The sequence below is a fragment of the Sander vitreus genome, chromosome 23 (assembly GCF_031162955.1).
Source record: "Sander vitreus isolate 19-12246 chromosome 23, sanVit1, whole genome shotgun sequence".
NCBI lineage: Eukaryota > Metazoa > Chordata > Actinopteri > Perciformes > Percidae > Sander > Sander vitreus.
In genome coordinates, this window is record NC_135877.1 from 12,209,375 (window position 1) to 12,281,463 (window position 72,089).

A 72,089-nucleotide genomic window follows, 5' to 3' on the forward strand; every position below is an offset into this window, starting at 1 on the left:
CTCGCGCCGAAAACACTGTGTGCCACTGACAAACCATCTTTAAGGATATTCTCTTTATTCATTATTTGCTTCTTTATCGCTCGCTGTTTGCCTATTTTTCTATCATTCCCATTATGGCCATTCCTTCTACCCACTCGCCCTTCCCTCTGTCGCCCCCAACCCCAACCCCCACCCCTGTCCCGTTCACTTGATTATGTTGAGCCAGAGTCGGGGAAAGTGTCACTATGGAAACAGGGGCAAAGGCAGTGGAGGGCTCTCTATTGGAGAGAGTGGAAAAGAGACGGAGAGTGAAAAAGACCGAGAACTGGCGAGTGCTGAGGAATCCAAGAATGGTCATCTGATTTAAAAAAACCTAGGTAACAAATTAATCTTATTCACCTGTTAGAGGTGGAAACACACAGCTGGGGGATATCATTTCACCAAAGCACCTTACTGAGCCATAAGTGCCTCTCTTTTTTCCTTTCTGCATTAAGTCCAGTCGTTTCTTTTCATTGAGACGGTGGGAAAGCTATGAGTACCGCACCAGATGTTCGATACGATCACTGAAAGTACTACAAAACATGACCAACAGCCTTTTTTTTAATTGAGTTTCAGCCCCTTTTGCACAATCCCCATCCTGCATGAATTATGTGAAATCTAAAAAATAATAATAAATAAATAAAAATAATTCTCTTAATCTCCATCTCTTCCTCTGAGATTTGTATCATTTTAATAAGGGAAATCAATAAATGATAAGTCTTTTGCCTTAATTTACCTCATGTACATGCAACATCTCAGCAACACTGGACCATCATTTGAGGCGAGCTGAAACGATTAATCGATCAATTAATAATGTCACACATTTGCTGGGTTGCGTTTTCAAATCTTGCTGCTTTTCTTCATCATATGACGGTAAACTGAATATGTTTGGGTTTCGGACTGTTGGTTGGATAAAACAAGCAATGTGGATATGTCAAGTTGGACTTGGAAATTATAATGGGCATCTTTCCCCTAATCTATTAATTGGAAAAATAATTAGATAATGTAAATAATCGTTAGTCACAGCTCTAGTCCACAGTGCAATATTAACATTAAAAACTAATGATAGAAGCCTCGATTCCCTTTGTCACCCTCGAGTTTGAGGAGTAGGGTGGTGTAGGAGAGACGAGAGACAGGAGGTTATAGAAAAGGGGAGGAGTAAAAAGAGGAGGGGGGAGCAGCATGGGAGGGAGGTATGATAGTGAGAAGGGCTGAGACAGTAGCAGAGCGAGCCAGAGGCAGGGAGGAGGCAGCGAAGGAGCAGCTCTCCTCCTGAGTCTCCATCCCAGAGAAGACCGAGAGGTAGAAGACCGGAGAAGACAGTCCCGCTTCAGCGGTGCATCCCAGCTGCTCCTGAAGTTCAAACCAAGACGTCCGCTGTGAGGTACGTTTTCTTTTTGCCTCTAAACCTTTTAATCTCTCTCCTCGTCTTTATCAGGACTGTGGATTAGCAGCAGTCAGGCGCTGGAGGTGTTTAGTGTGTGTGTGTGTGTGTGTGTGTGTGTGTGTGTGTGTGTGTGTGTGTGTGTGTGTGTGTGTGTGTGTGTGTGTGTGTGTGTGAGTGTGTGCAAAGATCCTGCTGAGGCTTTTCAGCAGCAGGTTGCTGTGTGTGTGTGTGTGTGTGTGTGTGTGTGTGTGTGTGTGTGTGTGTGTGTGTGTGTGTGTGTGTGTGGATATGTGTGTGAGGAAAAGGAGCAAAAAAGGGTCTGATTTATCAAAATGTCAGCAGCGATTCTGCTGAGATGCAGTTTCTTTGACATTTGAAGACTGATAATATTTTGTGCAATCAGACTCACTCTCAGCACACTGTGACCTGATGTTACAAAGGACACTGAAAAAAGCTGATCACCTCAAACACTTGGCACTGACATCGTTTCTATTCTTCTTGTCCTTTTACTCACAGTTGGTGTACAGATCAGCACACATCACTGAGACCTTAAAAATGACTTGCTTGCATGTGCAGTTCAAAGCTTGTCCTAACTCCCATTATTGTTACGTGTGAGATTTTACAGTGAATGATTAGTTTCGAAATGGTCCCAATGATTATTTTTGCACAAATGAACACCTGTTTTTGAACTTCTTTTTTTTTTTTTTTTTTTTTTTTTTTTTACGATTTTCTCCACATTTGCTTCATGAATCTATTCTTGTGATCTTAATCTATTGTAAGAAAAATGGACATTATCTTTTAAAATATCTTATACCAATCCTTAAGTGTTAAGGAATAGTGAATTAATACAGTTTCCAGTGGAATTACAGTCATTAAAATACATTTAAAAATGTGACAATAACCCCAAACCCCATTTTATGTACTAAACTGGCTCTGCGGCTAACAGACTGTTTCTCTGACCTAAGTCTCCCTGAGTATCTGTCAACTACTCTCTTCATTAGTGCCATTAAGCACGGTCTAATGTTATAAGGCACATTGGCCGTATTGATCTGCTAACCTGTTCCCAGTGGGGCAATAGCCCAGACAAGCTCCAAGTCTTCATCTTTAACTGTGCTCCTCAGATACAGCAGATTACAGAACAGAGTAGAGAATTATTGAGTGGACTAGCGCAAGGACTGTCTTTGTGCAGATGTCATGATGTCATACTAACTGGATCCTCTCCTTCCTGCTGCACAGTTGAAAAATGTCTTAACATTATAGAGGACGTGAACTGTCCTGTAATAACAAAGAACATTGGTGGCAATTTATGGTATAATATGGTATAATTTCAAGTAAAATTCAAGAACTGAGTAGAGTCTGTGTTTTTCAGTGGCGTTGTGGTAGAGCAGTAGTTGTGCTTTGGCTGCATAACATATGATGTCATGTCCTTTTTGACTGCTTGTACTGATTTCTCATACAATTACTGTTGATAATTCACAAAGGGAAGGTAGATTATTATATTATATAACATGCAATAAAAAACAGAATACACTTGATTATGTTTGTGGGATTCACCAAAATCCCCCTGATTTCAGCAAGTAATTCTGTAATTTAAACAACCTCCTGGAAGCAAATAAGAGCTTTTTACGGGGCTTTTCACCACTTTATTCCATCTTGCAGTATAATTCAGTAGTTTAGCATTCCTATCTTGTTAGAGAAAGTACCCTATTATTAATCTTCAGTATGAATCATATTCTTTGTGTTCTTAGCTCAAACTGTGTTTTTTTTTTTTATTTGATCCGTCTATGAAAATGTGTGTTTTGCATAATACCTGTTGATAAGATAATTACAGACATTATCCTGCCACTTATTAATCGTATGATTGAGGGTTAACAGATTCAGTTTTAATATATATTACTTGAGCGGCGACTAACAATTACTTTTATTATCAATTAACTTGCAGATTGTTTTCTTGATTAATCTTTTAGTCTATAAAATACCAGACAATAGTAAAAAATGTCCATTACAAGTTTCCAGAGCTCAAAGTGACATCTGACCAACCATCCCAAACCCACAGTATTCACTTTACTATTAAAGGAGACTAAAAGAAACAGACAAAACATTGACATTTAAGAAGCTTGAAGCATTGAATTTTAGGTTTTAATCAAAGGTTTTGCTTAGAAAATTATCATATATTCATTGAACATCAAAATAGTTGCTGTTTAATTCTCTGTCGACATCTTGTTTCAGCTCCCTATTTTACATTACATGCACTACATACTATAGTATAAGCATGATAGGCTTGCAGTGTTGAGGTCAGACTGTACTAAGTAGACCTACAGTAGATGCATGTATTCATGTGCCTGTGGGCAGCATCTGTGTATGTGTGGACGTGCGTGTGGATGGCAAAGAAAGTATATGGAGATCAATGCAAGCAGCTGTTCTCTCTGCACTTCAAACGATGCTCTGTTGTTGGCGCATCAACGCTCCGGCAGGCCTCGTGCAAAGGGATCAAAGGCTAATGAGACAGCCATTGCACAAACGCACTCGGCAGAGCCATGAATATTGATACGGCTCAGGAGAGAGATGGAGGCAGGGTGTCTTCACTCGCTCAACAGCAGCCCGATACATTAAAGAGGGGGAGGAGGGTGCAACATATATTCTGGAAGGATTTTGGGGTTTAAAATATATCGCCAGAATGTGTGGTCACTGCTAAAGGGCTGGCAGATCTCACTTAGATTTCTTAAAGGTGTTTCAAATATCTTGTCTGTCTATCTATATTTTACCTTCAAGATGCTAGCTGGCACTATTACTTACATCAACTTACTGTGCAGTGAGTGCAACACTAAAGCCCCTGAAAACTTTGAGTCAAAAGTATTTCTCTAAACCTTAAATATTCATGACATGCAACAATTAAAGTTTGTTTATCTTGATTTTTAAATATCAGTTATTAACACAAAAAAAATCATCTTATCTGCCCTATCTAGACTGTATTGGTTGTGATCAGATTTGACTTACAGTGACCAAACAACCCACCAACTGTCCTCAGATTCTTATTCAAATGTCCCTAAATCCTGATTGTTGCACAGAAATATGTGACATCACCTTTTTCCAGCTGAGCCCTGCCCAATAAAAATAAATACTAAAATATCTTAAACAACCACATATGTTCTAATGTTGGCAGAAAAATGTTTTCATGTCACAACCCATTGGTAAGAAGCTGATTAATCTAAAAAATAATTGGCGAATGAATTGATAAAAACATTTGTTACTTTCAGCCCTATAGTCAAATAAGACACATGCTGTGTCTGAAGGAATGCACAAGCCTGCAAATCTAAGATTTACATACAAACGCACACAGTCCACATTCAAATGTTCTATGTGTTTCCACTCATTTCAGTAAATGCTACTGCAGTCAGTAACCGAAGCGAATCAATTATGTACCATTAGAATCCAATATTTGTCTTCTTCTCTGCCTAATGTCTGCTACGACAGATACCACTGAGTTTACGAAGGTGATATGTCCCCCACAAAATAATGCACTGTGTTTCTTCCCTCAGGGTCATTGTATTGTCTAACACACAGTTAACCTCCTGATGTCATCAGTTTGTTTCTCCCTGTAGTCGACAGCCACATGACATGTTAAAATCATCACTTTCTCTTGCATTATCTATCTAAACATTGACAAGCGCCATTCCCCCTCTGGCTAAATTTGTAAAAAATAACTAAAACAAGCTAAAGGTGACATTAATATTTAACTATCCAACAGATCCAACTGAAGGTAAAGAACAAGAATGAATTGTTTTTCTGGGTGGTATGTAATTTCCGCCCATTACAGCTGTCAACAGGCAGGGTAATAGACACTGGGAGGAGGACAAGTACAGCAGCAGGCAGGCAGGCAGGGAGACTGATGTGGCAGGAAGGCCATCCACAGTACGTGGGCGACTGTGCCTCTATCTTGACTTCGGCTCGTAAATCAAGCCTCCCCTCCAGGGGCCTATCTTCCATTCTCAGACCTTCACAACAGCTTGTTCTCCAGTCTGTGACGAGAGGGGCTGTTGTCACAGCAGCTATCGATCGTGTGGGATGAGTTTGTCAGACCGGGGGATTTTACCCATCTGAGCGTGGTCACTGAAGTGTCCCGTCTTGTCTCCGTGTCTGTCTGTGGGCTGTATGTTCTGTCTTTTACGCCAATTCACTACCAGCCACTGTCAGCTGCATCTCACAGAGTTTCTTTCCAAAATAAGATCTCTGAGATTCCAAATAAGTGATTCACAAACTTAAAATAAGTTTTCGAGGGAGGCTGTTTGGATAAAAATATAACATTTTATAGACTGTATCTTTTAAATCTAATGACTTGAGTCTACAAGAACTACTGGCTACTAATCCAAGGTGTTTCCCTGCCTTTCATCCAGTGCATGCTGGGATTGGTTCAAGACCCAAGTGACACTAAACAGAAATAAGTTGGTATAGCAATGTAAATTAAAAAGAACAGTTGGACATTTTGGGAAATTGGGAGATGAATGATTGATACCACTCAATCATCTCATCTTTTTTTTGTTGGCAAGAAAGCAAATAAGCATATTTCCAAAGCACATTATAGTTTAGTAAAATTGAATATTTTTTTTATTAAAAATAAAATAAGAAAATAACACGATAGCAAAGATTACAAAAGAAAAAGACATGTTTGTGATAACAAGCTCATTTATCTTGTAACAATAGATTACTTGTAGTTTAATCTCTGGGTCTGTTGGTGAATATGTTTACAGAGTGTGCTACAACGTTAGTGTGAATCAAAGTAAACCCAATGCAGAGAGGTGAACTTTTGAATAATTGTCATTATTTGCAGATTCTTTGATCTGTTTGACCAATAAAGCATCTACACAAAGACGAATATGCTTTAAGAAAACCTTAAACACAATGATATGGCATGTATGTTAGAGTCTTTCTCCTGGTCTTGCTTCTGGGTTCACACATGACACATTGACAAGATGTTTTAATGACATCCTGGATGAAAAATTAAAATAGAAATCAAATGCAAATTACATTTCTGGATAGTGGGACTATAAAAAGCCACGTTTAACCCTGCACAATAATGGATTTCCAATAGTATTCTTACCAAAGTCAGACTACTTTAAAACCAAGTTAGTTCAATTATTTACCAGAACTCGCTCCACCCTTTAAAAGCCAATTAGGTGAACGTTTCATGGAAATTAGGGACGGTATTTGATCTCCTGATGTCATTTTGAATTCAAGAGGGAATAAATTACACAAATTTGACAGTTCCCAATATCCCAATCCATCTGACACTCCTGTCAGGTGAATACTTAACTAGAAAAATTCCACCCCTGGGTTATTTCCACATGCATGCCCACACATACATTCTTTCCTCTGCTTCATTTTCATGTAGTTACAGTCAGGAGTAACACATATTGTAAATGCTGTTATCTGATTTATGGCATGGAAAGGTGTAGTTTAGTAATTACAAACGACAAGGGTTAAATGTCAAACACAAAATCTATTTTACATAGCAACCTAAACTCCTTTAATCACAGATAGTTCATAAAAAAGAATCACATTTAAGACAGAAATGGATTTCATCTCACCAGCCTCAGATATGTAAATGAAAATGTATTGAAAATAATAATAGTGGTAGTATTGCACCACCATGTCACCAGTGCCTCCTCATTCTTTGTCCTCAGGCACTTTCAAAGCATTTCTTCATCTTGTTTCCTCACTCTGAAAACCTAGTTTGTGAAACTCCACCAGCGCTGCACACGAGAGCACTCCCACTCAACCTTCCAGCCTGCTGAGAGCTCTTGAAAGCAATTTTATTTTAATCAAATTCACTACAAATGCCCTTCTGATGCCAACCTCAGCAACAATACCATTTTGTTTTTTTCAGCTGCGTCTCTCTCTACATTATATTGATTTTATCATGAGCGGTATGAAATACAGTTTACTGACATAATGAGAATTCTCTTTGAGTTTATTGCTCTTTCAGGACACAAACAAATCTTGTGCGCTCGTAAGTAGAGGCCTAATTTTTCTACTATCTACTTCCGGGCCCCAACGTTTTTTAAAAAGAACCACACTTGCTGCACTGCAGGTCCATGACCCTAATCTGGACATGGTTTTCTACATTCCTTAAACTCAGTAGTGAAGAAGTATTCCGATTTTTACTTACGTAAAAGTACCAATACATGTAAAAAAACAAACAACATAAGTAACAGTCCTGCATTCAAAATCTTACTAAATGTACCGAAGTAGGCTATAATCAGCAAAATATAACTTTTTGTTTTAAAAAGTATATTAGGGCTGGAACTAATTGATTATTAATCATCAATTAATCTGGAGATTATTTTCTGGACTAACTGATTAAACATTTAAAGCAACACTAGAGAACTTTTCCCACTTCAGTCCCCCTACAGGTTGGAAGCGGAATTTTCCATTACATTACATTGTCCAGTTCATTCGAACTACAGATCCGTTACCCGATCTGACAAACTTGCATAATGTAATGTAATGGACAATTCAGCTTCCAACCTGTAGGGGGACCGAAGCGGGAAAACTTCTCTAATGTTGCTTTAAACAGTCTATGAAATGACAAAAAGTAGAGAAAAACACCCATGAAAACGTCCCATAGCCCAAAGTGACGTCTAGAAAAAACTTGATTTGTCCAAACCATCAGTCCAAAACTCCAAGATATTTCATTAACTATTAAATATTCTGGATGGGTTAAAGCCTGACATCGGATGTCCCTCCTGTCCCTTTCAGCTATCTCTGCTATTTATTTAGCAAGGGCACCGTCGCTGTATCTGGGGCTTAGTTCCACCAAGGACGGTTGTGATTGGTTTTAAGAAATACAAACAAGCCAGAGCGTTTTTTCCCCCTATCCCAGAATAGATAAGCGGTGTAGCCAGACCAGAGTCAAAAACCTAAAAGGTTGTAAACTGTTGGTTTAACAATGCATTGTATTTTATAAGATTATCAAGTGTTTTTAATGTTAATTCTCAATCTGTAAAGTAACTAGTTTATTTTAGCTTCAGATAAATGTCATCAAGTAAAAAGTACAAATTCCCGACTGAATGTAGTGTAGTATAAAGTAGCATAAAAAGAAAAAAAGCAAGTGAAGTACACATGGCTCTAAATTGTACTTGAGTAAATGCAGTTAGATACATTCCACCACTTGCTTAAACCTTGTTCTTTTGAAAACAGGTGGGATTTGTAGTTGTTTTTTTGTAGGCTCAGTATGGGCTCACCTCATGCACTGCCATTTATCCCTGATGTCCTCAGGCAAATATTTTCCTGCTGTATTATATTATTAAAAAACATTTTATAAGCACTTAATAGTCACTGACCTTGAGAGTAATTCTCTGATATGCATGTTGCACTGCTGCATTGTTCATTCAGTGTCTCAACAAGAGCCCCTTGTGCAAAACTTCTGCAGAAATGTACTGTAGCTAGCATAACAATGCTGCAGTGAGGCGTTAAAATACGTGTTTCCCTAATGTTCAATTCTTTTTTGAGTTGAATCAACAGAACACAGGCCAATAACCGACTGTTCATGTTTTTTGTTTAACTTGAAAACACTGAAAACTGGCAGATCAAAAGTGTGGCAGCTGTGCCCTGTTAAGTTGGAGATTCTAGCACCCCCATCAGGCAAATTAGTGTCATATTCGAAGTGACTGACTTTTTGGGCCACCTAGGGGCAGTAGAATCAAGCTCTGAACACAACATGGCCACATCACCCTTCAGGTTGATAAGGCAAACATGTTAGCAAACTGCAGCCTATTTGCACATCCAGCTGACAGGGAGCAACACAAGCATTCATTTGGAGTCGCGCTTCTTGCCACAAGTCAAATATTCACTCTCCTTTTAGCTCTGTTTTTAGTCTCCACCAACTTCTGAAGAAAAGAAATCTGACTGAGCTGCTAAATGCTATTCTGCTATGTTGACAAGTTAGTGGATGACTGTGTCTGTCTGCCGTTTCCTGCCGGCCAGGTAAAGTACATTGAAGCTGCTGTTTTGCCTGCTGCAACCAAATATTACAGCATGAGAGCAGTGTGAGTAAACCAAAACAGTGAACTAGCTCATAGTCTACCCAAACATTTCATTGCATTAGGAAAACATGTTTGTTCAAACTTTGAAACTGCAGCCTTGCAAATAGTTCTACCTCCAGGGTGAAAACATCATCATCATTTAGTTTGGCTGGAATGAGATGGATGTTACTACAACACTGAATTTCTTGTTTTCCTTTGTACAGCTTGTCTTCAGGTGAAGAGGACATGATGTGCTATGAAGACTGTTAGCTGTGACTGAACCTCAGAAGTCCGAACACAGAGGTGAGCCTCACTATACTCTCACTGTCTCCTGTCAAGGATTAATAACAAACATCCTTGAAATGACGGATGGTAACCGAAAGTTTAGATCAGCCATTATAAAGTGCGAGCAGTATTCGATTTGTTCAGAATGACAAGACAAGTGATCCCTCAGTGTATTTATGGGGTTTCATAAGTAGTGTTCTGGTCATAGCTTCAAGGTTTCCATTCACTTCTTACTTAAACATGACCTACTGCAGAAGAATGAATGAAATGTTAAATCCTAAAAGATTTCAGTCCCGCTTGATTTATATCGACAGCGGTGATAGTGTGTAACATTGTGTGATTTAACACTTTAAGCAGACACTTAGAAACACAACAGAAGAGCAGCTGGTGTATCTGCTTACAGACTCATGTTGTTTTAATAAAAGGGGTCAGTCAATAAAAGCGGCAGCCACAATCTAATTTCATGCTGCACACAGCGGATGTAGTTTTCAGCACAACAGCAGGACATAGTTAACCTGATTACCTTGATGTTGAGTTGGAGGTTCACTGTGGCTGCTCCTTCTTTCATTACTCCCTAAAATATGTCAAACTGACCTGCTGGCAAAAATTGCAAAACAATGTCTTGTTTTGTACATTTGTTATTAATGTTGGCGGTTAGCGCTGAGTGCGTTGACCAACACATTGCGTTACATTACATTTAATGGCTATTGCTAAAAAATATACAGAACACAAATAATGTCAATAACCGAGATTGATTTCATGAAATGCATAACTTTAATTCTAATAATACATTTACTATTCATTGTCTTTATCTGTATATTTGGAAATTCTACAGTGTGAATGAAAAAGGTCAGGATTTCAGAGAATACCGCTCAATACTTCTAAAACTAATCCTCACCGAGGACTTAGCTGGACTGCTCTTTCTATGAATTTTAAAGTGGTTACATATGTAACCATCAGACAAGCTGCACATTTCACTTTCACTCCCCTGCCGCTGCATTGATCCCCAAGAGGAAACCCTGTAGTGCCCATACAGAATGTAGTCAGATTTCTACACTGAGAGCTTCAGCAATGTAGAAGCAAAGTGACTTCTGCCTGCAGAGACTCAGACTGCAGCAATAATGACTATTTCCTACAGTATATAACCTTTTACAGACAAAGTAGACATCTACATTGAAAGCATAAAACAAAATGAGCATTGCAGTTAAGTCTGAATCAACTAAACAACAATGTGGCTTTGAAAACTAGAACATAAACTGCAATAGAAAGAAACCATTCACTTGATTAAATGTACATTAAAACACTCCATACCTCGCATAAATAGTACTGTTTTGAAAAACGTAAAACATGGAAAATGGTTAAAATTGCTAAGCAATATGATCTACTAATCAGAAGGTAATAGTTTAAGCAGAACTATTAGATCACATAGAACCACATAGATCAAGTATGGAAATTTCTCATGTGTTTTAATGAAACCCCCCAAAAGAACCACTTTAAACTGGTGGCATATAATGTACTTTCACCAATAAAAATGAGAAATGAAGAAAGCCCTAAACCATCTTTCTAATAAATATTTAAGTGCATTCTTTGTGCAGCAGAACTTTGTGAAAATGTTAATCTAAGTGAAAACAGAGTAAAAGCTTGGGCATTAACAGCCACATTTCCTTGACTTTTTCTATTTTCAGCTCCAATCTTCTGTTTCAATTTCCTATTTTCTGTGGCCCAGTTTATATTCAGGGGGAAAACTGCAGCGCTGCAAAAACCCAAGGTGATTATTTTCACTTTCTGCTCGTATCTACCTGTTGTAATGATGATGATATCCTGAGCTCAAGTTGTGCAACAATAATGCAGAGTTGTGCAGAATTCACCTTCCAATCTGTGTTAATGAGAATCCTATAAATGCAATCACAGTGTGCATTTGGGCAGCAAATATATCTGCAGCTACAGAGGCACAGTATAGAGGTGTAGTGAGTTTCCAGCAGTGTACTGGGCCATCCACCCTGAGGTACTTATACAGTAAAGGATGATGTGACTGCAATGGAATATCTGCATTACAGTGCATGAGCTTATATCCTGTGTTTTGTCCCAGTTTTAATGATGGTACCCTCAGCTCAGGTTGCATTGTATCAGCGCTGACCCTCGTGGGCTGAATTCTGGTGACACTTTCCAATCTGTGTTAATGAGCTGGCTCCACTCTGTCTACGGGTCACGGTGATATTTACAGAAACCGTTGTAGCGGCAGATATCCACGCCTCCCCGTGGCGCTCCCTCGACTCATTTGCATAGCTTTCAGACTTCCCTTTCTCGCACTCCCTCTTTCACCGCTCTCGCTGTGCTCCTCCATGATCGACAGGCTCCTTCGCACTGCTCTTCAGTTTGTGTCGCACATGTTAATTAAAGCCTCTAATTAGCTTTCCCCACTAAAAGGCCGCATTAAATCAGAGTTGGAATGGCAAATGATTCCTGGCATTAGCATAATTGTGTTTTTGAAGTGTAAAGATTTGGGCATTAGGGATGCTAGCACACGTTTTTGTTTCAGTGATTTGTTGTGTTTTGGGCTCAGGGCCCAAGAGGCCACAGTAGGTTGGCTGTGTGGGTTTTGGGGCCCCAGGACCCTACAGGGGCCACACACTAATGAGGCCTGCTCCTCTCTGATGGAGCAGATACAGGAAAAACAAACCTGTGATGTGGTACCCTCAGGTGGTCCTGAGAGCCTGGCAGAGCGGAACAGGACTGTGTGTGTGTGTGTGTGTGTGTGTGTGTGTGTGTGTGTGTGTGTGTGTGTGTGTGTGTGTGTGTGTGTGTGTGTGTGCCCTGCCTTTTTCCCAATGCATGCTGGGATTGGCTAAAGGCCCCAGTGACACTGAACAGACAAATATGGCAAATAGATTAATTGATGGAAAAGTTGACTACATGTAATGATCAATGTGCATATTTTCACACAGGACCGTGAAAACGATGTAATAAAAAAAAAAAGCTACGTATTTGGCTTTAAAATGGAATGGGCAGGTGGTCTAGCACTGAAGACTTTAAAGCCGTATTTTTTAAATATGAATCGACTTTTGGAATTCTATGAATCGATTTAGAATCGGTAGAGCTTGAATTGCGATTCGAATGTGAATCGATTTTTTTGCACACCCCTAGTTGTAGTTGACTCCTACAGGACATAACAAAGCCTTGAGCTTCGCGTAAGACACTTCATTATTGACTATTCGGATATGTGTACAGGATGATACAGTAGTCCTGCAGTCTCCAGATACGAATGTTCTGACAAGGGTGGCGCTCTTGTGTTGAATAATCACATTTCATGTGATTGTTGATCTTTAAAATTATTCTGATAAGAAAATGAGACGATCCAGGTGAAAATTGGTTTGTTTCATTTCATTTGTTTCATTTCATTTTTCCTTCATGTGGAAGGGGGAATTGGTGTGAACCAAGGTTATAATCATTAACGAAAACGAACAAAATAACTAAAACTAGGTGGGAAAAAACATTGTCGTTAACTGAAATAAAAATAAAAACGAGACATTAGAAAAAAAACGATAACTAAAACTGTAATGTCTGTTTGCAAAACTAACTAAAGTAAAAGAAAATGATCGAGTAAATTTCCTTAGTTTTCGTCTCTGTCAATGTCTTTCATAGAGCAAATAACGTTATATCTTTCAGAGTTGACATTTCCGACCATAAACCTGTTTTATACAGTCTATGCCATAGACATCTAGTTTATCGTAACAAGGTAAAGGAGAATGCCAAGCCCCGAAACAGAAGCTAACCCTGGTACAGGGCGTAGATGTATGAGTACAGGGCCAGGCAGCATGACGGAGACAACCGCAGGACAGAGAACATTACAGGCGTTCCTTCACCGTCAACCCGATAGCTGCTGGTTAGTAAATACGCAGGAACACCAAAAGCGGGAGGAAGCGTGGGTTAATGTGTGGATTGATACTGGGATGTCTACACAACTGTGTGACTCGATTGACTTCAAAAAGTTTGCCACTTTACTCAAAACAAAGTTGAAAACACCTGTTCATGTCTTCTTTAGTCTGTTGGCTATTTAGGTTTTTTTCTGGCACACGTCACTTACACATTTTGCTCTTACTGCAGCGTCTTGTGTAGACTGTTTACATATTTGTGCTTATCAAATGTACATTTTATGTACTGGTGTTATTGTTGAATACATTTTTAATACATATTTAGTATGATGTTTTTGTTGAGTTATTATTACACAATACTTTTTCTGACCTTTTTTTAATCTTGCCCCTGACAAATAACCCATATTACAAAAAAAGACTAAAACTAATAAAAACTGAACTAAAACTAAGCATTTTCAAAAAATAAAAAACTAAACTAGCAAACCCGCTTTAAAAACTAATTAAAACTAAACTGAATTTGAAAACAAAGTCAAAACGAAATAAAAACTAATGAAAAATGCTAAACTACAATAACCTTGGTGTGAACCTCAGTGTCTTTTTTCAGACAGTCAATTTTCAAATTCAACCCACAGGCGCTTTAAATTGCAATTAATAAAAACAATTGATTCTAAAAGAACAAGTATGATGCATTATTAGCTAATTTTACCCATAACACCATAAATTCTCTGCATAGACCCACAAAGACGTTTGTACGTTTGTACGTGGAACGATAATTCCAGCGTAAATAACCTTACGTGTTTCCATCAGCATTAATGAGACGTTTCCATCCAGGTGGAATTATTATTTCAGAATCAATCTCCATGTTAGTTTTGGCGAATACACAGACACTCGCCCCGGGTCATGTCCTGATTAGTCTCGCTTTGCCAGACCCTCCTCCAAAGCACGCTGAAGGAGGGTCTGGCTACTCCACATAGCATTCGGGGATGGGAGGAAAACGTGCTCTGGTTTAATGGCACGACTGCATTTAATGGCATTTGTGCGAGAGAAAACTCAGATTGGACACATAGTCTTGCTAGCTGTCTCAATTTACCCTGCAGAGATCTGAGGAGCAGTCAACGATAAACCTCATTAATCCACTGAATTTAAAATTCCAACACAAAGAAAGCGGAAGAAAACACAAAATACATTCATCCAGCGGAATTTCCTGTGGAATCCCAGAAGTGTAATGTCAAGGATATAGACTATTTCCTGATATATCTGTATTTACTAGTGATTAGTGCTGGGCACATCCTCAGCCAGCAAACTTGACTGAAGCTGTCTCCATCCCATGAATTGTGCCTCAGGCCAGACATGATGTACTTTTCAGGAACTTCCTTTGGGCAAACTCGCTGACTACTGTGGCTAAATTATTCAGGGTGAGTCGACCCAAAGGCACAGTGGTAGAACAGTGACAGTTTGGGGGTTGTGTGATAGCCCAGAGTGTTGTCATATGAGTTATTATTGAAACAGCCAGATATATACCACAATACTGCAGATTCCAACTCCAGCCTTCAATCTGCTCCAGGCATGAAAACCCATTAAGATGCATCGGAGGAAGCAGAGTTGAAGACATGATGTAAGGAGGAAGAGGCTGCAAACTGAATTATCTCCACTTCTACATGAGGTTACTTTTAATTTTATGAATTCTAATTAAACGATTTTTGTGTCAGCTGCTTAATCGTTTCCGTTTCTTTGAAAGACTACAGTTGATTACATACTGAGGACATACTGCCATGTTCCTAAGGAGACACATGGTATTATGCGGAATGATTTTTTTAATGGCACAAAATCACAGCAATGTGTGCTTTTAGAGAGGAAGAGAGAGGCTTAGGTGCACAGGGTTAGCAAGAAAACACAAAAGCAAGAGTGAAAGCAAAAGAGGAGGAGGTGGAGGAGGAGGAGGAGGAGGAGGAGGAGGAGGAGGAGGGAGAGAAACAAACAACTGACAGAAAGTGGGAGAAATATGGAGACGGCAAGCAGCGCCAGACTCTGTTTGGAAGTCTAACATTCATTATGTCTGTTTCACTGGTGCTGGTAGTCAAAACGCAGTAGGAGATCTCAGCCAGGCAGCACAGAAACCAAGGGCACTGCCAGAGGCTTGATTTACACAACAAAAAGACATTTCACCCTATGTGACCAGGACAGGACTATTTTTCTTGTTTGTCGAAGTTTTGCCAAGTTTATGTAACTGCTGCAGCCAAAGGTAAATATTCCTGTAGTAGGAGCTGTGATTGCTGGCCATCGTACATACACCTGCGCTCGTTCCATCTGTGTTGATTGGAGATCCAACTTGTGATGTCAGCAGGTGTCAAGTTATGATCTAAACTAAAGTTGCAGTGAGAAGCCGAAGTTTGACGTATGTCTAGTAAAGCAGAAGTGTTGCTTGGCGTTGCGCAAAGCAGAAAACCACTGGAAGTTCAACTGAATAATTGCTTTTATAAACGGTAATATACCACTTTATAATGAAAGACAACAGCAGCACAAAGCTGGCAAAGCACACGCCATGTAATTACAATATTTGTGGTTTGAATGCTTTTTTTGGCCTCAACAAGTATGTTAATACAGTACTGCCAAAGCAGGTTGTACAAACATTGACTACATATTAGGCTTTTCAACCAATAGACACAACCATTGTTAGAAAATATACTAGCAAAGTATCATTTTAGATTTTCATTTTGAAAAATTAGTTGCACAACAGACAAGAGTTTTACAAGAAAACAATGCTTATGTTAAAGCTATGTCAGTAGACCTGATTTGATATCATAAAAAGGCTGATGGGGAATGCCATTAGTTTTATAGGTATCTCAACGTAAACAAATTCATCCTGAGGTGGACATGAATGTTTGTACCAAATGCCGTTGCAATTCATCCAATAGTTAGCAAGGCATTTCACATAAAACTACAGATGTCAACCTGCTGGTAGCCCTAAAGGAAAAGTCACCAAAGTCACATGGATTCTTCCTCTGGGGGCCATGGATGTCTGTACAAAATTTCAAACATTGTGTTGAGATATTTGAGTCGGGACCAAAGTGGTCGGCCAACCAACTGACAGACCGATATTGCCATCCATAACCACAAGCATTGCTAAAATAATTTTTGCCTCTGAAAAGTCAAAAGTAATAGATAGAAAATAAATGCATGATGCTATAAGAACACTCATATTCTGCTGTACTTCTCTGACAGACAGGTAAAGCACGAGTGTTACACTGTGTTTTAACATTAGATCATTAGACTTTAAATGAACCATGGTGTGCTTACAGGTGTGCGTTTATTAGCCGTTTTACAGCAGTTCGGAAAGTGACTCAGCAAACCAGAACTGAGGACAGACCCAATCTGTCCAGTAACCAGAGTAAAAAGTCTGAGCCTGCTCTATTTTTGGGCTTTTGGGAGAAATTTAACCTTTTTAAACTCATTAACTGAAGTTCACCATATAGGTCATTTGTGATGATAAATTATCATTTTATCTCATCTCATCATCATTTTATCAAGGACTACTAGCCTTTACAGGTGCTCTCATTTATTTAGTACGCTATATTGAGCGAATGAGGCATATTTTTCAATTTAATTCAATTTAAGTTCTGATTGTACAGTCCTAAAATATGTGAAAATAATATGCAAATATTTGAGATTGAAGTGTGTGTGTGTTTACCTCTAAGAGTCAGTGACGGGCAAGCTCGATGGAAAGATGACAGGAGCAAAAATAAACTGATATTTTCATTAAAAAAATTCAATTTAAGATAGGGAGGGGGGCCAGGGGGCTCCAAATATCATGACACAAATGTGACAAGTAAACACACGCATATACAGCAGCACGCGCGGCACCCTCTGCAGCCCTGATTGAGTGTAAGTGTCTGCGTCGGCGGTCAAGGTCAGCTGATAATAGGAGAGATTGAGGACAGGGGGGTGGGGGTCGGCAGCAGTCTCAGGTAATGAGATTTACGACCCTGAGCTCTCACTGCACACCCCCCACTACTACCCCCTCGCCCGACATGATTTATAGATCTAATAGACGTCATTGCTCCAGCCTAAGATAGAGGCTTTAAATTATCACTGAGGGATAGTCGTCAGTTTTATTCAGGGCAAGAATCCAGAGACATGTTTACCAAGAGGTCCTTGTGTGTATACATCAGTATGGGTTAGGGCTGTCAATCGATTAAAAAAATTAATCTAATTAATTACATACTCTGTGATTAATTAATCTAAATTAATTGCATAGCCTACATAATTTTTGCCCGGTGCCTTAACCGATACTTTTTAAGAAAGTTCAAAAGAAAAAAAAAGAAGGGTACTAAACAACATTAAAGAAGGCTTGTTTATTGCTAAGGCCATATGGTCAAAATTAAATGATTTAATAATAATGTAATAACTATAACAATAACTTATTTTACTAGTAAATTGCTGTTGAATGAGAAAAACAACTACCAGATGGGAAAAGGGCATTTAACAACAACTTTGAATGCACCACGAGGCTGTAGGTTACCAGTTTCATTGAACGCACCGTCTGTTTTTCCGACAACAGCAGCTGCAGATTGTTAGCTACATCCCGGTGTTGAATCCTCTACAGTGAAATACAGTCACACTTTACACCGTTAACGTTAGCTGTCAGCATTGTAACCGTGTTTAATCCAGCTACTAGCTAGCGGTAGGCTAACGTTAGCTGCTGTTGAGTATAGTGTTAACTAGCATCACGTGCAGCGATGTTTCTGTTGCCTGTAACGTCTGTTTCAGAGCACCCGAGAGAAGCGCAGACATATCAGTGGCACCGAAATGAGGCGCCGAAATCCGCGTTGCTATTCAGTCTGGTAGATACCGGTCGTTAAGGCACCGGTGCCATATTAGCTCCGGATTTCGGTACCCAACCCTATTCAGGAAGAAGATTTTTATAAGTAAATGTTCCAATCAATGATCCAGGCAGCGCATTCTCGTCTCCCTCCTTCATTTTACAGTCGAATGGTGGCTAGAACGGCTCCGGGTCAAAGTTGAATGGATTAATCTGCGTTATTTTTTTTAACACGTTATTTTTTCTCAGATTAATTCATCGAAATTAACGGGTTATTTTGACAGCCCTAGTATGGGTATGTGTTTGCATTAGAGATAGTTCTTCAGATTATTAACAATATTTTGTCCCAGTGTTGGGGAAAATTACTTTTTAAAAGTAATTTAAAGTAATAATATCATAATAATATTATAAATAAAGTCCCTATCTATCGCCGAATGAGGTAACACAATGGTAATTGAGCCTATGGCCCACTTAAACAGATATTTCCCTAAAGAGTTGGTGGAGGTCAAAACGGAGCAAGTAGGAGAGTGAATATTGGACTTAATATTCATGAGGTGGTCAAAACACAACTCCAAATAAATGCTGAAGTTGCTCCCTATCTGCTGGATGTTTAATTTGGCAGTTGTTAAGGAAAAAGTTTGCCTATAATTTTGGTTGTGTTTGCAGGTTGTTCTGCTTCCCCCAAATGGCAGGTTTACCAACACAACACTGTTCTCAGTCTCACCAGTGCCACTTTGGGAGTAACAAATATAATAATAATAATAATAATAATAATAATAATATAAGTGGTTGTAATCCTGTGCTGCCCACTCTGCTGGACCATAGCCAATATTCTCCCAAAAGAACCCATTCGGTATAAAAAAAAGTTTGACTACCAACCAAACTCAGCTATCTCACGCAGTCAAGCAGTTGAGGGTTCCATGTGTGTCGGTACAGATGCTGAGCTCCACTGACCAAGCTGCCGTATTTGACGAGTTGGGAGTGAGAACGCGTTGTCTGATTCCAACTGTGTAATTCTGGTGGAGAATCCTAAATCCTGCATTAGTTTTGCACCTAAAAACAGTCAAATTATGTTTAATTTTTTTTTTTTTTAAATGAACCTTAAAAATCCATAACATATAATATCTGTATCCTATGTCATTATACACAATAAAATAGATAACACCGAGTACATGACTCCTCAGTGGTAGCTACAGTCTTGCCAATGTGTTGTTTGCTTATTGCTTTAAAATCCAAAGCTAGATCTGTCATGATCCTGGGTTTTTTTATGCTGACCTTACACCAAATTACTTTTCAAGTGATTCCACTGTTGCAGACTTATTGCCAATATCGGAATTAAATCATGAGTGTCTTGCTAAAGTTGGGAAGCGCTCCCATCGTCAATCGTTTGGTGTAAGGTGTTCATAAAACTCAGTCCGAGTCAGTCTTTTTCCCGTCTTGACGTTCCGACAAAATGAAACGTTTTTGATATTATCGTAGGTTTTATGATAGTCTTTAACGTTAGATGTGAGATGATTGTTTTTAGATGTGAGATGTTGTCAGACTTTCAGTCTTTTAGTGTAAGGTAGGCTTTATGGCGTTTTTCCATTACATGGTACCTGCTCGACTCGCCTCGACTCTACTCGACACACTGTGCGTCCGTTTTCCATTGCAGATTTTAGTACCGCCTCAGCGTGGCTGGTCGTCTTATATGCCGGCTTGACGCAAACACCAGCGCAAAAGTACCTCTTAGCAGGTACCAGGTACTTTTTTTCGTAATGGAAAACCAAAAAAGGCGAGTAGAGTCGAGGCAAGTCGAGCAGCTACCACGTAATGGAAAAGCGCCATTAGTTTCCTGTTTTATCTATGTCTTGTTTGTCTACCTGCCATTGTGTGTTTTCCTGCCTTTGATTGTCTGCCCCGCCCTGATGTGTTCCTCGTCAGCTCTAATGTCAACCTGTCCCTCATTACCACCTATATGTGTTCTCTTGTTCAGTGTCGGATTGTCTGCTTTTCTTTCTGGCTGACTCCCAGTGTTATTTGTCTTAGTGTTTACTTCTCCAGTGTTTGGAGGACACATCACAGGTTCTGTTTCAATTCTACCAAAAAACATCTCTCCATGTTCTGATGTTATCTGAACTAAATACTGAACAAAGTCTCTCATGATAAAAAAAATATGTGTTTGCTAAATGTAACAAATGTGAGGAAAAACTGAAGCAATGACATTTCAATTCAGAAATGTAACTAAAAACAAAATCCGGTGAGATCGAACTTACAAACTTTGTATCGATATTCATGAAATTCAATCAAATTTTTAATGTTTCCATAAGGCATTTTTCATTCGATATTACTTAATTTCCCAAAAAAACCTGTGGATGGAAACATGGCTATAGAGGGTGATTACCTGCCACACAGAAGTAATGGGATTACTCTAACATGCCACCCTCCACGCCATTCTGCTCAGTGTGCTAACACTCTAGACAATATGGCATTCAACTGAAACAACACACAAACAATGCCATTGTTCCAGGGCACTGCACAAGCCAGCCGAGGCACAGCGGCAGTAAGGATGGAAGCCATTGAACTTTCTGCTCATTACCAGTACAACCTCTCCTAGAGCAGCAAAATAGCATTCAGTGTCTGTTCAGCTCTGTTTACTGACGCTTCTGCTAAAAAAACAACAGCAATATGGTGACAGCCAGATTGCCTCCCAGTAGATGTAGTGCTAATATTTGTACTAGGCCTGCTGTACGTGTTGAAAATGATGGTAGATTGGATTTCGAGCCGATTTTACACTCCCTTCAGTTGTTTGTTCTTATGCAGTCTCCCATCTCAGTGTATTTTGAGAATTAAACCAATAAGCCCCCCTGCTAAGCCCAGCCCAGCAGTTATTGATGTGCTGCCTTTTTATTGTCTGGAAGCTTATTCTGTTCATATTCACTGTGTCTGCCTTTGTGCTAAGAAGCAGTTACTTTAAACAGACTGACACTGAAGGGCTCCAAGACACGGGAGCAGCTGTGCAAATTTGAGGCAAAAAATATGTTGTAGAAATCACATTAATGCTCTGATGTCTGTTTAGTTCTCAAACATTATCTTGAATTCTTCGATTGCTTTAAAACTTTGCACAGTAATATTTCACAAGGACACACATTTGAGGTTTATTTTTCAGTTTGAAAAAACGTACACACACCTTGCAACTGGTAACAAAAGTGTCAAGCTATAGGGACTCAAATCCAGTCTGAAAGGGCATTTATACAACCATATTTCTGCTTCTTCTTAGCTCTTCTTTACACCTTATAATGGTCAGCTGTGAGCATTTGACCAACACTTATATTTACATCTTCTCCATAAATTCACAAAACACTCTTCTCTCTCTTTAATGTGTGCTAAGGAATATTTGCAGCTCATTTGAATGAAAAGCGAAATCTAATTTTAAAATAATTTGCTGTATATTACGATCAGTCGGAATATGAATAAAAACATTTTTTAAACTAGCAGTAGCAGGACAAAAAAATCCTTATACTGAATCTTAAACACCTCTTTGTTGGTTTTCAGCAGCATAGTAGGCTAGGTTTATATGGAATTGTAAAAAAAAAAAAAGATAACATTGCTTTAGTACTGTCTTACCGTACATGCAGACATTCAAACTGCAGGTGAAATAAACAACCATTGACTTTCATCTTCATTTGAAAAATATCACACTGCTTTGAACTGCTTTGCTGCTTGTGGCTGGAAAAAGAAGTATGTCCTGTTGCGTTGTGGAGATACAACAGGCCTAATCTTATATAAAAGATCATGTTGTGTTTGAAATGGTAAATTCAAGGTGTCCTAAAGGGGGGCAACAATCTTAAGACGCTGACCATGTAAATGCAATATCTACTGGTTTAGGCCCAACCTTTGCTGCTTCCTCTCTCTTCCCGCATTTCCTGTCACCTTTATACTGTACAGTCATCTCTCTCAATAAAGAAAATTTAAGTGAAAGTTGGGGTTTCCTGGTGGCTTTAGATGCTGACCATGTGTGCAATGTCCCTGGTTTGATTCCAACAAGAGACCTTTGTTTCGTGCTATCCATTTTCTCTTATTTCTTGTCACCTCTATCCATCTAAATAAAGGTAAAATGCCTTTAAAAAAAAAGACAAATTTATGAAAGTCAGTTGCTTAAAGAAACACATTTTTGTTGAACCCTATTTTCCATTAGCAATCTTGTTTAACACATATTTTACTGTGGCTCCTGTTTCACTGACTTTCATTCATTATTTAAAATTCAATTTACACGGTAAGAATTACAGATTCATTAAAGAGGGTTCAGAAAAATCCCTTACACACTAACATTTCTAGGAAACTGCCCTGAGATTATTTTAATGGCATTTGTACTTTATTACAAAGATGAGAGAAAGAGCAGAAGTAACAACAAAAAAGTTTTGCTTTAAAGACTTGGCATTTAACTAGTAGACAGCGACGCCTCAGTAAGCTGAGTCACCTGATGCTGCTTCCCCCTGTAACATATTGTATCATCTCTCCCATCTCATTTTATCTCATCACACCCAGTGTCTCTGTGTGGGAGTATGCCGGTGCTCAAGCCCAAAGGGAAGTTTGTCACTTTGATAACAGGTGGGATAAGAAGTGCAGTCAGGCTAAGACACAAAACGCCTACTAAATCACAAAGCATTAAAAAGAATTAAACAAAACTCTCCTTAATTTCTTCCGAGATTTTCAATAACAACCTTATTTAAAGCAGCGGCACACACAGAAAGGGTTTGAATGCTCGTATTCATTTTGTTTATTTGTCTGCTACTCCGCTCTTTTCAGCTGAGGTAACGTTCTCGGCTGCGAGGACAATAAATAGTGCCGTTCAAGTGCCTCCACTATTTTCAGCTCAATAGAGAAAATGCACTGTTGATTTCTCTGTGGTGTCTCCGCTGCTTTATTACCACAGAACGGAAAGAGGCATTTTTTCTTTCCGTTTGTACCTCTGTTGGTCTCCTGAGCTCCACACAGAGTGAAGTAATCAACATGCAGTCTAAAATATAAGACTTTAAGGTAATGCAGAGAACAGCTTTCTGTTCTGGCTTGACAATACAGTATAATACTGCTGTCTGCATTTTCTGATCATTTTTTTTCAGCCAATCTTCAAATATACGTTTCTGTGAGACTAAATCTTTTGTAAATGTGACACTGATTTCCTCTATTACATGCCAGAATTTCTAAAGACTAAAAATAAACAGATTAATAAGACACACTCACAGCAAGCCACTTTCAACACATGCATTATAAACACGTACAGTAGCAGCACTTCAATGCTAAACCATTACAGTTTTGTTTCAACACAGAGGAGGGCGAGTGTTGCCAGAGAGAGCTTAAAATGGCTGCTGAAAGTCAGAATACTGGAGCTGTACCAAGCCCAGCAGACGGTGGACAGGCTTGCGGTTGGATGGCTGGGTTCGAAGGCAGCAGCTTGTTAGGGTGGAAATGGATTAGCGAGAGGCACAATGGGAGTCTTAGGCGTGTCTGCCGTGTTGTGTTAAAGCTCTGCCTACGTTGCCTGGGCTGCTAGACTCATTTATGCCCAGCGGTGCATGCAGCAGCCAACTCACACACAGGGCTTTTCTAATTGCCATGGTTTCTTCTGTGCAGTGACAGCCTTGATTCGGTATCCGTCAAAGCCATGAATTACCTGCGGCGACGCACAATTGTTGTGTTTGTCACATGCAGCTGGTAGTGGAATAATTCCTCTAACACTTTTGTGTTACATTGTAGGAGATGATGTAGTAAGTTTTACAGTACGACGAAGAATTTCTGAACAGTGAGCAGCTTCCTCTCACCTGCAGAAAACGCGTCTGAAATGAAATGAAAACAGTGCCACAGAACCCACAACTCATCAACAAGTTACATCTATCCAGTATCTATATCTTATACACCTTGGCCAAGTCATCACTCTATCACAGAATTGACATATATATATAGACAAGCAACCATAGGCCTTTTTTAGAAGCAGAACATTTTGACATGTCCCAGTAGGAAAAGCGTTGATGTAAATAATTAATGACTGGATTCAATTTAGCGCTTGAAAAGAACAGAGCGACAGAACACCTGTGCTTTATCTACTATGACAAGTCAAAATGGCAGACATTTTGTAGAAAAAGGCCCATTCACACTCTCATTCACACCTATAAGCAATTAGCCTAATCAACATGTCTTTGGACTGTGGGAGAAAACCAGGAGCACCAGGAGGAAACCTAGCAGGCAAACTCTACAGAGAGTTAATCAAAAGAAAATGTAAAGAGAAACTGAATAACAGGTGAACTCTGGGAAGTGCAGTGAAAAGACACCACAACAAAGATGTTGCAACAAAGCAAAACGCTGGATGCTGCCGAGCTTAATGGTCCCAAAAATACACCCCAGTAACATTTTCTAATGCCAGCAAATGTATTTCAGACTTCCATTGTTGTCCAAAAACACATCAAGTCACACTGACTACGTTTGCTTGCTGAAAATATTTGGGGTTTTGCACTTATTCTGAAAAAGACAATATTATTCTACTGAGCTGTTCACATGGCTAATGAAAATGAATATACCACTAATATTCCAGTTTACATGCAGCCGTGCAAAATAGCTTTCCATTTATGTCGGACTTATTGGACCGTGCGAACACAGCCTCCCTCTTTCATTCCTTCAACAGCCTTCTTTAACAGGTCGGTGTTGCGAAATTTGCGCACATTCAAAAACCTGTTAATGTCAAAGTCTTTCATAATGTTTAAATGTAGGTGTGTCTCTCTTTCTTTTCTTTTGGGCATGCATATTTACCCAAGCCTTGCGAACTGTTGGCTGGTTGATTTGTGTACAACAACCATAGCAACGCACAGAGCTGACCGTAAGCCGTAAACTGGCAGGAGGTCGTAAACTGCGAGAACAAACCCAATTGTGACACATACTCCGAATGCGCTGTATACGTGTCCAAACAAAGCTCCTAAAACCCCAATGCTACTGGCATATCCCACGTCTTAATGGGGAAATGCTATATCTGGGAAAAAAAGGTCTAATTCGGAATATTCACACCAAATATTTGTCCTTTTCTGAATAATAGTGGGAACTTAGTGTGCACGTAAACATACTGACTGTTGACAGTGTGGACTGGGTGACATGTTCCTTCATTACAATGAACATGGGCACTGTAGTTTAAGTCAATCCCACACAACATCCTGATGCTTCAAAATATGATGCTTCAAATACATTATTAATCCGCAGCTGTAAACAGTCCCCAACAAATACGCTACTTACTCCAGTTTGAGTTATGTTTGCTAAAACCTATAGTGGCCAGCAGTGTTAGTAAGCTATTAATACTATCTTTTAAATATAGAAGTAAACATTTGTCATCCAATTTTAAAGATTTACATCTTGGGGCTGAGTCTGAAAGTACTGAGAGACAGACTAAAACATTGTGGTTTTTTTCATGGGATTAGTATCCTTTAAATCTCTTAATCAGAATACATTTGGATATAACACATGATGAGGAAAAGAACATAAAAATATTAAATAGTTTTAAAGAAATCACAAAATCAGCCAATGCCAAATGTGTGTGTGGTCATGGCTCTAATTTTGTGCAAGTGCAGCCTGGGTAAATGAGGATTGACAGGCCCTTAATGCCCTCTGCAGCGAATAAATGGATAATCGAGAATCCTGTTGTGATGCCCCCCGTCCTCTGTCTGAAATGCGACACATCTGAGCACTTCGATGACACAGCCAGAGATTGATTGTGTGTGTGTGTGTGTGTGTGTGTGTGTGTGTGTGTGTGTGTGTGTGTGTGTGCGCATGACAGAAAGATGAATTTATTCTCTGACTGTCATAGTATCAGTCACACTATTTACATATTCATTTTTCATATCATAAAGCAGTGACAGGGATGTTATTCTGTTGCATCAGTTTTGCATTTGTGCTTTTTGCATTTACGGTGGATCTCTAAAGAACAAGCAGGGACAAGATTTGAATTTCACTTAAACCTTTAAGAAAATGAACAAACAAATTGAAATGATAAATGGATTAAAAAAAACTCTAATAGAAATCCATACATGGAATTGGAATAACAGTCAAAATGAACAGTTGACCAAGTTGTCTCCAGTATCCAGTACTGTAGCTCACAGTGCTTTCTACAGGTACAAGCTATACCCCATAGCTTGGAAACCCTGGTCTTCAGGCCTTCTCAGTACCCATGCCCAAATTTGATAGAACAAGAGAGGTTTGTCCTTCATAGATGAAGAGAAAACGGAATAATACTTGTTGCAGTTTGCAGCCATTGATTAGAAAAAGGTGCTTAATGTGTAATCCAGAACTAAATATAGATTTGTGGGTGCAATGCAATAGAAAGTGCTGGGTATTACTAATACCCAGCACACAGGTCTCAGCCCCTGCATTCACCTTTTAAGCTTTATACATTTTTCTGCAAATAAAATTCTTCTAACACGCAGCCAATACTGACGAGGGTCAAACCAACATCGAGACAGCAGATTAAACAAATTGCAGTTGTTGGATGAAAAACAGATGTTTTCGAAATCAAGAAAAGGATGTTTACTTTCTCTTGCTGTGATCGAGAATGATAGAGAAGTGTAATGAAATAAAAGCCGGGCAGAGGAGATAGACTACTGGGCCAGTCACGTCCGTCTGCAATGCACTTATCAGGTGAGGATTTTCTGGAAGTGTCAGTTGGTATAGGAAGCCTTCAAGGCTCTCGGGGAAAGGGGATGCTGCGGTAGTGACAGGGCTATCTGCCTCTGACAGCCCAAAGACCTAAAACCGGATGGCTGGGAAAGATAAGGCTGTGTCGGCACTGGACACACACAAACAGACAGCACACACACACACACACACACACACACATTCATTCACACACACACACTGGATGCTGGTGTACTTGCCCACACACACAAACACATGAGCACACAAACACAAAGCCAAACACCGGCATTCACTTTGCATTAACAAATTCCCTATTGCCTGACCACTCGCTCATTCATTCACTCATGTGCATTGAGACACACACACACATGCACACATACGCACACACATGCTGGCTCCCTGTCTGCCAGCCAGCGAGGCTTCCCATTAGCTGTGGTGCAGTGTGCTGGGTGAGGAGCGCTGGGGCGAGAGACATCAATTTGCTTCCTCTAATGCGCTCGCTGCCCCCACAAGACATATTGATTATTTCTTCCCCACAAAGCGACAAATACCAATTTTGGGGGCATAATGGAGATAGATGGTTGGTTTATAAGAAGCCCCCAAAGAAAAGTTGCCGGGAGGGGGGGGTATGGGGACGCTCGTCCTCCTCCGCTCCAATGCTTCTCCCTCTCTGTCTCTATCTCTTTAGTTTTAACTTTCTACCACCTTTTCCATGTCGCCGTCGCTTTCACACACAAGAAAATGCAGTTAAAAAGAAAAAAGAACATGAAAGTTGAACAAATAAAAAAGAAGCAGGGCATGGGAGATGGGTGTATCTACAAAAAGGTGAAGGTATGGCGGGGCTTTGGGCTGCACAGATGTTGAGGTGCGCCACCAATGCACATTCATTATGCGCCTCCTCCTAGGAGGGTCGCCTCCTCCCATCTTAATGGTTGTACTGCAGAGAGCAGCTGCTGCCGCAGTGTTTGCTCTGCCTCACCCACCGTCTGTTACAGCTACTTCATACCCCCCCTTGTTAGCGTCAGTGTGACTGATCTGTAGTTGCTCTTATGGTAAGATCATGAATATTTGATTCTCAGTACGCTTCAGGTCGACATGTTTGAAGTTCATTTTAAGTTTTGGCATGAGTTTTGTTGAGATTGTTATTGACATTTATAGTTTAAGAGGTTGTTGATACTGGTCCACAGGCCTTTCTCACTACATCCTTTGGTCAGATGAAGAAGAAAATTCTTGAAATGAAGAGTCACACATTGTTTTTCATATTTATTCGCTTCAGTCTTGACAAGAAGGCGGCTGCTTTTCAATCTTAAGACAGCTGAGATTTATAGATTTTGAAAATGTGTCTCAGAGCCGACAAGATATTCCAAATAAATTACAAAATACTGTCAACACCAGAGTTGAGCGTTGAGTTTGTGCATCCACATCTGCCTTCATTCATTCCTAGAAACGTTCTTGTCACTTTGTCCACCTGCTATTCTTTAAAGACTTTCAACTGTAAACTTAAATGTGTCTTCTCCTCCAGACAGCTAGTGGTGTTCACACTGTTGTATAACCTGCTGGCTGATAGCTGCCCGCTGTAGAAGCCAATGTTGCTGCGGACTCCAGGCAGTAAATGAGGTAATGCATGTGTACGGCTCATCACATGATGAACTGATGGGAAATGTTGCCCAATAGTTAAGCTGCAGACAACTTTTCCTTTCCAAATATGATGTCTACTTGTGATACCTCTTGTACCCTGTATCATCTAGTCCAGGTGTGGAAAATTAATGGACTTTTTCAGATTGGTAGACCCACGGTAGCTGGTACAGCGTCTTCTAATAGTGTCACCTAAAATTGTCTGGAGCACATAGAGACCCCACGTCCAATTTATCAATTTATCGCACCGTTGTGACGAAAAGAGAGCTGAGCCAGAAGGCAAAGCTCTCGATCTACCGGTCAGTTTTTGTTCCTACCCTCACCTATGGTCATGAAGGCTGGGTCATGACCGAAAGAACAAGATCCAGGGTACAAGCGGCCGAAATGGGTTTCCTCAGGAGGGTAGCTGGCGTCTCCCTTAGAGATAGGGTGAGAAGCTCAGTTATCCGTGAGGAGCTCGGAGTAGAGCCGCTGCTCCTTTGCGTCGAAAGGAGCCAGTTGAGGTGGTTCGGGCATCTGGTAAGGATGCCCCCTGGGCGCCTCCCTAGGGAGGTGTTCCAGGCACGTCCAGCTGGGAGGAGGCCTCGGGGGAGACCCAGGACTAGGTGGAGGGATTATATCTCTAACCTGGCCTGGGAACGCCTCGGGATCCCCCAGTCGGAGCTGGTTAATGTGGCCCGGGAAAGGGAAGTTTGGGGTCCCCTGCTGGAGCTGCTACCCCCGCGACCCGACCCAGGATAAGCGGATGAAGAAGATGGATGGACATAGAGACCCAGTGTGTGATAGCATGAGCCTCGGTTATGTGAACAGATGGTTTAAGTTCAGGCACACACACCCTGAGGGAGTAAGTAAGTAAATATTTGAGTGTTGGCACTTATGATAAAAAATTCCACTTATTTAGACTCAACTCTGGCACAGTCTCTACGTGGGTGTAATGCTGTTTAACCAAATGTTACATTATTTGTAGTCTATATCCACGACATTCCACTTCCAGGATTGCTCCGGTGCCGCAGGAAATTCCGCTGGATGCATGTCTTTTCGCCGATGTCAGTTTCCTTCCGCTTTCTTTGTGTTGGAATTTTAAACTCCAGTCGATTTATGAGGACTATGGTTAACTGCTTCTCAGATATCTGCATGGTAAATTGAGACAGCTAGCTAGACTATCTGTCCAATCTGGCCATGTCAAACTCTGACAGTTGCAAAATCTCCCAGTTTGTGGGAAAAAAAACTACAGATGTGTCAACAAACCTGTGACAAAACGATGCAAAGTCACAATTTCTGCCAATATCACACACAATTGATTCAGAAAATGTACAATGTGACAATATGAAAGGGCATATCGCACCTGAAGCTGTAGCACCCCTCAGATTTTTCTAGCCAGTTTCAGCTTACGGACCTTTTTCACAGCAGACATTTTGACTTGTCATAGTAGGAAATGCACAGCTGAAATTGATAACCTTAACGATGGCTCAATTCCATCAAGTGTCCCAGTGAGATATTTCAGTGAGTCAGCATGCTCAATACCAGGGCCTCTCCTAAGTGGAATGCAGCCATCATTAATGGTTTTGAATACACCTGTGCTTTTCCTACTATGACATGTCAACATGTCTGCTGTGAAAAAGGTCTATTGTTTAGCTGTCCGCCATGCAACTTTTGGTTCACTCTCACCTCTCTTACAGCGAAAAAACTGTAAAAGACCACTGTACACTAGCTGGTGAACATAGTGCAGCATTTAGCAGCTAAAGAAACAGATATTTCCCTCAGGAGTTGGTGGAGACCAAAAACCAATAAAAGAGAGTAAATATTGGACATTTAGCTGCTTCAGTTTCAGGGTCCTGGTATTGCACTCGAATAGAACAGAGCCATCGTTAATGTTATTAGTAACACCTGTGCTTTAACTACGATGACAAGTTAAATTGCCTGCTGTAAAAAAGACAATAAAACATTGCACAAATGTGCTTTCAGACTGACATACAACAGTTTTAAGATTGAGTGGGAAAAAAACCTTTTTAAGTACTAGTATCGACACTCATTATTTCATGATCTAGAGTCCAACCACGTAATTATTACTGAGCAAAGGTCATTAATAACTCAAGACTGACATTTACTTTAGGTTTTTCAGACATTTGCTAACGTGTCAATTTTTTCAATTGGATGATCTCTCTATTCTCTGTTGTGCGTGCGTGCGTGCAACATAAATTGGTGCATCAACACCAATTTCTGCATCGTATTGCACTTGGTGAGCAGTGATTTTGATTCAGGCCACAGGAATGTTTTGCACCCTGAATGTGTGAAATATTGCAGGGGAGGTTTGAGGTCTTTGATGTCAGATTTTTCCCAGAGAGCTGTCTTCCTCCTTTTGCTCGAGCCTCACTTTATCACAGTTCTCTTGAATATTTCATGCATCTTCTTTTTTTCTCCCCTTTCAAACCACTGTCATTGTTTAGTCACCAGAGAATCTTGTGACTCACAAATCAAGTCCTTGTTTAAAGCTTAATTATTAATTATTCAGTGTTTTTGAGTACTTGGTTTGACTGACAGAGAAAAGTGTTGTAGCTCGCCTGCTGTGAATGATATATACATGAACTGAGCACTTTCACATTTTGTAATAGTTCATAATGCATATATAATACCGCTGTCAGATTTTAAAAAATTACCTTTTGTGGTTATAAAGCCTTAAATATGAATTAACATTGCCTTTTAAGGTGATAGTTCTGTACTTGGGCCTTTTAAACATGTTTTAAAGTGGCTTAATATGCTTGAAAATACAAAAATAAAAATGTATTTTGTACTTTTTGCAGATTACAGTCCAACAGTGATTAAGAGTGCTCATTTCTGGACCTCATGAATGTGAATAAAGCAAGCATGACAGGTCATTTTGTTGTTTTTAGCGATAATGGATCACAGCTTTAATTGTATGCAACACGCCTGCAGAGAGCCATTAACCAATACATTATTTCCAAGGCTAGTTTGAAGAATTGTAAATACTTTGACCATTCCAGCAGCTTTTATACCCCTCCACTGGCAGCCAGTATCCATTTAGTTTGTTAAATGGAGGTAATTTAGCCATTACAAAGTGCAACTTCTTTGTTTGCATGTAAATCGACACCCCTAACAAAATGGAATTTTTAAACACCCCAGCCAATCCTCAGCAGACTAATAACGCCTCTTTCCCCAGAGATGTGGCAGACCTAAATTATAGGAAGCAGCCCAGACAGACAGACAGAAGTGACACAGCAACGCATGCAAAATGAGCTTATTATCCCTGTTACTGTCAATACAGCACGGCCAAGCTGTCAGTGATTACAACAGACATGTTATATACGACAGTGGTATTAGAGGAGCCGCACCTGATAGGAGGAATGATCCACAGCGGTGATGAAAACCGACAGGTGAGATAGAGAGGAAAGAAGGGATGGGTGGAGGGAAAAGAGGGGTATGTAGAATGGTTGTTAGCGAGAGGATGGTGGGGTGGGAGGGCAGAGGGGTGATATGGAGTTAAATGGAGAGAAAAGAAAGAAAAGGAGAGATGGAAGAAATAGAGGAAAATGAATGGATGTAGAAACGGCAAGATGAATGGATGAGCTGTGGTATGAAGGGGTGGATGGATAGCGGGATAGAGGGACGGAGGAGGGAGAGACGTGAGAGCGAGAGAGAGAGTGATGGAGGGGTGAGGGAGTTGGCTATTATCCTGCATCGATTTACTCCAGTCAGGGTTGGCTGGACGTGTAATGAAGTGTGGGATCTAGGGGTTGCTGCGTGCGCTTGTCTGCGCCTTATAGCTTTTTGGATGTAACATGGGATGATGTGTCACCTGCGTGTGTGTATGTGTGTTACATGCAGATGGCAAGGTCCAATCTGCTGTGGTTAAACACAAAAGTAGGTCTTTGTCTCCAGGAAGCTTCACTTGAATGCATAATCGATTGACTATAAGAAACATCCCGACAAAACCAGCAGATGGATTACAGTATTTACACTCACTATAAGTAACCCCGGAATTATATGTTGAAGATATTCATTCTAGTTTTGCAACCTGGTTTTGTATCTTAACCTCAAAGAACATTTCAAATTTAATTTGCACATTAATAAGTAAAAACCCCAAAGTCCTGTTTTAAATTCTGGTTGAACACATTAATACCAAAACATATTAATTTAAATTTATAGAGTATCAGGTTGCATATTAGCTGTAGTCAGGTTCAACACTAAAAGGAATGCATTTGTAATCATTATCTATCCGCCCATAACTGAATTACATCAGACTTTAGGCATTTATAGTCAGTGAAAGAGTTATAAGCTCACATTTATGTATCTGCAGCATTATACTGTAGTACAGATAGTAAATATTATGAGAGCTGAAACGATTTGAAAATGTCAGAAATTCACTGGTTACAGCTTTGTTCTGGTTCCAATTTTGAATATTTGCTGATTTTCTAAATCTTCTATGATAATAAACTGAATGTCTTTGGGTTTTGGACTTTTGATCGGACAAAACAAGACTTTTGAAGACATTACTTTGATGCTGACGATAGAGAAAATAATCGGCAGATGAATCGATAATGAAGATAATAATTTGGTGCGGCCCTATATGTTGCAAAGTGTAAGCACCTTTAGACAACTACTATATATTTACTATATAGCTAAACCTATTCTTGTTTCTGTAGAATATTAAGCTATAATGAGCAAACAAAATAAGAACGAAGCAGACATTTGAGGTGAGACAGGAAGTAGATCTCTAAGAGGAGGGAGAACATTGAAATTATGCTTAACAAAAGGTATAAAGTTTCCATTCTAACAACATAAAACTCCCCTGTACTCTTGTCATTCTTTCAGACCTCCTTTCATAGGTCAGTACATCTTCTTCCTTTGCACAATGTCAGCCTTACTCTTGTGGTGCACAAATCACAGCAAGCAGCATCCACTGCAGACAACAGAATTAACAGAAGAATACCACTTTTTCTCATGGGGTTTTGTATGTAACATATAAATGTTGTAGAAAATGTAATTTAAAAAAAGAACGTAGGAGGTTTTGTAAATACAAAACAGGAAGTTTCATCAGGCACAAGTAGCAGAGGGGGAAAATCAACATCATAGCTGTAAAAGAAGAAAAAAGTCTCTATTTCCCTCCTTTCTTTTACTTTGTACATGCCTCACGTTCCGTCTCCTCCTACATCGCTTTTTCCTTGATTTCCCTCCCCTGAAGCCCCACACTTCCTCTCCCAGTCTAATCCGCTACTCGACATGCTCCCTCTTTGTTCTGCGACCCTGACAAGTCGTCTTGTTCCCCTGCTCCGAGGACAGCCCCGGTGTGCTGGGGATAATGGAATGAATGCTGGAATGATAAACCCCCGAGGATGCTGGGAGAAAACACAGGAGTGTGTCAACCAGGGTGATAACACTCTATTCTCCCGTGCATCTGTTGGAGGAGCAGGGATTATGGTTTTACAGGCGGGCTTTGCCGATTTGCAGACCCCTTTCTGCAGACTGAGATGTTTACGCTGGAAGGTGTCAGGGGGCACCAGAGGGATATTCTCACATCTGTCTCGCACAAAGGTCTTCATTAGATTTGAGCATTGCTTCTTGTTCTGCAATCATATCTTAGTGGACAGGTAATTTAAAGTCACCCTATCAAAGTTCACTGTGCTCCAAGGATACAAACAAATCCTAAAGAAATGCCATGTATAATTTGTTTTGTCCAGAAGCTCAAAGGTGTTATACAACTACATCACAGCCGGAATTAGAAACACTATAATTGGCAAATGTCAATAAATCCCATGAAAAACACAACCAACAATGGATTTAACCTGCTAACAAGTCTGAGTGTGTGATGCAGCTTATTCCTCTGCGCCCTAGAGCTCCATTGTTTTTCAAAAACACAACAATGAGCCACACTGTTGCACTGGCTGACATTTTCCTTTATTACAATGAACGTGGGCACTGTTGTTAAATTTGACTGGATGGCAAATACCCTGTATTGCTGCTGTAAATACTCACGAAAGCTCCAAATATGTATCAAACTTCAGCGGAAAGTAGTCCCCAACAAATTTGCTATTTAGTCCTGTTTGAGAAACATTTGCTAAAAACGAGGACAGGGTGGGGAAGTTGGAAAGTATGGAGAGGCAGACTAATGCGTTGTTGGGTATTGTTGGGACCGAACAAGTTTTGGTATGATAGCATATGAACCCGTTCGTGAGAATAGGGTTATGATGCTGTTCAGTGTGAATCTTGTATGTCTAAATGGGCGCCTTTGCTACATGAGATTTTGAATGGTGCGTAATCAAGACAAACCGTCAAACCTTGAATTCAATTAGAAACATGAAATTACTGAAGTGGAAATGCTAAAGGTGACTGGACTTCACTGGACTTTGGAGTTACAGCAGGGATTTAATTGTTTTTGATGATTCTTTTTTTTTGTTAACCACTTTTGGTTCAGGTTGACTTTCAGCTTTCAGTTGTGGTTTCACACTTTCTGACAGCTAAACATTTTCATGCCTGAGATCTGGGCAGTGCATCCACTTTCGCTGTACAGCTCCTCCGCCTCTATCTTGATTACCCTGACAGTAATTCTTAGTGACGAGTAGAGCCGTTTAAATACTCACTCTCCGTGCTGCAGATTCTGATTGGAATGAAGTATATATTATATTTTATACCTCCGCCACTGCAAAGAGAATATTGAAACTATTTTCTGTAGGTCTGGTCCGGTCTACCTGGTTATTGCCAGACATGAAATAGGATTCAGAAGATGTCCAGGCTTTGAGTTAGGACTTTTAGTATAGTGAGACAGTGAGGCGAGGAATCAATAAAAACTGATAGGTAAGCCTGTTTTGTTGCTGCAAAAAGTTTGAGGCTTGGTAAAGTTCAATACATGAAACTTAACCATTTCTAGCAAACATTCTTGTGTTGTGCTATTACACTGCAGTCCAACTACTCTTGACCCCAATCTCCCAGATATCCACACAGGCGAGGAAGGTAGACACGTTCCCCCTTCTCAATCTAACCCACTGCAAACCCTTTTGACTTAGCCTCAGCCCATTTAGCAATCAAACTATTCTTTAAACTGACCTTGACCACACAAAGAAAGACACAAATCGAAGAAGTGGGGGAGGAAAGAAAACTCCCACCCTAAAAATAGAAAAGGTTGGCAATTAAGTGCCAATCTAATCATCCCTCTGGTAAACGAGCCCTGAAGATTCCGCCCTCATATCCCCAAGGCTTTTTTTCACACCACTTCCTCATCATCGCCGGCTATCGGCTTAATTACGCCCCCGCCATCCCCAGATAAGAGAGTGATAGCCTTATCACCACGGCTCATTTCCAAATCCATGAAATTAATAAAGTCTACCTCCCTTCTCAGTTCTAGGGCCAAACTTATATTAGCTGTCACGTACGAGAACTAAGTGAAGTAATTCTTTGCCGGTTCTTATAGTGTTGGCAAAGAAAAGCTTGAGGAAATCATCCTCTAGGAGATTAAAGACAAGGAGGCGAAGGCTTTTTTGTCTTTTAGGCAAATGATATTTGGGCTGCAGTTTTTCTTCCTGATGAGGGTTATGACTGTGTGTTAGTTTTAGGATTTTTCTGGCTTCATTTATCATTCACACAGTAGCTGGATTGTCCATTTGGTTAATTTGACTACTTAATTTTCCTTAATCTTCACCTTGGGAGAACTGCTAAATTGCACAGTTTTGTTTCCGTCTGCATTGGACTTTGCATGCGTGTTTGTGCAATATCAATTAGTAGGAATATGTTGGAATAAAAGGGCTACCTGCAGACAGCTCATAAAACTCCTAGCTTGTTGTAAGTGAGAGTGTCTTTATCTGTAGATCATCAATAAACCTCTCATCAAATAAAGCAGAGCTTGAGCTGCTTTCCAGTCGGAGCCACCTCGAGTCTATGAGCTCTCCAACTCTCCATGTTGGCTGCTGTAATCAGTGGGGAGACAGCTGGTTTCACCACGCTGTTCCACCTGCCCGCTCCCCTGAGTAAAGGGCTGTGCTTCACCGACCAAATCCACTCCAAGTCTCTCTCCGAGGCACAATCCAGCATGACTGGCAGGGGTCTCACACATCGATTTCAGGGAAAAGGGAAGCTTGGGCAGACCCGTCATTGCACCCGCGCTGGCAGTGGAATGAGACAGTCTCCCACTAGGTTTGGGCCTGTCATTTATTTCTAAACGACGGCAGATGGTGGGCTTGGCGCTTGCACCATTCTCTCAATCTCCCAAGGTGCACTTCTGTGATGGATGTGGCGAATGGGAGCGCTGCAGAGAAGGCTGAGGCACATCTGCCCATGCCGATAACGGGGGGCAAAGTATGTCTGGGATTTCTAGCCGTCGACTTGCTTTCACATATTACTCATTCCCTCACAGACCTCTTGAGGACTCCCATCTCTCTGGGTTTATTTGCCTCTCACTTTCATAGCTTTGCTTTTTGCTGCTCTTATCAGCAGAGCACCTTTCTGTTTACCGTGCAGGTGCACTTTTGAGTTTGACATTGCTACCTGACTGGAAAAATCTATTCAAACTTTCCTTTCAGCATGAGATATACCCCATTTGAAAAAAAATGCTGGTCATTAATCATCACAGAATTATATTAACTGTAGCTATAATGAGGCCGTCAGGCTACAAAGTCTGTACTTACACAGAAACTTTAACAGAAAGTTATCCAGAACTGTATGTCGGAATTTAACTTTACTTAAGTGGCTTTCATTTCTTTTGCTAGCCTCATTAGTGCTTTGTGTTATTGGATGTCTGTTGGGTCTCTCACAGCACTGTAAAAGTCAGTAAAGATATTTTTCATTATACTTTACTGATTAAGCTTTATATAATTATAACCCATATAATATAATATATATACCAAGCAGCATGAACAACAATGGCTTTCTACAGAGGTGGAGAATACCTAAGTAGAAGCAGCAAGTTGGCAGCTGCTCCCATCAAAAAACTTAGCTACCACTTCCGAAAAAGATGAAGAAAACAACTTAAATCAAAACTAAATGGATAAATTTGTTTAACGTGATGCAGTTTTGGGCCAGTAGCTCTGACAACATAATGAAGTCGTCCATGAAAGAATTAGTTACTTAATTTGATAACATACATTTTAGCTAAAAGTTAAGTCCTACAATGGCAGGCATGATTACAGGTATATATTTAGACACACAGTATGAGGAAAAAGAATGTGTTTTTTAACACCATTACAGCATGTAAACATGTTCCAGTAAAAACCCAAAATACATGAACCTGAAAATGACGTATCTCTTTTAAGACAAAGAAATGCAGCAAATCTTCACATTGGATAGGCTGGCAACAGAATGTTATTTAGTTGCTATTTTTGCTCTTTCCACGCCGGACTTCTTCAAGATCCACTGAGTCTAGCCTTTACTGAAGTAGTTTACAAATACACACCCATGTCCTACACGCCATCTGACACAGTGGATCCAAAGACACATTAAACTGAGCAATCACCGCCAACAACACCCTTGAAAAGGTCATGTCAGCTTTATCATCCTAATCATGGAACACCATCACTTTCAGTGATTTAGGGTTGCAGTAAAGCATCATAACCCGCCCAACCACATCCCTGCCCATGGACGTATCCATGGCAACAGAGACGTCGGGCTGTCCTCCGACGATGCATCTTTGGGATTCTCAGTGCGTTGCTGCAGGGTGACAAGTCAGGCGTAAAGAGTCGATTTAGCTGCGGCATTGGGGAGGTTCACACATTAGCAGAGAGGAAATAGGAGCCAGCAAATACTTAGTGGGTGATTGGCTCCGCAATAACAGAACACCCCCTTTGGCAGCTCGTCAAGCGGTGCTATACGGATGCCATTACAAAGAGGGGGCCATTAGCAGGCACCGAGGCTTGGTGAGGCATGTCGCTGCTTCACGCCTTTGACCCCCAGGGCTGTTTTAAGATGTGTATGATCAGCTGTACACTGCTCCTCCATACAGTCGGACAGACGGACGGACGGATCGGGGAGTGTTGGCATTTAGGAAACATGAGCTTTTCATCCAACCGCAACAAAATCTAGCACTTAAAGAACATTTCATGTAACAAGGTAAAACAACTAGTACAGATCCCTCCAAATGCCTAGTTACATCAATCCCCTTTGCAAAAAGAAGCAATTTGGGTCAAAACATGGCACACTGTGTGTATACACAACGCCTCAGAGGAGCAGACCCAGATCTGAGTCAGAAACAAAACCTTTCTGTTTGCCTTTGTGAAGAAAGACTGCTCTTTATGTTCCATATACTGTAGAAGTAATGCTGTTCATATTGTGGGTTTATATGGAACCTATAATAGCAGCTATTTAGAGCAGTTTTGTTGTGACATTAAGTGTGACATATCCTAAAAGCTTCTTTTTTTGCTGTTGGCAGCACTAGAGACTAGCTGCATTAAAATGACTTCCTCACTGTAGGAAAATGTGCTCTGTGATTTGTATGCCTCATGCTGTGTTGAGGAACAGTACGCACTGTATGTAAGTAGTTAGATCTGCACAGGAGCGCCATGCAGTAAAAAGCTAACATACGTGCATTGATGTTTCCTCCTTATTTCTTTTGATTGTGGGGGGAAAATGCCGTCGACATGTTCTAATTTTGAAACAGAGAAGCCTGTTGATTCTTTGGGATGCACCAAAAAATGAGTTCCATATTCTTATAGTTTTACCTATCACCTCTACTGTAGTTATTATGAATTAATAAACTGTTCTTAATAACTGAACTAATTAGCAGCTGACTTGGGTTGGCTGTGAATAAAAGTTAGGAATGAAAGTTAACTGCGACTCCCAAGGTGCTTTTCGGCAAGAAATATCCAATCACTGAGCTTAAAACAACGACAGGCAGAAGATGGAGACTACAATGACAATTTTGTTTAAAGAAAATTTTGCAATGGGAATGCAAGTTGGGGAAAAACCTTCCGACTTCACAACTCTATTGTTTTTTTTTCTGCCCTTACAGCTGCTGCATCCACTGCCATTTTGACCAGTGACGTCCTGTTTAGCTAAAGCTCAAAGCAAGGGTTGAGGCTAAGATACCTCTGGGGCTAGCCTGACAAGCCAGACCCACATCAAGGTGTTGGGTCTGGGAACTCACCATTGGCAGGGCTCAATCCGAGGGGCGGGATAAACGGTTGTCTTTCAAATTCCCTCTGCACTCATAGCCAACCAGAGCAACGCTAGTTGATAGATTAAACTTTTGCCGTATCCAGTCGGCAAAACTCCGAACACATCTTGTGAATGACTTCAGTGCTTAACTCCAAGTCTTCCAGAGTCGATTCAAAAGACCGCTGTTCGCCAGCAGCAGCCATCTTCTTTGTTTTCAAGTAGCAGGGAATTCACGCGGAACCGTCGCAACTCTGCCGTCCTTATGTTAAGCCCGCCCACCGACTCTATACACGATGTGATTGGCCTAAACAGGATTTGGTTTTTCCAGCTCGCAAGCCAACAGAGAGTTGCTAGACTAACCGTGGCTGCAAATTACATTTGCTGCCGCTAGGGTGCGTCTAGATTTCTAGGCTATTCTGGGGTTACACCTGCTGAAAATGGATGCATTCATGGTAGAGTAACACGATTTGGATGAAAGCGTCCGCCAAATAGTGTGTGTTACGTAAAATGAGTTGTCGGCGCTGCCCTGTTCTGCTCGGGCCGGCTGTGTGCACTTCAATAGTCTCCTCTACCACCCATGAGGTGGTGCACAAAGACCCCGGGAGGTTTTTTATTTTTTCTTTCACTTTCACAGTCCCTCTGGCACCTTCACTGACTGGCATCTCATTAAGAGAGCAGGACGCCTCCAGACAGGCCACGCCACAGGCTGCATGCTAATTGCGGAGGCGTAGCCAGCATGAGACGACCTTGTATGGGAAAAGAGGCAGAGAAGTGGTTTAGTTTAGCGTCTGGTGGTAAGGGGGCTCTCCTCCACAAACCGCTTTCGTCCTGACCTTGGGCAGCAAAGTCAGCCAAGTCTGACCACTCACTGGAGTGACATCATGAAGTAAAAGCAACGCAGTGTGTAATATAGGTAGTAAGCCCTTTATTTATCACACTGTGTTATATAACAGCATGTAATGAGAAAAGCATCTTGGTGAGTGACATTATTCTGACATTAATTTGCTGCTTATCATAACTTAACTACAATTTCAAAGCCTTTACTTGTTCTTTTGCTTGACAACTTATTAGGGCCAAGGCTTCAAGTAAAAGTCACACAGTAATTTAGCACATCTTGGCAGTAATATGTATACTTTCACCACTTTGTGACATTAATTTACAATATGTCTCAGCTGTATTACAATTTTAAGGCTTAGGTCATCCTTACAAAGGGCATATAATTTGCATTGAACACGAAAAGCTACTTTGTATCTGAATATCATTGCAGATGACACAGAAGGCTTGTTTTCTTTTCTTTGGCAAGTAGATGTGCACTTCTCATGACTTGTGTATTTCGTACGCTGAACCCTGTGTGGCTCTATCTGCAATTTCATCATAACCTCTCCAGTCCAATAACACAACCTTTTGGCAGCTCACTCCATCTCAGCACTCACATCTGACAGTTTTTCTGGAGCAGCTAAACAGTTAAGTCCTCAGAATAAATTCCAATCAATGACAAAACACGTAAACACTTGGACAAAGAGGGAGATGGAGAAAGGACAGACGGAGAAGAGTCTGGAGTATGTAACTGTCTAAAAAAGGTCAAATATGACCAAATACAGTTTCCTCAGTAATAGTGATAGATGGCATTATGGAGGAAACAATGCTATCTTTTTAATACTTGAATCCTGGCAAACTTTAATTTAGTTTATGCAAATAAAGAATGTGTGTGTGTGTGTGTGTGTGTGTGTGTGTGTGTGTGTGTGTGTGTGTGTGTGTGTGTGTGTCTATAGCTGCCTGTCTTAGTGCCATTAGTTCCTGCCTGCCACTCATTGATAAAGAGGCGCTGCCATCAGCCAAACCAGCCATCACCTTCAGTCCTCATTAAAATGTCGTCATATTAAAAAATAATTTCAGGCCTCTGCTGATGAGCGTTTTATTGCCTTCATAAAAATGTTCTCAGTTTGGAGTCAACGGGAGAGAAAGGCTTCAATGAGTAATGAAAGTGCGAGAGAAAGAGAAAGGACGGAGCAGATAAGAGTGATTTGTTGCGTACTTGGGAGTGTGGTTTTGATTTTTAGAACATTACTAATTTCTTCATGTAGCTGCCCTAAATAAACACCCTTTCTTTACAGTGAAGAACATATACTGGCAAGAAGAAAGTGAGCCTTTATCTTGCTCAGTGGCCTGAACATAAGCTCATGAACACCTTTATCATCTATATCATAAAAGATCTGTATAATGCTCCGGAGTAGTCTATCTGTATTTTCTGATCTTGTCTGTGGGAGCAAATTATTTGCACAATGATCAATATTACTGCCACTGTAGATGTGCCAGTATTCGCCAAAAGGCTCATTTTCACAATAATTTCTCCCATGGCCAGATGTTAAGCTGGTCATTAAAACAACAATAAAAACAAACATAATGTAAAATCACGACAGGAGAAAGCAGGCGAAACATGAAGCAGATGGACAGAGGATAAAAAGCTAAAGGCAACCAACAGAGTAAGAAATGTACAATGGCTGTTAATACAAAACAAAAAAAGTGTGACGCAGTTTATCAGTTACAGTCATTACATTGCAGATGACAGTAATACAAAAAGGACAGCCTTATCCTTTTTATTCAGGCTTTATTTGGTTCATTTTTTTAAAATCAAGTTCTGGGAGGTTTGATGTTTTACATCACTGTTTAAGGCTTTTGTAAACGCTGCTTTAACACAGACTAGTGTAACAGTAGCTACATTAACACAATATACAGTTATCCAATCGGCGATAATCGCTCAATCCAATTAGCTGTCAGTGCTACTGCTGCTTACACCCACGCTCTCATTAAAGGGCATCTCACAACGTAGTGCAACACATTAACAACACCTTCCACCTTTTGCAGGTCAGTCAGATGTTTCACTCGAACAGGGAATCTGGAGTTAATCTTCTACTCGCTTACAAAATGCTTCCACAAGCACTTTTTTTTTTTATCGTACAGACATAGAAAATTGAAAAAGCTATTTTCTAATACCCCTGCAGTGGGAGAAAAAAAAAACAGCAGCAGCGGAAACGTAGAGGCTATCAGCGGGAGTAAAGGTTACTGGAGAGGGAATCTCACATATGCACACTTTAACAATAACTTAATGAAAATGCCCTAATGACACTCGAACCTCTATGTTGTACATATAAAGCTCAATGAAGACTGAATTTGCTGTTGTAGAAGCAGGTTGTCGAATGAAAGTCCTTGAAACATCAAAAGCACAAAGGATTAGGTTTAATGCTATACCGATTCATCCTCCTGGACTTATTATCTGAGGCAGCACTTCTGCTCTTATTGTTTGGACTTATTATTCTGATTATTCTCAGCTTTTCAACATTTCCATTTTGCTGATTTGTCACTCAGATAATGAAAAGCCACGCAACAGCAGCCTGCATACATACATACATATCCTTCTGTAAATGCTGCAGAAAAGTTGTGGGTGGATGTGCACATTACTCCATGATGTGAATTTAATGCCACCATATGCTGATGTTTTCCCGCACCAGTGTTGATTAAAAAAAAAAAATGCTCCCATAAATTGTTGGTTCAAGCGGCAATTACGACTCATAGTTAGGTTTATAGTGCAGCACCCTCTAGTGGCCTCCTCTATTTATTGCTGGAGAAAGCAGGAAGTAAGATGACGAAGTATTAAGAGATCTTCCAAATCCGCAGGTTGGGATGGTGGAAGGGTCAAACAAACACAGGACTTTCAACAGGGTCCTGTTTGAAATTAAAAGTAAATGGCGAAGTTTTTTTTTATTTAACAGACCAAACAAAACTACATTCTGTGTCACGTGCGCAACCAGAAGTTCAGTAATGTAACAGAATATTTTAACCCAAAGCCCTTTTTCTAAACATACCCAAGTAGTTATTTTGGTTAAACCTAACCAAACTGCAACCATTTCACAACGTTAAGTACATGTTTAAAACCGCAGCCGTTACGTTCTCTAGGTTAAGCTATGAGGATGGAAAACGCATACCTTGCACGGCAGCTGGGTTCTCGCGGTATCATGAGATCTGCGAAAAATCGCGGGATCACATCACAAGAAAATCCATCTAGTCAGGCTTCAAGTAATGCGTTTGTGTCCGAACGGCAGCCGACCGAACCAATCAGGGTCCGGTGAGGAGCTACTGGCAGCTACGGGCGTGGTTTAGGTGTGTGTGACGGCCGCAAATGTTCGTTCAAAACAACACTGGCGGACATGATAGATGGTTCATCCAATCACCGGCTAAGTGCCTGCCCTTTTCCAAACCATCCAACCATTTGGCGCGTCAGGTTAGGAAAATGCTCCTGTAGGTCGTATTTCCTGCCACCTCTAGGGGCGGATGGTCTGGAGGACTAGTTGGATTATATGAGCTGGTTGTATCTGATGAAGAAGTAAAAAGTTTTCCACATTTGCGGCACGCTATCTCGCTTTCTTCCTGATAATCGCATTTCTATTCAAAGTGGAGCAAAACTAATAACATAAGCAGAGATACTGTATTCTGTCCCTGAGCTGTGTGTTTTGTTTATGAGATATTTTATTTGTAAATAGAAACACGAGTGCACTAGAATCAATCTATTAATGTGGGAAACCATGAATTATGAGAGGAAATATAAATACTTTCTCTCACACACACACACACACACACACACACACACACACACACACAGAAACATGTAGAAACTGAACACACAAACACACTGTTCGTGGGAGTACATTAATGTCCCAGCAGAATGTACACATAACTACTTGATTGGCCTCAAGGGATGTTATATCTACGCTTTAATTTCAGATAGCAAGTAAGCATATCCTGTTACAAGCCATTACAAGAGTTTAATGCCAGGCGCTGTGTTTGTTATGCTCTCATTTTATATCCTCACTTCTTAGGATTTAGCTCTGTTTGTGATGAGATGAAAAGATTTCTACTATTTGGGTTACAGCTAAAGTTTCTTGTCTTGCAAAATGTACTCGCATAATTAAAAACATTTAGTTGAAAATAACTTTACTGCTTCTTTCTCCTCTGTTAAAGCTGACTCAGAAGGAGGAGTAAAAAAGGTATAAAGGCATAAAGTAGTTATAACTAATTGCATTTCCCCTCTGGGTCTGGTGTGAAATACACTTTATTTTGGAAGTGACTCTTTTTAGGATGTGCACACCACTGTGGCTGCTGGACAGAAGCATTTGTTCCTTGCCGTGGCTCTGGGCTCACGTTCATGCTCTCGCCAGTCAGAGAGTTGCTCGTGGCTGTTTTTTTGGTTGTAATACAGACAGAAGATGCCAAAGCAATGTTAGGTCATTACTCATCCCACAACCTACTGAGAACTGGGCAGAAATAGAAAGCGAGCAGAAATGTGCCAGGCAAGAGAAGCCAGATGTACTCAGACCCTAAAAGTACCAACACGTAAAGATACTCAACTACTTTAGTGTTGCCAGCTAAAAGTAAAGTTTAAAAAAGTATAAACACTAGTTTTGCAGAAAAAATGGCACCTGTGACATTACATTATTAGACGGATGCCAATCCATAAATCTGTAAGTAACATTTTATTGTTGTAGCTGGTTGAGGTGGAGCTAGTTTTATTACTTTATATACAGTTAGGTAGTTTAGTCAGGGGTTCCCTGCCTAGGGGTCGGAGTTCTGCTACAGAAATCTGTATTTATTTTTTTGACTTTTCTCTAATCTTTGCTTTCTGACGTTAAACAGTTATTTAAATGAAAGCATCCGAGAAGTTTAGAGTGGGTATCACTGCTTGGTGGTCGTTCAGGGTGGATGGATGGTTCAACAAACCAACTAACAGCCAACATTTGTCTTTTTAAAAGCATGACCACGATCATCTCTAACCTTAATCAAGTGTTTATTATTGTCACCATGAGAAAGCTCCCCTAACCTTAACAAAGTACTTATTTTAAACCCAACTAGAGTGTTTCCTTAAACCTAAAGTTGTGCCTAAACCTGACCAAACCTTAACCATAGTGGTGTTGTTGGGAAGAAACAGACAAAAGCTGTTGTCCTGCTGATGTCTACACTCATAGTCCCAAAAAAGGGACATTTTATATATAAAATAATAATTACACCTGTGGTGGAGTAAAGGAAGAACATAGGAAAAGTATTTTTGTTTTTGGGTGTAATATAGGCTGATCAATTCGCCCTTCTAGGGGGATGATGTTCATTTGTGATATCCTCATTTCATATTCTCACCAGTTGGGCATGCCTCAGTTTTGAGGTGTAATATAGGCCTGCCAAATCAGTGGTAGCCCCATTACTCATCCCCCTCTGTGCTGTCTCCTGGCTTGTGCTCCGCCGCTAATGCAGATTACAGGGATATATGAGGGCTATTTTGTTCGCTGCAGGGTGGAAACGATCACAGGCAACCCCATCCCTCTCTGATGCACGATTCTACATCTGTTCCCCCCACGAAAGCCTATCTGGAGATCCATCAGAGCCAAGCCCTTATCAGATCTGAGGCTGCTACATCTATTGCACATCAATTATAGATGCTATGTGTAAAAAATAGGGTCCCTATAGCAACACGCGCTCTCAATCATCAGAGACATCGTTTGGTTAAGTGATTAGTTGCTTGACTTACAGTTTGTGCATTTTATAAGTGTTAAATGGTCCTTTTATGAAACATGGGTAAATAGCACACAAAGGCCTCCAGTGAAGGAGAATAATGTGTAACTAATCATGGTATTGCCATAATGCTAATGGGGCTCAAACTTTCTTTTTGCACAAAGAAAACAGTTCAAAGTGGAGGGAATAAATCCAAAACATCCACACTTTTTCATGATCTTTGTGGGCCCTTGGTGGCTTTTGTTTGAGGGATTTGTGCAAAATCCACACAGGTATGAAGAGTATTTTCATCATCGATAAACCCATTCTTTTTCCTGCTGCAAGAAGATCCAAGGTGATAAACGAGCCAAGCTGCATTATTCGCAGTCGAAAATCACCAGCAACTTAAATTCATTTCCAACTTGCTCCTTGACAGAGAACACAGACATATTATTCAAATTTCTATCTATTCTGTGACCAGGACATGTCCAAAACCACACGTTTAATCTTTATGCAAGTCTCTCCTCATCTGTTGGGTAAATAGACCATTCATCATATTATTGGGCTTTTACAGCTTGGCTGTTTGAGTGATCTGTCTCTCAAACAGCCTCTCTCCCTGGCAGCCCAATCAATCATTTTTCAATGAAGATGTCACAGCTCATTGTGTGGAGTGTTTTCCTAAACAATTTCCAGAGCCTTTTAGATAATAAATTATAAAGCTAAAAAAAAAAAATGTGTCCATGAGGGTGGTCAGTTCCTTTCTGCAAAATGTGTAGGTACAGTATTTTAGAGGCAGATTATAAAGTATTTTACCCATATGCTTCATAGTTTTAATGCTGAATTCACCCACTGTCAACAATTTTCACCTCAGTGGAGACATTAGCAGGTGCAGGAATGTGCTCAGTATTAACTTTTCATTAGGCAATGTAAACCGCACTAGTCATCAAGAAGTAGTTGCCGCTCAACAAGGGACATAATTGGTTTGTGGTTAATCGCTGTTTGAAGCTGTAAGTTGTGTGTGTGTCTGCACAACCGCTGTATGAGCTCTTTAAGACCTCACACTGTCTCAGGAAGACATCAAAAGTTTTAAAGATTGACAGCGGAAACTATCAGAAATGTTTTCCAGGGAGGTACAAAAGATAATGGCCTTTAATTCAATAACAAAGCCATACGATTGACTCAATAAATACCCTAACAGCCACAGTGGAGTAATACGTTTTTCACTCTCATTCCGGGAACACACCTCACGTCTCCTCTCTTCTGTTTCTGTCGCAGGATGCTTCAGGAGTTGATGCGGAGACCTGCAATACTGGGAAACTGAACGCTGCTGACCACGTTCACCTGACACAAGGAAGTGTTTCGGAAAACACAGTGTGCAGATAAAACATACACTGTCATCATACTTCCTTCTATTTAACCAAACTAAAATCTTTTCCATCACTATTCTCCTTGACAAGCCTCTGCTTACTGCTTAGTCTCACCAGATAAACTACAGAAGAATAATTTGCTGGTTAGATTACTAATTTAACCTGGAATATGTAAAGCAGTTAAGTGGTGGAAGAAGCATTGCTTTATTCAAGAAAAAGTGGCAAGAAATTCAATCCCACAGTCAAAATGTTACTGAAATAAATGTACATAAGTATCAGCAAAATCTACTCAAGTATCACAAGTAAAAGTTCTCTTTATCCAGAATAGCTCATTTAATAGTGTTATTAAGCTGACAAATACATGTTTTGGAGCCAAAAAGTACACTATGTTTCCTTTAAATGTAGTGCATTTGACAGGCATTGTACTTATTAATTAATTTAGTTACTTTCCATAACTGATGCAATTCACTACACTATTTTACTAGTAAAATCCTCATGAATATACAGAGAATAGAAATCACCTAATTGCAATAAATTCTTATATTTGAACAGCACCATAACAGCCTTTCAAATTATGTTTTTGGTGTTGAATACATAACTAAAATACATATGGATAAGGATAGCTGCAACCTATCGAAATCGTGCATGAAAATCCAGCCTTTTGGCAACTTAATTAGTCAGATTAAATGTAATCTGTTACCTCGCTACTCACGCCTCGTCTCATGAGGCCTCACGGAGGATTTGTGAGGAGTTTGTGAGGTCCTTTCTTCGGTGTGTCGGCCCACCACCATCTCCTCCACCTCCACCCACCCTCAGTGCAACGTGGTTGCATTATTAAACTTGTATAAGATTATTAGCATACAAAGCAGGAAACCTACCGCGCTGGCGTCATACATATTTATCTGGACGTGCCTGACTTGTACGTGCATACACTCATACTGTAACCCCTTTACACACAGGCGTGACTGTCTTTCTGCTGCAGGAGTTCTGTGAACACTATGAAGTGGATGTTACTACTGTAGAAGCACGATCAGTTTTAAAGGATAGATATTTATTTGAGCAGCATCTGAAGAAAGATGAGTTAGCATTTGCCATAAACTATATATTAAAGCTAGTGCGGCTGCCTGTAAGACTGAGAAAATGTGTGTATTTGGAAACCGAGCAGATGGAGTTTGGTTAGGTTCATCCGAGCAGTTTGCTTCGAGCATATTAAATATAGTTTACACACAGAGGAATATACATATTCATCTGCTGCACTCAGAAGCACATAATCAAACAGAGAGAAAGACAAACAGAGGGCATGTTCTTGTCAATACTTGCATCACCCATGGGTTACATCTGATTATCGAATTACTGTGAAATCATCTCCTTTTGTCTCTCCTTCCCTTGTTCCCTTCCTCTTCAAATCCACCTTTTCTCCACAACCATGCTATCCCTGTTCGCTTTCCTTTTTGGGGATCATTTTCTACACTTTCTACCTTCCTGATGACAACACAATCCCTCCTTTTTTTGACACCGCAGATTCCTCCGTTAATATCCCTTTCTCCTTCCTTCTTTTTCCTCCCTCCTGTGAGATTGCTGTTGTGTCTTATGGCTTTTTATTCCTACGTGATGGTAGATGGGTTCATGTAGGAGTAGAAGCCACTAAACACGCGGTGAGTGCTCAACGCGCTGGCCAACACACACAGCGAGCTTCCCGTGGATATGACAGCTGCCATGTTAACATCAATGGTCCTGCCCATTACCAAAATATGCACACAGTTAAAAAATAGTCCAGGGTATTCACTGCAGGGAGTGGCTACTGTTTCAGGTTATCTTTTCAGACCAGATTTGTAATGTGAAAAATGTTTTTAATGACTTCATTAAATGGTTATTATACTTAATCGAACAGTTGGTTTTAAGACAATAGAGCAGAATGTTGATGTAGGCTACGTGTGGTCTGACTAATCAATCTGAGCAAATCTGAAGTTGTGAACAGACCTACTTTCCACCTGCATGCTGGCTGCACGTGCCCTGAATTTCAAACTCAATCCTTTGCCCCGAGGTCGCTGTGCAAAACTGGAGCTGGATAGCTCTCAAAATAGAGATCAGGAGGAGTGGATGCCACAATTGAGATGAAACAAATTGCAGAGGTAGGTCATCAATGTTGTTTAATAATGTCCAGAATCTGAAGGGACTACCTATTCTCCCATAAAGTGAAGGTGAGAACATACAGAAAGCTGTTACAGGATCGTTTGACACTTTCACCAACCTACATAAGTGTGAAAATAAACCCTCTCTTACAAATAAAGCACACAATTTACTACACATGAAACACATTTCACATAAATCATTTCATACAAACAAAAGTCACAGTTTTGGACATATTTGGAATTATTGCACATCAGAAATATGAATTCCACATGCTGTTGCTGTCCTGTGTCCAGTTTTCAGCTTTGTAGTCACGTTTGTGTTCAATTCAGTTCAATATTTACTCAACTTTTAGCTCTGTTTTGGTCTCCACCAACTCCTGAGAGAAATATATGTCCCTTTAGCTGCTAAATGCTGCACTTTGTTCACCAGCTAGTCACTAACTGCGTCCGTCTGCAGTTTGGTGTTGCGCAGGTAGTGTACAGTGGGTTTTTAGCGCTTGGCTGACAAACATTTGGAGAATTGTGGCTTTTCAGTGACTATATGCTTTTTTGTAAATTCCCATTTACAATTGTTTTTTGGTTTTATTTCACATATGTTTGTATGAGCTTATATGCTCACATAAGGTTTCTCTTCAGACCAGCACTGTTCCTTTAAAGCTTTTAGCACCAGACTGAGAAGTGTAACTCAGCTCAGTGTGAACCCCTTAAATTCCTGTCTACTCATAAATTAGATCCAGGCAAGCTTAAATGGCTAATAATGGTATTTATCAGCAGTAACTTTATGCCCGAACTGAACTCAGTGTCAACCAATTAAGCAAGATATTAAAATGATCCTGCTCCTGTTGGGTCCAGTTGGGTGCTGTGGGGTTTGACTTTAAATGTCAACCTCCTGTTTGTTTTTTCTGTAAAATAAGCTCCTCACTTTCTCCTCCTAAGCAGAATCTGAATAAAGCCTAAATGGACTGTTGTCGAAAACCATAAGCTGATTTAGTAATCCTGGGATATTACAAGGATGTGACACATGCTTGCAATTGTGTGACATTACTTCTGCGTTGTTATGAGGTGGATAATTATTCAAGATGAAATTGCAATAGATATGGTCTGCTGAGGTTTAATGATTTATTCAAGGCTGTACGTTGTTATGATCTAATATTCAGCGCGGTGGGATGGGAAGTTTCTTTTGCTTGCATTATCAGTTCAATTTATTTTTCAAGTTCTCACTCCTACATAGAGTTCTTTATAGAGACATGTGGAGGTCTGAGAGAATAGCAGAGCAGGAAAGACACATAAGAGGAGGCTGAGAGAGGATTTGATCCTGGACCAGCGGGGATCCATGGGAATCTAAAGGTGGGTATCAACCATTGTGGCATCTGTGGGAAAGAGCCTGCATTATTTAAAACAGCTCTGGCATATGAAGGGGAAGTTGTGTTTGAATAGATTGTTGCCATCCTCTGTTTTTTCGCCCGAGGGTGTATACGCCTTATCCCTGCGTTCCCCCGGTTTTGATCTGACTGCTATAAACCTCATATTTCTAAAATGTCAAAATGTTCGGCGAAATAAAACAGCCTTATTTTCACTTTGACAGCCGTGCATTTTTTTTAAATCATGCAATGGAGTCCTCAGGTTATGAAACTTGATGGAGTTATACAAGGTCACATAATCCTCAAGTTCAGATAAAAACATGAAATTCATCAGAATTTGAGTAATGGGGGTTTTTCATCTGACAGCTGTGTTTGTGTACAGTAGGCTTAATGTATGAGTGTTGTACTATTGTATCCACCGCCCTCAGGCTACACTTTCTGTAATAAATAATGCTCTTTTGTGTTCTCTGCTTCATTTGTTCCCTGTTGTAACGTCAGTGCTGTTCAATAAATTATGAATCACGCCTGTTCAACCTGCTGCATATCTCTTGTTTCATTTGTCTGTCAAACTGCTTTTTTGTGTGTGTGTGTGTGTGTTCCAAATGCCACACACAGGCGCGCTCCAAATGTACACACTAATGCACACATGAGGTCTCCAGTTTTACAAGAGGCGTTTTCTTGAAAGTCAGGCTGTTTAACACAAATCTCCCACTGGATTTGATAAAAACTGAGGGCAGACTCATTTATGAGCCCGTCATGTAGGAGTACTAACAATGAGAGAGCAGCAGGGATGTGGCAGTAAAACATCTTACATTATTAGTAGCAGTAAATTTGAACTGTAAATAAGCTTCAGTAGATATTAATTGGTATATAAGTCAATACTAGAGACTAGGTACTCTCATTGAAATAATTGCTCATGTTTAGTCTACGTTTAATCTGCCATAAGCCATGAAATTGCCATACATAACAACACAATTGCCCACTGATTCACAGGAAAATAAAGATGTCATTCTGGCTGCACCATGTTATCCCACAAAGTTGTCTAACAGCGGGCGGGCTGAAGGATTGTTTATGGGATGAATTGCAAAAGGCACAGCGTGATTCTTTCACTTACTTTTCTCAGAGAGTTTGGGTAGCAAAGCTCGCCTACACACACCAGCTGGCTGTTGTCTGGGGGAATCTTTTTTCTGATGAAATCAGAGGAAATCCACAAGCAGCCCAAGGCAGACCACATATCCTTTTTTTTTTTACTCTATTCAATAATTCTCAGTGATAGCCCTCTCATTTGAGCACTGGCACCACTCCTCATTCCAATTAGTGAAAGGCAAAGAGCACCCCTTGTTTGTCGGCACGCAAGCAGTAATTGGATAATCCCTGAAATTTGGGCGAGTGCACAAAAGGGAATCTGTAATTAAACCAGAAAGTCTGTCAAATATTGACACAGATGAGTCCTGCAAAGTACAGATACAGAGGATGAGTCAACATTATTGTGCAGGTTCATAAAATTACACAAAGTTTTATGCACAAGGGCAAATTATGAGGTTTTTGTCATAAAGTTTAGCTTCTAATCAAATAGACGAAAAATCAAATTCATCCTAATATTAATATGGACATTCTTTTGCATAATCCCTTTGTTTAATTATCTTTAAATCCACCTTTAACTTGTCTCCACATGTTTATTTACGTCTCACCTCAGTGAGGGAGGCTTTCACACAGATTCACCAGGTTGTTGAGTTTCATCTGACTGCCATATATGCAAATGACCAGTTTTATTCCAGAAGGAAATTTCCACAATGTACAAAAGTGCCAGCTGCTCCACAAAACAAATATTACACTAGTAGAAAATCATCTAACAAAACTAAGAGCCTATAGCCACCCTAGCAGCTCTGTGAGGCTGTACTTAAAGGTCCAGTGTGTAACGTGTTTAGTTGTTCATTATCAAAATTTGTGTTGCCCGTTCACAAACTTGTCCTTTTTCATGAATATTTACCACCACCATCAATTCCAAGTATTCCTTTTAGCTTGAAATTTTATATTTGCATTCGCATGAAGTGGGGTAGATACTCCATATTCATGCGCCATCTTGAAATATGTTGGCCGGTAAGGGACATGCAGGACATACTGCTCCGCCTTTCGCGTTTTCGCTGTCATATGATAAACTCACGGGTGCGGCTAATGCTGCTAATGGGTATCGTAGCTTCCCGGCCCCGGCAAGTTTGAAGAACAAAACATGGAGGACCACACATTTTCAACATCCAAATTTCTTCATGTCTTCTTCTTCACCCAGAAAAAGAAAAAGGATATTAAAAAGAGCAAGAGACCGTCTTTTTGAAGCGTGAAGGCTACCGTAGCTGTAATATGTACTTTGAAATTCCTACACATTGGACCTTTAAGCACAGGGGTGTTTAAAGCTAAATGCTAACGTCAGCATCCAAACAGTGACAATGCTAGAGATGTTGTGTAGCAGAGATACAGTTTACCATGTTCACCATCTTAGTTCAAAGTGTTAACATGCTAACATTCACACATAGTACAGCTGGGGCTGATGGGATTGTCATTATTTTGCAGGTGTTAAGACATAAACCAAACATTAGACATTATAAACTTTTGACCAGATGAGGGGCAACATGAAAAGTCTGGGGATCACTAAAGTTATTACAATTAATCCTGAGGAAGATATGGATGTTTGTACTAAATTTCAGCAATCCATCTATTAACCCCAAATGTCAACCTCATGGTGGCACTAGAGGAAAAAACATTATCGTCTGGGCTCCATATCTGTGCCAAGTTTCAAGGCAATCCATCGAACGGTTGTTGAGACATGTCACAACAAAACAAAAATGTTACCCTGCTGCTGGTGCAAGAGAAGAAGTCAGTGGATCACCAAAATCAGCTGGTTCCCTTGACTGGGATCATGTCTCTATAATTGCAATTCATCCTCTAGTTATTGAGATATTTCAGTCAGGACCAAAGAGATGGATGTACCGACACTACCATCCACGGGGCCATGCCTGCTAAAAATCTCATTGTTTTTGCAACCTCTGAATAATAAAAGTTTGGATGCCTCAACAGAAGCCTATGGCATTTTGGAAACTATCTCTGCACACAGTGTAACCTGTGGTCATCCCATTGTGACAAGTGTGTGCTGAGTTACACAGAATCTTCTCAACATCTCTCTAAAAGCCATCACAACGACACTTTTCCTCTCTCAGAGTCCACTTAATGAGAGTGTATCGTCAGCGTTCTGACTGCAATTACAGTGCTTAGGACTCTTTAATGATATGTTAATGGCTTGGCTGTATTACCTCTCAGCTGCCCAAACAACATTAAATACCCTGCGGCTGATTAATCCAGCATCCACAAAAACACCCAATTAGGGGGAAAACATTTGAATCGAGTTATGCCAACAACTTTAGAGCAGAATAGACAAGCACTAAAAGAAACGCTACAAGATATTCCACACAAAGTAGGCTACAGTAAATGGCGATGATAGCCAAAGCTTGTGGATCCGTTTATTTCCGTTTTACACTGAAAACACATGATTCTTTATTATATCTCAGATATTAGGACTGTGTTGTAATAAACTTCAGACAAGTTAGGGTTACTTTGCTCAAGGGAAAAGTGCCAAAACACACAGCTGTTGCTGAACACTGCGTGCCATGAAGGTCAAACATGTGGCCTCTCAGTTACATAATGCTCTGTCTAACCAGCAGGCTGCCCTTCCTACTAACTGCTGCTGTGTCTGCATCAAAGTCAGAGATGGAGAAGCTGTTCATGAACATCTAACATGACTTGCACTAATTAAGTGCATGTCTGATTCCGTTCTACTTAAAACCATGAAACGCATCTCACGTAATTGTGAGTTGTTGTCAAATTAGCAAGATGACTCCTGACAGAGGAAATATCGTAAAAAAAAAAAAATTAAAAAAAGGCGTCCTCTACAGTTTTTCAAAACTAATGATGTGAATTAGAAATTTTGAAAACAATACATTTTTCACTCCTCACCATCACGGTTGTGTCAAATACGATTAATCTGTGACACATTTTCAACAACTCCCAGCACAACTTCACTCTCATCAGCACATGATTGCTGTCGACGTAGAACTTGCAGAGCAATCGTGATTATTAATGTGCAACATCTGAAGTTAAGCTCATGAGGGGGAGGGAATTAATTTTCCAGGAGTTCCTTTTGTAACATAGACTGAGCGGTGACAAAGCACCGTCGAGTCCGTAGGAGAGAGGAGATCCCATCCCATCTAGAAAACAGACATGGAAGTCAAGTACAAGCGTAGGAGCAGAAACAACAGCCGGTGCTGATAAGTACATTTTGTCTCGTACTGTGCTTAATCAAAGTACTGCGTTGCTGACACTTGGGTATACTACTTGGGTATTTTCTGCTCCAGTATATACAGATGGGTGATACATTTTTTAAAGGTACTTTTTTATGCCTTTATATGGATAAGACAGCTTAGACTTGAAAGGGGAATGACCTGCAGCAAAGGGCTGTAGGTCAGAGTTGAACCCGTGGCTGCTGCATTGAGGGGTAAACCTCTATATCTATATGGGCGCCTGCTCTACCAGGTGAGCTAACCAGGGGCCAGAGATGGGTGATAAATTAAAGGGAAAAAACATAAAGTGTCTGCACAACCGCTTTAATGCAGCAGATTCTACAAAGCTCTCAAACTTTACTGGAGTAAAAAACCATAATACTTAAAAAAGATAAGAAAGAAGTCCCTTAGGTGTCAGGGTTGAGGTTGCGTGAGAATTTGATTTACCTGTGCTTTTCTTGCTATGACATGTCAAAAATGGCTGTACCAATAATGATTTAGGTGTGCCATAATAAAGGACATGTATACTTGTTTTAACTCTGACTGACTTATTTGTGTCACATAAAATCTACTTTGACCTAATGTTGTGAAACAAAAAAAAGCGTCCAGGGTTTATGTTATAGGCATTGTAACCTGGGACATTGGGCAGATATTTGTACAGTAGTACAGAAAACGCAGCACGCTAATGGCAGCTTTATTATATTCTGAGACCCAGAAACCCAGCAGTACTACTGGAATACTACCTGGCCCAAGGTTTTCTGTATGTCAGTGAGTTTGTGCTAATTTCATGAAGCACAACTTTATTTAGGCAAATACACCATGTGAGCACATTGGAGACTAAAGTAATAGTTTTACAACTAGATTTTGACTCACCTTCTACAAGATATGGCCATAATATCACATAATGAGTCAGGACCCAGGTAATACTGTACATTAGTCGCGCAAATTCACCAACAAATGTGCAAGTAATCAAATTACCAAAAAATCAACTGACACACAGTGAACCTGGGGTCTTTGCCCGTTTAATCCCGCCTCAGATTTACATAATTTTTAGGATCATCAAACCATTAAGTGACCCCCTCATGGCCTATGGATAGGGACATTGTGCTCTTGAAAGAGTTTTGTCACTCATCTGTATGCGTATCCACACATTAGTCGTTACTTTTTACAGAATTAAGTTTTATATGAAAACACATACAATAAACTGATACATTATGATTTGATACACTTATTAATGATAGGATGTTATAATCAAACTGCGTACAATTTTTTTTTTTTAAGTTAACAAAATATCCACTTAGTAGCTGTTCTGGAGCTTTTGATCATATCGCATGATCTTCTTCAGCAGATGGAGTTTGCCCAGTTGTCATGGTATTGTTGATGTTCAAATTAAATTTTTTGTCCTGAAAATGTTAAAATACTAAAACAATGTTAAAAACAATGTCACATCCTGAAAGAGCTTACTTACTCTCATTCCCAAGTAGATTTTATTCCCATTACCAATTACAAATTTTAGTTCTGAAGCTAAATAATATGTGTTCCATTTACATTTTTGTCAACGTAAAGGTCATGGTGGTATATTATTGGTAGTGGTAGCAGAAGTACCAGTGGTAAAAGTACAACCACTGATGGAAGTGACCAATAAATGCAATCATGTCTTGACTAATAATATTGCAACCCGTATGGCTCTTACTGCTTGTAATAGTGCTAACAATCATCATTTTCTCCACCATGAAAGCGCCTTTCAGAGTGTCAGGCAGTTCTGTGCTTTTAGCTCCATCTCGTCTGTCTCTTATCACCTCTCATCAGCAAGGGTGGAGAAAGAGGTTAAGGGGGGTTGGGGGGCTCATCCGAGGCAAAGAGGAGAGCCAAAAGAAGGCAGCATCCTTATCAAAGGCCTGGGTGCTGAGCCTCGGTTAAAAATAGAAACCGAGGGAGATTGGCATCGATTTCTGCAGGCGTTGACGGCCCGATTGACAGCAGCACCGTGGCGTCGGGCTGTTGAGCCATCGAGGGAATCCGCCAGACTGCCTATGATGAGATGAGATGGGAAGATAACTTCTGACAAGCCCTCCACCCGCTACCCATCTCTAATCACCCTTTCTGCACACACACACACACACACACACACACACACACACACACACACACACACATGCACACACACAGAGAAAAAGTAATTACCACATGCATGCACACACACACAAACTCAGGGACACTTGCACACACACACTTGCTGCCCCCTGAGCAAGTAATGGGACTTTGGCTGGCTGAGCATCCACCTGTCCAGTGTCTCCTGCCAAGCCAAAGCTCATGTGCCTGCACACATACAAAATACCTCTGGATGTCCCTCCACAACCACCAGCCACTGTCCTTAAGGGTTATCTCACTGAATTATCCTCCGTCAGTAAATAGTGCCTAATATCCATGAGACATTCCGAACTGGGATGTCAGTGACCTTTGTTTTACTGCTGTAAATGAACTCCATTGAGTGATTACTGTTATGACACTGCTTTACTGCACTTTGATGTTGTTTATCTTCCCAAAGTATTGGTAGTAATTGCTAATGCTAAAATTGATATGCAAGTGGTATGAAAATATAATGTCTTTACATCATCTTATTATCTTTAAAGAAATCTTTGAAGGAATAGTTTGACAGAATAGTTTGACGTACAGAAAATCTAAATGTGAGAACATAAATTTGCCATTTTTACATACTCACCTTTGGGCAGCTGTTTACCTGCTATTTCAACTCTTTATGCTAAACTAAGCTAATTACCTCCTGGCTCCAACTTCACAAATATGAGAGTTGTGTCGATCTTTGGAAATTCTTGGGAAATTCTGGGCCTGTAAGATAAAGCATTTTATTTCTAAACATTCTTAAAATTCTGTTGGAGAAATAATTTCACATTTTAATATATTAGTCTGAGTCTAAGCAGTTTCAAACTACATGTTTCAACCGATAAAACTATTGCTGGTTTATTTTGGATCATTTGCTGCAGAGAATAACATAGAAACACATTCATTTCACAAATTGCTTCAATAGTGTAATAGGTTTAAGAGCATGTAAGCAATCATTAATGAAAAGTATGAGTTCATTTATCTTTACAGTTGTACAATGTTATCGTCTTTCATATTTGCTGTAACATTTGGACTTTAAACCAGACATATGGAGTTTTGCTATATAGCAAAACTCCATATGTCTGGTTTAAAGTCCAAATGTTACAGCAAATATGAAAGACGATAACATTGTACAACTGTACACTGTATATATATACAGTGTACAGTTGTACAATGTTAGCAATATATATATATATATTGCTAAGGGGCTTCACAAAAAGGCCTGAATATCAACACCAACAACTACAAATACAAGGAAAAAGATTAAGTATAGATGAAAATGGATGGATTCATGGATGGGACATTTGTCACACACACTCTCTCCCATCCTTACTTTCTCTGTTGATTGTTAAATTATCCAGTAAGCCAAAATAATCATCATTAAAGTCGAAAGTTTGACTTCTACTTATAACTGGGTGATTTGCGGCAATCTGCCACAAGGACTCAGCCCTCTGTCAATCTGTCAGCGTGATCCTCCTCCTGTTAGAACTGCCTCAGAGACAATTACTGTGGGTTTCTCCTAATTAGAAACTCATTGAAATTTATGAGTGCCTGTTATGAATTATTGAGTTCTGTTTCCTGGGAGGGACACCATTAGGGAAGTTTAAGCAAGTGAATTTCTTACAGGCCTCTTTGTCTGTGTTTGTCCACGTTTGGTTGGATTATAACAGGTGTGAGTCTCCCTCTGGTGGTACATTTGAGGTGATGACTGCACACCTGCCAGGCGGTGTGACTTAAAAAAAAGAGAAGTTGTTTTCATAGTTTGTTATGAAATGTAAATGCCTGGTATGGAGGTGTACACTATAGCCTGGCGTAGTTACAGTAGCTCCATTTCCGATCAATTTGGATATGATATGAAGACACACATTAACAGCTTGTCCTGAATAAGACATGAATCAAGCTTTAATCTATTCAGATTTATCAGACTACAGTGTTTATGATGAAATTGTTGATTTTGACATGTTGGATTTTTGGGAAAACATCTTGTGACAACAGAGACATTAGTGGGTTTTCTCCCCACTGAAGAGAGGTGTTTTGGTTTACGGTACAACTTTATTGTCAGTTCACACCGAAATTCATGTTGCGTTCCCGAGCAACTCCGCTCAAAAGAAGAAATAAAAAGAAAAATACACACAGAGCTAGACAACAATTACACATAGTACATAGTACAAAGATCAAGACATTTCATGCTGAATGGGGCAGAGACGTCAGCACTGGATCACGTCCCAACATTCAATGGCTCTTTGTTTCGCCTCAGATCCAGATGTTCCTTCACTCGTGCCACTGAGCTTTCTGAGCATCTGGGTGGCTAGAAGGCAGCTTCACCAGCTTTTTCTGCCAACAGGAAGCTGGAGAGTTATGAACTCGCTCAAGAAATCTGCATACCAACAGAAGATTTTGTCCCTTTGGAACTTTAGAAAAACCTTTAGAAAGATTAAACAGGACAATTTTGATAATTGATTTTTGGTTCCCTAATGGTCTAGTGGCTAGGATTGGGCGCTCTCAAGACATTCAACAATACATTGATTATCTATTATAAACATTTCAACAACTAACAACAAGTTTGCCTGAACTCAGAATTAATTTCACATATCAAGCGCTTACATACAAATCTTAACTTTAGCTATAGTCTGACTGTATAACGTTTAGGCAGCCTTTAACTGACAATCCGTATACATTGTTTGGTTGAGAAGTCCTGTTGCTGCTAGCTACATCACCCAACCAAGGCTGTAGCAAGGAGAAAATACTAGCTATTCACACCATACTGTAAGTTTAATAATTATTCCTATTAGTATCTGATATCTGGCAATTTTAGGAGCATGTAAATTAGTTGGCTTAGATTTGCTAACTCTTGCAGCTAGCCTATATGTACCTGCAGAAAATCCTCCTTCCTGCCCAGTCCTAGGGGGTGGGACTTAGCCTCAACCTGTCAGGCCACACCTGAACTGATTATAGGCAGGGATCAGGCCCTGTTCAGTAATTCCCCTTGTTTGCTGCAGCATGTTGGTCCATGTGCCTATCTTCTCCAGCTGATTGTGCACCAAATGCATTATTTGTGTAAGTTATGGGTATTTGTTATAGTTATAGCTGTTTCTCTGTTCAATGAGTGCTTTGTTTAGTATTCATTAGAGTACCTTTGTTTACTGATTATTGTTTTCAAATGCCTTTTTGCTATTAAATCCTCTGTGAGGGTCAAGTATGTAAGTGCAAACTGTTGAACAGCTCTTATTTGGTCTTAATGCTTTAAGTATATCTATGGATTTAACTGGGTTGCCAACATAGTCAAGTTTCTACTGTAGCAGAGTTGAAAGTTAGTCTGTAATTGTAAAAATGTTGTTTTGGAAGACTACTTGTGCAGGTCATATATTATTATACTATATTGCCTAGAGCTGTTTAATAATGTCTATATACGGCTCTGTCTCTGCTAAACCAATGCATGTGCTGTTAGACTAAATTGTAGTCGACCTTGCTAGGTACGCCGCAACAAATCCTTCAAAACAAAAGGGGCATTGCCACAAATTTAAATTTAAGCACAGAAACTGCATAAACCAAATCAAAATTCTCATTCTGTACCAAATTATTTTACCTTTCTTTTAGTGGTTACATACCACATTATGTGCGTCCATAGACCTTTTGGGAGCTCTCTACACTTGACTTGGAATCGCGGCTATGGCTCAGGTAGTAGAGCAGTCGCCTACCAATCGGAAGGTTGGGAGTTCGATCCCATGTCGAAGTGTCCTTGGGGAAGACACGGAACCCCGAAATGCTTGGCAGCCTTGGCCACAATGTAGGAATGTGTGTGAATGGTTCCTGTACTATGTAAAAGCGCTTTGAGTAGTTGTTAAGACTAATAAGCATGTCTAAAGTGGGACATACTATCTTTAAATAGACTACAGTAAATGCAGTATTTGTCTATATACCCTTACCTAACCATATTAAAGGACAATTCCGGCGCAAAACGAACGATGTGTACCCACTCAATCGCTCTCTGGTACATGTTTTCATGCTAATCGAATGTGGTTGTAGCTTGAAACAAGCTAGTGCGGACCCCTGATTAGCTTACAAAGCTAGTATTCGGGGCACAGGGAAAGTAAAAACAAATCGCTTATTATACCACTAAAAAGGCTCAAAATATCACCACACTTCAACGGTAGCATAATGAGGGTCCCTAAATGTTAACCGAAGCATTGAGAACATTGTAAGTGTACAGACAGTTTATTAAAAAGAGATTATAAAGACAGTTGCGTTCTTGTATACAGGCGGCTGCCGTCTTGGGAGCTACTAACCCCTGTCTCATTGTTAATTTGTATCTGTAGTCTTCCTTTTATTGTATTATATGTATATGTATGTATATATTATATGATTCCAAGTCAAAACCAAAAAGATGTGATGCACAAGGCAACCATATGGGGACATACACGTTTATTACAAATTAATAATATTGTGCAAAGTCTGTGCTTGGACTGGCTGAAGATCCAGCATCTCATCTATGTACAAACTTAAGCATAGCACCTGCAAATTATAGATACAGATACTATCATTAATTTCATCAGCTGCATCAGACCCATTCAAATCTGCTCCCACTTACATTTGCAAATATAAAATAGCCTATTTATACAATGGCTTGGCTGAATACTTGATGGTTATTTACTGTGAATCAACATTTTACATTCAATATTTAATAAATTAGTCCAGAGTTGTAATTACACCTCAACTCTAAGACTAGATAATCAGTGTTTTTTTTGTTTTTTTTTAAATAATGTACACCTATGAGGAGTGCCACCACCACGCCCTATATTTATCTGGACTAGTGTCGCTCATTTTTATTACCCTGTCATACAAAAGTGTATTGTTCGGGCTTTTCTTACACTTCCATCAAAACAAATAAATACTTCATCATTAATTTGATACTAATCCAAACAAGTTCATTTAGCCTACTATTTAAATTTACAAGTGATTTCTTTCTTATACGACAGGCTTAAAGTTTTTTGTCATACCTTGACAGTTTTGACTGTTGTCTCTGCAGTCATCTTCAGAAGCGTCACGTGACGAATGACACAAACTAAATATATCACACCCACAGTAGACGTCACAGCGACATCACGTGACGCTTCTGAAGATGACTGCAGAGATAGCAGTCAAAACTGTCATGGTATGACAAAAAACTTTAAGCCTGTCGTATAAGAACAAATCACTGCTGTAACTCGCTAAATTTCACATTCACAAGTCACGCCCCCCTCAGGTGCAATCACTTCACCCAAACTAGAGGCGATATACTCCATTTTTTTTTCTTCATTTGACGCCAGCCATGTTGTATGCAGTCCTAAGTGAATTTCCTTGTTTCATATTTGATTTACATTTATTATTGCACACACTTTCTGTTGAGATTTCATTTATTGTTAGGGGTTTTTGTTATCTCTTTGCACAGCTTAAAACACACACAGACATTTATAAAGAAATCTACAAAGAAATGAAAATTGCAGATATATCTGTATCAGGACAGATGCCAGCCAATTTTCAAACAATGTCCCCATTATACAGTTTTTCCACAGGAGTAGTGTTATTTGTCAGCTGTAAAATGGCATGCCCATTACATTTCTTGGTTGCAATTCTTAAATAATACACAGAAATCTTATCAAATATGTTTATGGGTTGGGTAAAGAAAATATATTTACCGGCCAAAGACACATTCATTCACATTCTTATGTTACAAAGGATCACCATTTCTAAGCCACATACGTCTCATACTATCTCACGTGTGAGCACGCCTTCATTTTGGTATATATTGTCGGCACATTTTATTCAGAAGTCTTTAACCTACAATAACTAAGCTAATTATCTAATGTCTCCTAAAACACAAGGTACAGATTATTCCACACGTGTAACATTTGAGTGTTCAGGTCCATATTTACATACGTGTTGGTGTTTTACGGTCAAGGAAATGCACCAAAACAGTGTGCCCTGGCGTAGAAATAAACCAGGCTTTTCTTTATCACTAAATATACATTCCCAGCAGTATGCTAGATGATCTTGTGGACTTTGAGGTGTATCCTCATGTTGGATTTTTCAGAAAAAGTCTTGTGACATGTTAAACACTGGTAAGGTTTCTCTCCTGTGTGTGTCCTCATGTGTCTTTTCAGTCCTTCATTAAGGTGGAACGATTTGTCACATTGTGAGCAAGAATACGGCCTCTCTCCTGTGTGAGTATCTCCGATGTTGTGTCAAATTAGCATAGCTGTGGCAAAACCTTTTCCACAGATGTCACATTGACTAGGCCGCTCCCCTTGTGTGCATGCGTGTGTGCACCCGCAAGGCCCCAGAGCTACGAAAAGACATACCACATGTGCTGCACAGGTACGGCTTCTCTTTCTTATGAATCCTGATGTGCACAGTGAGCATATATGGCTGTGTGAATCTCTTTTCACAAAAAGTACAGGCATACGGCCGCTCACCGGTGTGAATGCGCACATGGGACTTCAACTCTGCATTTCTCCAGAACCTCTTTGTCGCAGTACGAGCAGCCAAATGGCCTCTCTCCGCTGTGACGACGCAGATGAACTTTAAGAACAGCCTTAGAACTATATTTCTTCTGACAAAGGCTACAGGGATAGGCTTTAGGGTTAGAGTGAATACGAAGATGAAAGTTCAGGTCTTTACGGTTTTTATAGGTCTTGTCGCACTGAGTGCACTTGAATGGTCGTGCAGAAGTGTGAACAAGGTGATGTTGTTTCAAGGTGGAACGAGACGCAAAGGTTTTTCCACACTCCAGGCAGATGTTTTCATTGGTTCTTACGGAGTCCTCGCTGAATGGAAGAGAGACATTGGCTCTGCCTCCTGTCGAGGACTGGATCCTGCTCTCTTCTGATGGCTGAAAGGTGGCTTCAACAGCTGTTTCTGCCAACAGGAAACAAGAGAATTAGTGATATATTCACTCAACAGAATCTACATGCCCAGTTAAGATTTTGTCCCATATGACTTCACAGCCAAGCGCATGCCTGAGTCCGGCCTGCTGCCGACATATTATATTTGTTTTCACATTATCAGAAAATCAGATCCGATGAAAGAGATGCTCACCTCCATCGCCTGGCTCGGCAGCTTCTTCTGAACGTGGAGAGGAAGTGAGGGGTGACAGCCCGTACTCAGGCAGCCCACAGTTTGGTTCACTGGAGCTGTTGTCAGTCTCTTCATCATCCTCACAAACATCTTCTGCTCTCCAGCTGTTGTCTTGCTTCACTGTTGTCTGTTCTGACTTCTCTTGATTTTTTCTCTGTGATTTCCCAGTGCCTTGTTTGCCCTCTCCCTGATCCATTATTTGATCCTGATCTTCAGATGCCGCTGAAGTCTGTTTAGAGGCGAGCGTGGAGAGGATGGTGTCTGACATGAAGGTGAATTCACCTGAGAAACAGATAACATTCATGTTAAAGGCACCAGAGTGGTGCTATTTTCAGGCAGGAATGCAGCACTAACAGAACCAGAGGAAATGGAGATAACAGAGAAATCAATACAGAATATTGGAAATATTCTTTTTTTTTTTTTACCGGCTGTCATTCATAAAGTACAAAGTCAGGAATTAAGAAAACACCTATTCTTCCTTTCCCTCATAGTATGGATTCACGGATAGCACATTTTTACTCACTAATTATTTACTTTATTAAACAGAAAATTGGAAATCCAGATTACCATTTCATTCATTTTATATTCTAGAAATAGAATACTAAGAGTTAACAGAGTTGTACTTTTAGTCAACTTTTGCCGCTCCTGTTGGTGCTGCAAAATCCTCTTCAGATCCTCAGGGTCAGAGAGAAACTGCTCAAACTCCTCGTTAAGGGAAGAAATGTCAAACATGGAGCACACCTGGAAAAGAAGAAGAAGTGGATTTTAAACACAAACTGCTGCTCCTTCTTCCAAGATCATCCTTTGCTATGTGGATCCAACATTATTTAACGATGGCTAATTACACCGACATAAATCACCAGCCAGCATTTAGGGAACCAGTGGATGGAAGGTCAGTTTATCTTCACCCTGCTGCCTACCTGTGAAAAACGTGGAACTGGGAGGAACTCTTCCAGTCGCTGGAAGAACTCCCACACCTGAATCTGCAGCGCTGTATCAAAACAAGCTCCATACTGTACTGGGAAGACCTCCTAAGACAGGAAAAATATATATAAAAATCATGTATGAATTATGAAGAAGATGAACTCATGAGGTGGAGGCATATATTAATGGCTTTAACAATTGAAAAACTTAAAACAAATGTTAGGTAAAACTCACCTTGAAAAAATTCTCTTTTTTAGATTGGTCTTCAAGCAATGTTTGAACCAGCTCCACAAATGCTGACTTTGAAGTCTCCACCTCTCCATCTGGGTCCTGTCATAAAGCCCAGGTAAAGTTTATTTACATGCATTCATTATCAGTTTTACAATTAAATGTCTCTCCTACTTATAAAATCTTATAAATGTCTGCATCGGATAGTAAAAAAATAACTATTTCAGGGTAAGTAGCAAAACCTAAAGACTATTGTCTGTCCTCTGGCAGAAAGATCTGTTTGACATCTAAAGCTACTGAGACATTGTGTCTTCATGTAAAACATCCTGTCATCAGCATTACCCACCTCTTCATGCTTGAGGTTTGTTGTCGTCTGTTGGAAACTGTTAAGATGATCCTGGATAGCTTTACAGTCAACCTCATCCATCGTCTTTAATAATTCAAGGATGAGCTGAAAAACACAAAATCAAAACATCATGCTTAACTTTCAAAATAATACTTTGACAACTAGACAATGGATGCATTTACTTAGGCCTTGAGAGGACCACCCATAGAAATAAAATGGATTTCATTTCTTGACTCCACTTTGACTGCTTAATAATAAAAGATAAAAGAACAGTAAAAGACGCCCACAAATAGTCTCAATAATACCTCCATTCACTAACCCGAGCTCTCAGTCCCAGGATCAGCTGAGTCTTCTGTTTGTAGTTCAGAAGCTCTGGGACCATCTCTGTCACCAACATGATGAATTCGGCCAGTTTGTCATACTGGTCTACATTCCGCTCCTGGGCTACCTGCCACATACAGGCTGACATCAACCTCAGTGGAGGAACCAGGAGGCGCACGGATGACAGAGGGAGATGAGGATCTAACAGTAGATGTATGCAGAGAAACAGATAAACATCAGTTATTAACCAGTCTCAAAACCTACATACTATATGCACAATAATATTATCGGTTGTATTACATCTTCCGACACATTGAACCACACCCTGCTCTAGAATAGGGAAATTAATTTCAGTAACTACAGTAAATAGGATATATGTTGTAGGCAGGGTTGGGTAGTATCAGAATACATGTCATCACAATTACATAATCGGATTAGAAAATAAGTAATCATAATTAGCCCAGATTACATTTGAAAAAATGTGCAATTAGATTGTAGTCAAATAGTTCATGTTTACTTAACTACATATGGCAATTTTAAAATGATGAAACTTTCCATGAATTCTGCCAGCATGTTTTTGTAAGTCAAATTTGATTTGAATTCTAAATTGCCAAACATGTTCTACTGTTTATCAATATAAATTACTCCTCAGGTTGCCAGTTTAGTTAATGGTGACTTAACTATTATTTGTGTTGTTTAATGATGCTTTATGGATAATGGAGTTTTTATTCATTTAATATACATCGAAAATGGAAGATGATTATTTTCAGGAAGTGCTCTTCTTGCGTTACAAAGTCCTCCATGTGGCCTTTGAGTAACAAGATGACAACAAAAAATGACACAAAAGAAAAAGCATCCTGCATGTTGTAGAACACACAGTACACCTGTAGTTTGTGCCAGTGCTGTTTTTGTAAGGGTAATTTGATTTGACCAACTATAAATGATGAATATGATAAATGTCATTTTATTTGCATTGAAAATGTCATGAGATGTTTAAAGAGGAAAAAAGAACAGCAGAGCTCAAATGATTGTGACTGCATCCATTTTTAGTTGAAATGTTGTTGGTTTTTTGTAAGTATTAACGTTTTCAGATTGAATTAGGACCTACATTATGTTATCAAATTAGTTTTACTGTTATTTTCTCACCTAATCGATTAATTGTTAAGTCACAACATGGAACGATGACGGTGTTTTTTTAACTTAATAAATGACTTAAATTATGACATTATAATCGAAACAGTTGCATATTCTTGCTTTTTTTTCTTTGAATTTGAGTGGACATACTTTCCGCGTTCCACGGACAGCTGCGTACTTGTGCGGGTTTCGTGCACGCGGTGTCAGCCATACTACAGTTAAGGGTCCGTGACCGTGTCGCCTCCGTGGGACGATGCTTGATGTAGCCAGAGAGCCAATCTAACATGGAGATAATGTAGGGACTCCGGCCGGTTTTGCCGCTCCCGCCTTTCAGCTTTTTCTTGGCCTTTACATATCTGTCTCGCACACTTTGCCACTTTTGACGGCAGGCTGTTTCATTTTTCCCAAGCGTTTGAGCGATTTGTCGCCAGGAGTTTAACGTCATTTGGCTGTCGTTGCACTCCTTAACAGACCTATCATATAAATGTGGGTAACGGCGGACCTCTTCGCACAATCTCTCTTCAAAAGTAGCATCCATGTTGTTTTGTGTTGTAGTCTTCTTCTTCGTCTTCTTCTTGGCAAACCAACTGGAGGTGCATACGCCACCAACTGGACTGAAGTGGAGTATGTTGGTGTAGGTGGAGAGAGCTAACGTTAGCAGTTAGCCGGAGCTAAAAGAGATAGTCGATTAGCTCAAAGAGTCCACACTCTGAACGGAGCTTCAACACTGATGCTTTATTCTACAACATGGACCATACAATGCCAGGTCTCCACGGCGCTATTTTACCTGTCATACATGAGCAGTAGAACATAGAGGATAACCTACACTAACTCTTAAGTGAAGTCTCTCTTGATGTGTCAGTCCGAGGCATAGACTGTTAATATTAATTTTACAATCGATGGTCCGAGGAGTACGGTGGCCGACAGGGGGCAAACGCCCTGCAACTTAAGAAAACGCACCCAAATAGACCAAACACAAGCAAATTAAGAAAACAACTTCATTAATTTGACAACACATGTGCAGCATTCAGCAAACGCGCTGCAAATTCACACAACCAAATACATAAACGCGCTGCAAATAAAAAACGATGCCAAAAGAAAAGCACGCAAACTCAGAAAAAAGAAGCGACGCAAAAATTAAAACTTCATTAATTTGACTACACATGCGCAGCATTCAGCAAACGCGCTGCAAATACACACAACACAACCAAATAGATAAACGCGCTGCAAATATGAAACGATGCAAAAAGAAAAGCACACAAACCCAGAAAACAAATGCAACAAAAAAACGCAGCTTACAGATTACACAACGGAAGTTCTCCAGACCTCTAGAGGGAGCAGCTAGTGGAACAACTGGATTTTCGACCCCACGGGGAGAGAGCGCTCTGCCTTTTTATTAGAGTCGGGTATGGCTGCAGCCTGGAGAACTCCATAGACTGTATATTAAATTCATATTATTATTAACATAATATATTAATAATATAAAGTCTATGCTCCCGTCTCATGCCTTCCCGGCTGGTGCCGTCCCCGAGCTTCGGCTTTTCAAAATAAAAGCTTGCGTCTGGTCCGCTATGTGTTTGAACTTTGGTGTGTTGGATGTTTGTGAACTAAACAGTATGGCAGTCATGCTAATGAATACAATAACTTTTTCAGCAGATGTCTTAGTTACAACACGTTGGAGTTAGCAAAGCAGTTTTGTGTTTATATGTGCGAGCGGGATTTATTCAGTTTGATAAATCCCACGGTAAATTGGCTGGTTTACTAAACAGGGAGGGACTATAAATCCTGTCTGTTTTTTGTATTTCAAGAGCGAATTGCTCCATAATATGAATACAGATTGATCACTTATTTTGTTGGTAACTGTTGTCTGTTTGGTAACACTTGAGGAGGCCTATACTTTAGTAATGCGCCTTTCGGACCTCGAAATTAAACCCTCTCATGTAATATGGCTTAAACAAACATCAACGTTAAACGTTTCACTAGCTGCTCCCTCTAGAGGTCTGGAGAACTTCCGTTATGTAATCTGGATGCTGCGTTTTTTTGTTGCATTTGTTTTCTGGGTTTGTGTGCTTTTCTTTTTGCATCGTTTCATATTTGCAGCGCGTTTATCTATTTGGTTGTGTTGTGTGTATTTGCAGCGCGTTTGCTGAATGCTGCGCATGTGTTGTCAAATTAATGAAGTTGTTTTCTTAATTTGCTTGTGTTTGGTCTATTTGGGTGTGTTTTCTTAAGTTGCGGGGTGTTTGCCCCCTGTTGGCCACCGTAGAGGAGAGAACACTGCTGCAGCACGTCTTCACACTAGTGCATCACAATAATAACAAAGGTAGGCACCACCTTGTGGCACTTCTAAGCATTGCAGTTATAACTGTCACGTGTCCATCTGCAGACTAATCAAAAGTTAACATCTCGTTTTGCCTTTTGCTGACTTGAAGAGAATGGAAAGCACAGATCCTGGCAAGAAGTTGCTTACATTTTTGTCAAAAATAACAACACACACACAGAAAATTGTAAAACTAGCAAGACGGCTCCTGACAGGTGCTGTAAACATATTTTCAAAGAAATTACAATTTTCCTCTAGAAAGGAATGATCTTGATTTTATGTCAAATAGAATCATTTATTTACAGTACACTTTGAAAAGGCCCCTTTTGAATAACAACTAATAATGTACTTTTGATAGTTTAAGTATGTTTGGCTGAACACAGGATAAGAAGTGTCTTTAACAGCAAGGACCTTCAACTGCAGAAAAGTTTCAAGGCTCCTTGTCATATAAGCAAGTCTCTTAAATTCTGCTTAAGAAATTGAATGCAATTCTTGCCATTTTAAGTGGAATGGAATGGTCCCTCAGTTCTATGACAAAAGACTGCAGACAGGGCCGAGTAGAAATGCTTTGAAGGACCTCCCTAATGGAAAGTTGGTTCTCCACAGAGTCCCAGTTGATCCTGCAGATGTGTGTTTATCAGACTTTGGTTCACTCTGTTACTACTGACCACCTACCCCGGATACTCTCGGTGCATTAGTGGGAGGGGTGAATACCCAATTATGTACACATTATACCACACGTGTAATATTTGTAATATTATGTCCATATTTACATATATTAAAATACATACATGTTGGTGATTTACTGACATGAAAATGCATCAAAACAGCACATCCTGGCGTAAAATAAACCAGGCTCTAAACTCTAAAATCACGACAGTATATTAGATGTTTTTATGGACCTTGAGGTGTACCCTCATGTTGGATTTTTGAGAAAAAGTCTTGTGACATGTTAAACACTGGTAAGGTTTATATCCCGTGTGTGTCCTCATGTGTCTCTTCAGTCCTGATTGACAGTGGAACGATTTGTCACATTGTGAGCAAGAATACGGCCTCTCTCCTGTGTGAGTTCTCCGATGTTGTGTCAAATGAATAGCTGTGGTAAAACCTTTTCCACAGATGTCACATTGACTCGGCCGCTCCCCTGTGTGCATGCGTGTGTGGACCAGCAAGGCCCCAGAGCTACGAAAAGACATACCACATGTGCTGCACAGGTACGGCTTCTCTTTCTTATGCATCCTAAGGTGAACAGCCAGCGGATATGGCTGTGTGAATCTCTTGCCACAAAAAGTACAGGCATACGGCCGCTCACCCGTGTGAATGCGCACATGGGACTTCAACACTGACTTTGTCAAGAACCTCTTGTCGCAGTACGAGCAGCCAAATGGCCTCTCTCCGCTGTGACGACGCAGATGAACTTTAAGTAAAGATTGAGAACTAAATCTCTTCTCACAAAGGCTGCAAGCAAAGGACCGGACTGGCCATTTAGAGTGAGTAAGTAAATGGTCTTTCAGGTGATAGCGCCTTTTTGTATGTCTTGCTACACTGAGTGCACTTGAATGGTCGTGCAGAAGTGTGAACAAGGGGATGTTGTTTCAAGGTGGAAGGAGATGCTACGACAAGAGTCTTGCCACACTCCAGTGTGTTTTCATTGGCTCTTATGGAGTCCTCGCTGAATGGAAGACAGACATTGGCTCTGCCTCCTGTTAAGGACTGGATCCTGCTCTCCTCTGATGGCTTCTCGTTTCTCCTCAGATCCAGACATTCCTTCACTTTATCCACTGAACATCTGGGTGTCTGGGTGGTGGCTTCAACAGCTGTTTCTGCCAACAGGAAACAAGAGAATTAGTGATATAGTCACTCAACAGAATCTACATGCAGAGGAGCAAAATAACCAAGCTCATCTTTAAACTTACAGGGGATCTTCACAATCTTTAGCTGAGTTATGTTGCTCTTGTCATAATGATTCAATAAAACACATCAGTATAATCAAACACTTACGTAAGAATATTTTTTTAAATATCGGCTACGATGAAAGAGATGCTCACCTCCATCACCTGGCTCGGCAGCTTCTTCTGAA

The 72,089-nt window shown here is 40.1% G+C and overlaps 2 protein-coding genes and 1 long non-coding RNA gene across 4 annotated transcripts in view; 1 reads left to right on the plus strand and 2 right to left on the minus strand.

Annotated features, from left to right (window-relative positions):
* The first annotated feature begins 1,261 nt into the window (after positions 1–1,261).
* LOC144512388 (uncharacterized) lies at positions 1,262–51,673 on the plus strand. 2 transcript variants are annotated; one of them, XR_013501002.1, is made up of 3 exons: positions 1,262–1,402; positions 9,651–9,729; positions 47,590–51,673. It is a non-coding gene; the product is annotated as an uncharacterized LOC144512388 (long non-coding RNA). The 2 variants fall into 2 exon arrangements; XR_013501001.1 differs by lacking the exon at positions 47,590–51,673 and adding an exon at positions 11,397–11,464.
* Positions 51,674–62,998: 11,325 nt separating this feature from the next.
* LOC144512209 (uncharacterized) lies at positions 62,999–68,332 on the minus strand. The gene is made up of 8 exons (XM_078242816.1): positions 67,840–68,332; positions 66,554–66,756; positions 66,235–66,339; positions 65,895–65,990; positions 65,657–65,767; positions 65,360–65,477; positions 64,698–65,018; positions 62,999–64,517 (listed from the first exon to the last, which is right to left on the minus strand). The coding sequence occupies exons 1-8, from the start codon at positions 68,225–68,227 to the stop codon at positions 64,072–64,074; spliced, it is 1,788 nt and encodes a 595-aa protein (XP_078098942.1). The 5' UTR covers positions 68,228–68,332; the 3' UTR covers positions 62,999–64,071.
* Positions 68,333–70,288: 1,956 nt separating this feature from the next.
* Positions 70,289–72,089, minus strand: part of LOC144537708 (uncharacterized) — a 6,578-nt gene continuing 4,777 nt past the window's right edge. The window contains exons 7-8 of the mRNA XM_078281546.1: positions 72,058–72,089; positions 70,289–71,832 (exon numbers count right to left, since the gene is read on the minus strand). The exon at positions 72,058–72,089 is cut by the window's right edge and continues 250 nt beyond it. Coding sequence (XP_078137672.1) covers positions 71,495–71,832; positions 72,058–72,089 — 370 coding nt within the window. The 3' untranslated portion in view covers positions 70,289–71,494. The remainder of the gene's footprint in view (positions 71,833–72,057) is intronic.

Bases quoted from the DNA above. Each gene is read 5' to 3' on its own strand.
- LOC144512209 (XM_078242816.1), bottom strand. From the start codon at position 68,227: ATGGATGCTACTTTTGAAGAGAGATTGTGCGAAGAGGTCCGCCGTTAC. The intron at 65,478-65,656 runs GTAGGCAGCAGG...CTTCTTTTCCAG, and splicing joins CAGTTCCACGTTTTTCACAG to GTGTGCTCCATGTTTGACAT. The intron at 65,019-65,359 runs GTACAACTCTGT...TCTGTTTCTCAG, and splicing joins GCGGCAAAAGTTGACTAAAA to GTGAATTCACCTTCATGTCA.